The 72,089-nt window shown below is 36.1% G+C and overlaps 1 pseudogene; it reads right to left on the reverse strand.

The window, feature by feature from the left end:
* Nucleotides 1–33,260: 33,260 nt before the first annotated feature.
* LOC100752518 lies at nt 33,261–43,054 on the reverse strand (annotated as a pseudogene).
* Nucleotides 43,055–72,089: the final 29,035 nt, after the last annotated feature.

Consider the following 72,089-nt stretch of genomic DNA (forward strand, 5'->3'; position numbering starts at 1 on the left):
TTCTTTGCATTTACTAGAAGGTTTATTTTATTCTTTTTTTTCTGTTTTAGAAAATATTCATTTTATTTTCATCTTTTGAAAATAAGAATAAATTACTATAAAAACAGCTCACAAGAGCACACTATGAAACAGTACAAGCATAACTTTGCCTGGCTATCAGAAGGTGGAAAGGAATTAAGTGGATGCTTTTTGAAATATAATACCCATCGCAAATGTGAGTTTTAGTATTTGATAAACTATATCAATGAAGAACACAGAGAATGCACATGGGAAATACTTGTGAATGTATATGTTTAAAACTATAGCTTTTCTTACTTAATATTATGCATTTGTGACATGACTGGATGCAGGGATAGTGTGACTCTTTTGTTTCACACCCCTGGAAAGATAAATACTTTCCAGTTTCTAGGACCTTTTGAAGTCCATATTAGCTAATTCTGTACCAAATATTAAGGATCAATTTTTCTTTTTGACTTTTCATGGTCTCCTCTTACCCATGAAAACAAAGTAAACAATCAATAAGAAGATATCCTTTTTATCAAATTGACATAATTTTGATAATAGGCTTCTGCTGAGTCTATATCTGTAATTAAGTCCCAGTTCTAATATTTTGTTTCATGAGTAGGCATTTCATTCCTTAGAAGCAGAACATATCTCTGCAATCATAAGTGGTCATAGAGGTAGGCAAGGTTGAGTGCAAATTCTGAATCCCTAAATCAATATAGGTTGAGACTCTTCATTCCTAGCCAACTGAGTCACCTTAGTTCAAATAGGTCCAACAGTGCACTTTTGTAGCAATACTCTGGTAGATTCACTTTAAAAATATTCTGTTTAGTTTGCTATTTTAATTATCCAAAATTCTCACAGGCTTCTTAAAGAATATCACATGGGCATTTACTGGGACACATCCATGAATGAAGCCTCAGGGGGAGAATTTTGAGAGCTTTTGAGAAAACTCCACATAAACAAGGCAAGACTTTTGTCACCTCTGTTCTTCCATACAATGTTTTTCCATTTTTGGTGTGTTTTTTCTGTGCCCTCCCACATATAGTAAACAGGAGTTGGTTTTGCTCCAGAATGCCCATAATCTTACCTACTTTTATTCAGAATGATGTTTCCAAGCATGAGTAGTCCTCTGACTATATAAAGCCAAAACTCAAGTGATCTCACCATGGCTATACAACTTGAATTCAAGTGACCTTTGCTCATGCGGACTTGCTTAACCCTAAAAATGCCATCGGAATATATATTATCTGATTCCAGGAATGAAGTCGGCTATTGCATGAGATATTAGTCTGCCTTATGTTTAGACCCCACTCTCCCAGGTTCATGTTGCCTCATAGAGCAGCTAGAGCCCTCTGCATACAAAATCATAAACAAATATTTCAATTGAAGTAGCACCTCAGTAAATATAATTTTTCAGTTGAACAGATATTTGAAGAAATGTAAAAGCAAGCAAGACAATATTTCATATTTGTAGGTTACTTGTGGTTATGTATGATAGGGAGAGAGTAATAAGTTATGTTTTCAGGAAATTGAAGTTACTGAAAACAATTTAGTGTAAATAATTACCGTAGATTGCCTAAGAGTAACAAAAAGTAAATAAGTAAGGCATGTGTAGACACATTTATAGTTTGAATTGGGACATTTGAAACAACATAGCCATGGCAGCAAATAGTTCAAAGATTCACAATGGCATTTCTAATCTCTTTCTAGACTTAAAAATGCTTGTATAGGTTACCCAAGAGGAGCTAAATCTGTTCAAGAAGTTATTCTGAACACAGAGGACCATTCTTAAAAAAACATTATTATATTCCTAATGAAATAATCACCTACACCCATATACAAAGTGATTTAAAATAAAATAGGCAAGCAAACAAGTTGATGATGTAGAAATTCACACTGGTGTAAGCAACTTAAGTGCACTAAAGAGCTTAATAGCTCATCATCTGAAATATGGCTGAAGTTAAATGACTTCTTAAAAATATGAAGGACCTTCTAAGATAAGTCATTTATATTTCATGGACTGTTGGTGCCAAAACATAAATACTGAGATCATCTCGACCTGCCCAGGGCCTTTGTACTCTATGCCTATGTATGAATTCCTATCAAGAGGACTGGGGATTTGCCAAGCTTCATATAAAACTGCAATGACTTTTGAGGCCACTCAGGCCATTCCATCTACTCAAAAATGAAATTAGGCTTCTTTTTATAGGTTTGAAGCCACGAAAATTTGACCTCTATCTAGCACATCTTTATCCATCAAAATTATCAATACTGTGAGTAAGGGGTAGAAAGTTTAGAGTCAGTCACCAGAACATATAATTTGTAAGGTCTTTATCAAGGTTTCTCAGATAAATTGGTTTTGCAAATGCATTTAGAGAGAAATAATTAACTTTGAGGGTCAAAATGGAAGAGAATATATGTAGGAAATATAACATTTTATTCCTTATCTGGACTTTCACCCTTCTTCATTTCTATTCATGCATTATATATAAGGAGAGTGTCTTTTTTTCATTCATTTATTTAGCTCATAAATAAAGTCATGCACAATTATGATACACAATACAGTATGTTCATAATGGCATGGCTAAATTAAACCAATTAACATGTTATATCACACATATTCATCATTTTTGTTTTGAGAACACTTAAAGTATACTATCTCACAACTTTTAAAATATAGCATATTGTTATCAGGCATATTTATCATGTTCTCAGTAGTCCTCAAGACTTCACAGAGTCCATGCCTCTTGTCCAACTGCAGTTTTATATCCTTAATCGTTTCCCCATTGTTAAAAGACCCACATTGAAGCCTAATAACCACAATTCTGCTCTCTGTTCCCATAAGTTCATCATTTCTAGGTTACACATAAAATTGAAATTGTGTGACATTTGTCTTCCAGTGTGTCACTTTTTTTTTTGGCAAGCTATAACCTTACTACTTACTAAAGATGAAATCAAATTTGCATGCCCAGGTGAGCGCGCTCTGAAACACCTTGGATTCATCACATATTTGAGTTTCAATTAGCATATATATATATATATATATATATATATATATATATATATAGAGAGAGAGAGAGAGAGAGAGAGAGAGCAATAATGGCAATATGTTATGCATCAATAGCAGCAACAGCTTTTCCAGGTTCTGCAGTCATTTGAACAAAATTGTAGAGACATCCAGCACACTCCATTTAAAAAACATAAAACAAAAAAGAACAAAAACAAAAAACAAACAAACAAACAGCAAAAAAGTAAAAAACAAAATCCCAGAAAACAGCACAGTTCTGTTACTCTTGTGGTACTTGGCACCATTTTTTTTTTTAAATTAGCTTCTCAGTCATCATCTGGGAGGAAACCATTCTGAGCAACATCATTAAAAACAGCTCTGATAAAGCATGGTCACTACTATGTATCATAAAGCAGGTCCACATATGAGTGAGTACATATCATGTTTGTCTTTTTGTGATTAGGTTACCTCGCTCAGAATGGTTTCTTCGAGTTCCATCCATTTTCCTGCAAATTTTAAGATTCCATTGTTTTTTTCTGCTGAGTAGTACTCATTGTGTAAATGTACCACAATTTGTCTATCCATTCTTCAGTTGAGGGGCATCTAGGCTGCTTCCAGTTTCTGGCTATTACAAATAATGTTGCTATGAACATGGTTGAACATATGTCCTTGTTATATGAATGTGCTTCTTTTGGGTTTATTCCTAGGAGTGGAATTGCTGGATCTTGTGGTAGAATCATTCTTTTTTCTTGAGGAGTCGCCATACTGATTTCCACAGTGGCTGTACAAGTTGGCACTCCCACCAGCAGTGGAGGAGTGTTCCTCTTTCTCTGCATCCTCTCCAGCATAAACTGTCATTGGTATTTTTGATTTTAGCCATTCTGACAGGTGTAAGATGATATCTCAGAATTGTTTTGATTTGCATTTCCCTGATGACTAAGGATGTTGAACACTTTCTCATGTGTCTTTCAGACATTTTAGATTCCTCTATTGAGATTTGTCTATTTAGTTCTGTACCCCACTTTTTAATTGGATTGTTTGGTGTTTGTGGGACTAGTTTCTTGAGTTCTTTGTATATTTTGGAGATCAGCCCTCTGTCAGATGTGGGGTTGGTGAATATCTTTTCCCAGTCTTGCTGACTGTCTCCTTTGCCGAGAGGGTCTTTTGTAAATTGAGTAAAGAGACACTCTACCATACTAATTAAAGATATGTTCTGAGAATTTGCAAAATCAGCTAGGTATGTACAAATATTTCCCAGTAGATACTTTCCTTTGTATTTTCTAAACCCATTTGTAAGCCTCATTTGTCATCTGATTGAAACCTAAAGATAAAATGATATCTCAATCATAAATCCTGAGAAGAAGGGACATAAGAAAAATAAGGTAAAGTTCCTAGAATAAAAAAAAAAAACTCAAGGAAATTAAGACTAAACTTTAATTTGTGCAGTGCCACACTAATTATCCCATGAACTTGTTTGGGGAAATAAGGAAATGGTTGGCACATGGTATCCTGGATACCCATGATACATGGACACTCATGAATACAATATTTGTGGCGTCCACCCTTGACCAGCAAGAACGATGCAACACTGAGGAATCTTCTTCAACACAGTTTAATCGGGAACTTCTTGATTTACAGTGAAAAGGCTATAGGATGGCATATAAGTCAGTCATCAATCTCATTATCAGGGGAGGGCATTTAAGGTAGCCTCTCCTCTGCTGCTTAGATTGTTAGGTGGTGTCATCTTTGTAGCTCTCCAGACATTTCCCTAGTGCCTGATTTCTCCTTAAACCTTAAATGTCTCCCTCTATTGTAGTATCTCTTATCTTTCTCTCTTCTGTTCTTCCCCCAACTCAACCTTCTTGCCCCATCATGTCCTCATCACCCATCCTCTTCACCCCTTCTCATTCTCCCAGTTCCCTCTCCCCTCCCCAAATGTTCCCAATTTGCTCACTAGATCTTGTTCCTTTCCCTTTCTCCAGGGGACCATGTATGTCTCTCTTATAGTCTTCCTTGTTTACTAGCTTCTGTGGCAGTGTGGATTGTAGGCTGGTAATCCTTTATACTATGTCTAAAATCCACATATGTGTGAGTAATACAGTGTTTGTCTTTTTGTGACTGGGTTACCTTGCTCAGAATGGTTTCTTCTAGTTCCATCCATTTGCCTGCAAATTTCAAGGTTCCATTGTTTTATTTTCCTACTGAGTAGTACTCCATTGTGTGAATGTACCATATTTTGTCTATCCATTCTTCAGTTGAGGGGCATCTAGGTTGCTTCCAGGTTCTGGCTATTACAAATTTCCTGGAGGGAAATCATGGCAGTATTTTATACCCATTACAGTTTCAATCAAAGAAATGTTGCATTATTTTTCCCCAACATCTGCATAGTATAGCAGGAAACTTGGGGGCAGCACAGACAATGAACTAGTGTTCATGGGTTTTTGCTTCCCGGAGGAATCCTTTGGAACCCCATCAATGTCAACAGCACTCCGTTCTGAAACAAGACATCTCATCACTTCTGTGAATATGTAAGGTAAGGTCCTACTAATAAACCCAGATGTTCTCTTATGTACCAGCATCAGGTCTTCTACATTGCTTTAAATTTTCATTAAATTTTATTAAATGTATGTGGTTATTTGCACATCTTTTTAACAATGCTGTATCTGTATGAATAATGTAAACTTTAAATAAAAACATCTCAGATTTTAGCTGAGGATTTGACTATCATATAGTAAATAACAAGCTAGATTTCATGGGGATGTTTTTATACACTCATTTTGTAAGACTTCTCACACTTAAGATGACACTTCAAGTCTGGTGGAGCCTTTTGAACACCAGGCATTAGTACTGAAGCTCGAAGCTCTTCATGGTATGTATAGTTCAGATGTCTAGGCCATGCTCTAAATGATATGACAAACTTTGAAGATCCCCCATGGAAGGCCCCACCCTCCCTGGGGAGCAGAAAAGGGTTGGGATAGGGAGTGGAGAGGCAGGGGAGGAGGGGAGGGAGAGGATACTCGGATTGACATGTAAAAGAAGCTTGTTTCTAATTTAAAATTGGCCTAATTACAATTATATAAAAAGATGCTTCTCATTAAAAAATAATATTAAGAAGTATCCATGTGACAGATTCCAACAAGCAGTTTAAGAAAGAAATTTTTAATGACATTTGTAAAGATTAAAAAGTATTATGAAAATTCATCATTGCTTCTCCAAATTTCTTTGGGTCCAAAATTAAAGAAAATTTGACTTTGTATATTATTATTTTTTTGCTCTATGTTCTGATCATTACTAATTTAAAGTTTTCCAGCAACTCTTATTGCATGAAATGTATGATATTTTTTGTACTCAATAGTAGTAAGATCCATTCTATTAATTGAATATTTAAATTAATCTAGACTTTTCCTTATATGTACAGAATAAATGTAGTTGCCATTCATCAGACCTGGAGGCTGATGATTTGGGTAGCAAATGAAGAGGATCAACTCAGTAACTATTGTACATAGTGTGAGTACAACTGGTGCTGAAAGAATTTCTTTTTAAATTTCATATACCTTTTTTTATTGTTAGAAGAAATTTCACATAAACACATGATCCATCCAAATCTCTCCTCTCTCCTTTTACATTTTTCTTTTCTTGATTTTTTTCTCTGTCCTTATGACCTCTGTTCCATTCACATTAATTCCCTTTCCTATAAGCACCAACAACATTTACAAAGTGAATCATTCTCTCATTTGTGATGTCATATGATCCACTTTATCTAAAACACTCATTTCAGTAAAAACTGAGGAAATGCAGCATACAAAAGTACATTGTATTAAATTCACTAGCAGTAAAAACTTTGGATGTACTGAGTTTTGTTGTAATTCTGAGTGTCAGATAACAATTTGGAAATATTTTAATAGGAAGAGCATCCTAGAGTACAACTATTGGACAGAGCCCTGCTGTCATGATGTCTATCAGGGAATGGGGCAATTAATAATTAATGTTGTATTAGTTGTTCTTTTAATGTATGTCAACCACTATGCTAAATGTATTCTACATATCATCCCATTCATCTTAAACTAGTATCATAAAGTAATTGAAAAAACAAGATGAATTATATACATTTCATTTTGTATATATTGAATATGTGTTCTTTGAAAATGGTATACTTGTATATGATATCTCTTGATCATATACACCCCTATTCCTTTGCCTGCCAACATGTCTCTAACTTGTGTCTACTATTTTATCTAATAATGCAAGTCTCCCATTATTGTTGTTCAGTGTGAATGAGTGTAGGTAGGGTCATCTACTGGCAGCTTACTACTGGCCAACCCTATCAGAAAATTGACTCTGCCTCCTAATACTTTTAATTGGTGGACTCATTAAACTCTGCTCTCTCATCCCCTCCCCTCCCACAACCTCCTACCTCTGTCTAGTTTCACTCACACTCTGTCCACTGGAGTTTCATGTTTTCCTCTCTATATGCTTTTCCTGTCATTACATAAACCCTCTTTATAGCAGTCACTAAATTTCATACATGGTTCCAAGAGATGAACAAGTCAGGCCTTATTAAACCAGGCTCAAATATGAGTGTCATATTTAAAAGCAGTCTATACTACCATCTAATCCCATACTGCAGGGATTATTTGGGGGACACAGGGAATGTGATCTTAAGTGATGGAAGAGAAGAATAAATTGGGATTATTTTCCTTTGGTAGGGAATATGGCACCACTCTCTTCTAATAATCAGCCATTTTTTGAAAGTCATATATTAAGGATCAAAATGACAACATGGATCGTGAAGATGAAAAAAAAAGTTAGGACTTGGATAACAATACTTTCTTTCCTGAATATATCTTTAAAATATAGTCTGGTCAATTGTAGATATTAAATTATTTATTTGTTTAAAAATGATTTTACTATTGATTGTAATGTAAATATCCCTATTGTTTTAATGAAAACAATAATATCACAATGATTAATGCAAATAATAAATATATTAAATATTTGAAAGGATATATTAAAAAATATTTTGTATTAAATAATATAAATCACATGGGACAAATAATCCTTGAACAACTTTTAAATGGAACTAGGATGTACCAAGATGGTAAAATAAAAACAAAACAATACAGAAAACACAGAAACATACACATACAACTAACAAACAAAATATAAAGAAACTAACTAACTTAATATGGATGTGTTCCTGGATCCATCCTCAGGACTGACAAAGAAGCAGAAGCTATGCAATGGAATAAAGAAAGCATCTTCAACAAATGGTGCCGCCATAACTGGATGCTGGCATGTAGAAGACTGCAGATAGATCCATATCTATCATCATGCACAAAACTTAAGTCCAAATAGATCAAAGACCTCAACATAAATCCAGCCACACTGAACTTATTAGAAGAGAAACTAGGAAATACCCTTGAACGAATTGGTATAGAAGTGAACATAACACCAGTAGCACAGACACTGAGATCCACAATTAATAAATGGGAACTCCTGAAACTGAGAAGCTTCTGTAAGGCAAAGGACACCATCAACAAAACAAAACAACAGCCCACAGATTGGGAAAAGATCTTCACCAACCCCACATCAGACAGAGGGCTGAACTCCAAAATTTACAAAGAACTCAAGAAGCTAGTCTCCAAAACACCAAATAATCCAATTAAAAAGTGGGGTACAGAACTAAATAGAGAATTCTCAATAGAGGAATCTAAAATGGCTGAAAAACACATAAGAAAGTTTTCAACATCCTTAGCCATCAGGGAAATGCAAATCAAAACAAATCTGAGATACCATCTTAAACCTGTCAGAATAGCTAAAATAAAAAAACACCAATGATAGTTTATGCTGGAGAGGTTGTGGAGAAAGGGCAGCACTCCTCCACTGCTGGTGGGAGTGCCAACTTGTACAGCCACTTTGGAAATCTGTATGGCGAATCCTCAGGAAAATGGGAATCAGTCTACCACAAGATCCAGCAATTCCACTCTTGCACATATACCCTAAAGAAGCACATTCATACAACAAAGACATCTGTTCAACTATGTTCATAGCAGCACTATTTGTAATAGCCAGAACCTGTAAACAACCTAGATGCCCCTCAAACAAAGAATGGACAGAAAAAAATGTGGTACATTTACACAATGGAGTACTACTCAGCAGAAAAAAAGGGGGGGCAATGGAATCTTGAAATTCACAGGCAAGTGGATGGAACTAGAAGAGACCATTCTGAGCAAGGTAACCCAGTCACAAAAAGACAGGCATTGTATGTACTCACTCATATATGGATTTTAGACACAGAGTAAAGGATTGCCAGCCTGCAGCCCAGGCTGCTGGAGAGGCTGGTAAACAAGGAGGACCCTAGGAGAGACATAAGTGGTCCCCTGGAGAAGAGGAAAGGGACAAGATCTCCTGAGCAAATTTGGAGCATGGGGGAGGGAAGAGGGAACTAGGAGAATGAGAAGGGGAGAAGAGGAGGGTTGAGGAAGAAATGATGGGACAGGGAGGTTGAGTTGGGGGAAGAAAAAAAGAGAGCACTATAAGAGATAATATAATAGAGGAAGACATTATAAGTTCAAAGAGAAATAAGGCACTAGGGAAATGTTTGGAGAGCTACAATGGTGACACCAACTAACAATCTAAGCAACAGAGGAGAGGCTACCTTAAAAGCTTTCCCCTGACAATGAGACTGAGGACTAACTCTTGGTCCCCAAGCCTGATAGCTGGGAAACCAACATGGGACTGATCAAGACCCCCTGAATGTAGTTGTCAGTGAGGAGACCTTGGAAATCTATGGTGCCTCTTGTAGTTGACAGTACTTATTGCTACCATTGGAATGGACTTCAGGAGCCCATCATGTTACGGTAAATCTTTCTGCCAAAAGTGGCCAGAGCCCCACAGCCATGTGTGAGCTTTATGCCAGCCGCCCGCCTGAGTTAGGCCCAAATGAATACACAAAAAATTGTATTAGGTACAATGCTGCTTGGCCAATGACTAGGATTCTCCTCTGTTAGCTCAGTCTTAACTATCATAAACCTATATATTTTATAAGACTTATCTTATCAGATGCTTTATTGGCGTCCCTCCTTGCTGGTGGATCACATTGTGCTGCTGGAGGTGTGAGGGAAAAAAGGGACCCTTCCTGTTTCTTCTTCACTTAATCATGAGTCTCCTTGCTATGTCACTTCCTGCCTTGATCACCACTTCTCTACCACATTTCCCAGAATCCTCTTTGACTTCTAGTCCTGACTAACTTGCTGTCTCATTGGCCAAACAGTATTTTATTTAACAATCAATAAGATAAACATACACAGAAGTACTTTCCCCATTATCTCTTTTCTGTCTAAAATAAAGGATAACTTATCATTTATAATAACTGAAGAAAACTAAAACCATAACTATCTCTCTTCATCTCTATCAAAGACCACAGAAAGATAATATATAAACTCTAGAATTGACAGAGACATCTGGATACCTGGACAGTCACCCAAAGTTCCTCTGTAATGTTGAGGCATCCATCTTCAGCCCACTGGCCAAGTGTGTCTGACATACTTCTCCATTTCAACAGAAACCCTTCAGTGCTGTCTTGTTTTGTAAGTTCAGCAGTTACCTTCTTGTGGGTCCTGCATGTCCAGTTTATACAGCAACAAACAGTCCAGGCAAGAGCACTTTCTTTTCCAAAATGGCTAATCTTGTCTTATTGAAAGCAAACTCCATAATGAGTTTCTTCAATGCCCATCCTCCTTTCTGACATAATTGGTGTTCCAGGAGCAGTTGTGTCTCACCCTAACTATTTAAATGCTATATTTCGGTAGGTCTTTGAAAGGTTTGAAGAATACCTAACCATCTCAAATACATCTCTGTATATCTAGAAAACCAATCTAACCTAATTATAAATTCTGACTATTACAGGCAAAAGATCTGTATAAACACAATACCTAAACAAGAGGAGACATATACATATCACAAAATTGACCTTAAAGTTGTATCAATAAATGAAAATCTATACCAATGCAAAGTATTCATTCCTATATCCTATTCCCCTTTTTATTCTTTAAAAAGAGATTGACTATGCTCATTATCATTTGTAACTAAGACCATTTAAATGAAAACAAACATTTATAAACAATATTTGGGAATATGGGCGTCGTTCTTTCTAAAAGGCTTCCTGCTAATTGGGGGCAATGTTCATACTATTAGGATCATGATAAAACATAGAAAACTGACCAAGTCCTTGTTTTTGTAGTCTGTAAGGCTGTATCATCTCAGCTTCAGGGGGGTCTTGCTTGATCAAACCATATTAGTTTGGAAGGAATCCATAGCTTTTTATTTTCTGTGGAAACACAAGTAAAAACTTTTTTTTCAAGTAGCCTGTCCTTAGACTTAAATTTTGAAGTCAAAACATTTTTAAAATGTATACTATATACGTTGGATTAATTTAGCAGCATTTATAATCAAATGTATTTTAGGAGCAGTAAATCTTTCCTTTAAATCAAAGAATTTAAAGACAACAATATGGCATAAAGTATCCACACTCTCTGTGTATTTCCCACCTTTATGTGGATTTTTATTACTTTATTTTTACTTTCTTTTGTTTCTTTTTTCCCCGAGACAGGGTTTCTCTGTAGAAATCTGCCTGCCTCTGCTTCCTTCTCTCACAAGCCTATATATATATATATATATATATATTTTTAAATGCACTTTAAACCTTTAGAGGTTTTTCTTTATCTGCATCTGTCTTTATCATCTTGGGAGTGCCGAGTCTAAACCCCAGAAGTGCCGGGATGGCGCGAGCATATGGAAGCTGCTCTGATGCCTCTCAGCTGCCCGACAGGGCAGGCAGTGGCAGCAGGTTTCCCTCTTTCTCTGGGAACCTTGGGACATAGAGTCATCCTACTTCTGACACCATTCTGTTATGATAAATCTTTCTGCCAAAAGCCGACTGAGCCCAACAGCCACATGTGAGCTTTATGCAGCCGCCTGCCCGAGTTAGGCCCAAATGAATACACAGAATCTTGTATTAGGTACAATGCTGCTTGGCCAATGACTGTTCTCATCTGTTAGCTCAGTCATAAACATACATATTTGTAAGACTTATCTTATCAGACGCCTTATTGGCGTCCCTCCTTGCTGGTGGATCACATTGTGCTGCTGGAGGAGTGAGGGGAAAAAGGGACCCTTCCTGTTTGTTTCTTTTTTGCTTAAATATGAGTCTCCTTGCTATGTCACTTCCTGCCTGGATCACCACTTCTCTACTACATTTCTCAGAATCGTCTTTGACTCCTAGTCCCGTCTAACTAGCTATCTCATTGGCCAAACAGTATTTTATTTAACAATCAATAAGATAAACATACACAGAAGTACTCCCCCCATCACCATCCCACTTGGAGGGATACTCCCTGAACCTAGACACAAGGGGGTTGGCCTAGGCCCTATCCCAAAGAATATAACAGACTTTAAAGACCCCTATGGAAGGCCTCACTGCCCCCAGGACCAGAAAGGGTATGGGATAGGTAGAGCCTTAGTTGGGGGCACAGGGGAGGAGGGGAAGGGGAGGGATTTGGGATTGACATGTTTAATAATTTTTTTCTAATTAAAAAAGAGAAGAAAATGATTGAAAATGATTTGGGAACCAGATGGATCATGATATTTTTGTGTTTTCATCTAGAAATATTTATGTGGATATCTTTTTTCCCATAATATTTTGTCAGTGAACTTTATTGGTACTGAGCCATTTCTAGTGGATATCTTCTGTAAGAAGACATTTTAGAGAGTTGCATGAGGATACCGGAAAGTAGATGAAAAGTGCAGATGCCTGAGACAATAGATTGTACTTACATTGTCTTGATACAAGTATTATTATCACATTGAAATTCAAGCAAGTTGCAGGAAAAGTTGATGGAACTTCTGCTTTATTAACAATGCAATTCTTACCTTTGCAGGGAAGTAGATTGCTACCCCATTCTACCATCAGAAAGAAAACCTGAACTTTATTGGGAGTATCTTAGATGTCAGCATGAATGTAGTGACTTATCTCCATTACAGGCACATTGCCAATGTGCCCTCACTGGACAGTGATGGCAAAATTTAATATTAATTACTTGTTTTCTCATTTCTTCTCCACAAATCACTACAGAACAGAACACAATCATATTGCTCATTTACTTTTTATTTTATCACATATTTGTACTTTTTAAACACATCATTGTGTTTAGAGTACATATTTGCATATAAATTTGAAAATAAATTTAGTTTACTACATTTGGCTGCATTAGTGACTGTAGGAAATTTGTATATAAAAGTATACATGGAGAATATCTCAGAGTAGACTACTAATGATTTAATGCATGTTCAACACAGGAATTTTTATCATGGAAACTAGAAGGCCTGTATTTACATCAGTAAGACAAGAAAGGAAGCAGCTATACACTAAAAAAATACATTAAAAACAGTAAGTTTCTACTCAATATTCTATCTGAAGTTAATGGAAAGTTGTTTGAGGTACTAATGCTATCTAAGAAAAGATCAAGAAACACTTCCTCAGGATATGACACATAATCTGAAAACTAAATGTTCAATGGTTTTTAAAAATAAGAAATTTTAGTCAGAATCTGCTGACACTGGGATTCATAAGTGATGAAGTAAGAAATGTCTGATGGAAATCCTTGTGGCAAATGGTTACAAGGAGAAAACAGTTTAGCCAAGCGAGACCACAGAAGCAAGTGATGGACATTTCATACAACTGCATTTCAGCTTCAAAAGTAGGGATCTCTTCATAACTGTGATAGAAAATTATTGAAGAGTTTAAAGGGAAACACCAAGTTTTAACTGTATTTGAATAGTAGTAAGAATTAACTAGTTTTGGGAATAAGTAATCAAAAATTAAACTAATATATACTGGTAAAGATAGAGATATGTGGAGATATAGATAGATAGATAGATAGATAGATAGATAGATAGATAGATAGATAGATAGTGATTGTGAATGGGCTTTGCATTTTAAATTAAGGGATATATAATGGATGGAAGGTCAAGGATCAAGAAGCATTTTTAGATGGCTTTACAACTAAGGTTATGATTTGAGCTTATTTATAAGTAGATGTTGATTAAGACAGACTCATGGTTGGACAAGTTGCCATTGGTGAGAAAAAATGACATTTGAGTGATGAGTCAAAAGGAAAGTAAATATCCATATCCCCCCTCAAAAGTGCAGGGAGCATCACACAAGAAAGGTTGGAAGTAATCTAAGAGGTAGATGGTACAGAGTAGGGCTGTGAAGACTTGTCTTCTGGGCTCCATGATGAATTCACAGCAGCTGTGGATGCCTGCATAGGACGGATAGTACTTTAGGAGTCATCTACATCAGTCATGTAGATGCAGCTGGAAACTTAGGGGTGGATTCACCAGAATGTGATGCTCCAAAGTGAGATAATGACAGTTTATGGTTGCCAGGGTAAGTGAAGTCATTGCTTCCAACTTCAGCCACTCATGAGCAGTTCTTGCCCCAGGGGATAGCTCTACACCCAGGCATTCACACTTGGATGGACCTGGCTGATATGGCTCACAAAGCAGAAATAAGCAAAAAGTTGTGAAAATGTGAAGGGAATGTGTTTGGAGGAAAGGTGATTGGTGAGGGTGGAAGGCCAGAGGAAAGAAGGGGGATGAATGTGATCAGAATATATTACATACATTTATAAAATTGGCCAAAATAAATTCAAATAAATATTTCAAAGCCATGGTTTTGTGAAAGAACATTAATGTTACACAGTGAATGTGACTGATGCTTTGAAGCAGGTATTATCAATTCTTTTGCTAGACAGGGTCATGCAGTAAATAACTTAAATTTTGTGAGTCATGAGTGTTTTTATGAAAGCCATGAAATGCTACAATTGCAATTTGAGATCAGTCAAATAATTTATCAGCAAATATGAGCTCTGTGTTCTGGGATAAGTTTATTTACACAAACTGATTTTGTCTTTGAAATAAGTATACTTTCCTGACTTTTGCCTTAAATAGTTGGAAAAAAATGGGAGAAGGAATGAACAAGAAGAATAAAGGGAGAGGAGGAAGGAGAAAGAAAAATGAAAGGAAGTAGTGAACAAGGAGGAAGGCAGGAATGGAGGGAGGGAGGGACTAAGTTCCCAACCCCATAGCTGGTTATTTACCTTACTCAAGGACCAGTTGTTAGTATTCAGGCATCTGTACTGACCTGTCCTTGGGTTTCTGATAGGATATACTCTCAGCTACAGCCACTTAGAGCACAACCTGTGCAAATTCACTATGTTCTCATGGGGGAGGTCCTTCTGTGTAATGATTGTCTTATTGGTTGATAAATAAAGTAATTTTGGCCAATAGGAAAACAAGATTGGTAGGACTAGGAGTCAAGGAGGATTCTGGGAAATGTAGGAGAAAGCACAGAGTTACCATGTGAGCCCGGGGAAGAAAGGACGCTTCCGCTGGCACCCGATAAGTCTTATAAAATATACAGATTTATGATAATTAAGACTGAACTAGCAGATGAGAAATCCTAGTCATTGGCCTAGCATTTGTACATCATATAAGTCTTTCTGTGTTACTTGGGACCTTAATGTGGTGGCGGGCGGAACTCGGGTGGCCTGGCAGAAAGCGCCTATGTGGCACCAGGGCTTGGGTGGCTTCAGCAGAAAGACAATGCTCCCTTTTAAAAGGGCTCTGCCTACCTCCCATCCGCTCTTTTTCTTTCTTTCCCTTTCTCTGTTTCTTCCTCTCTCTATCCCTCCCTTTCCCTCTCTCTTTTCTCTCTCCCCTCTTTGTTTTCTCCTTTCTCCTGCTGCTCCTGTCCCCAGAGGCTGGTCTCCCCCCCTTAACTTTCTCCATTTTTATGATCCTTTCAATAATAATAATAATAATAATAATAATAATAATACCCTTCTGCTTGAACCCTGTCACATGGTGTCTTTCTGTCTTATGCTGCTTTTCTTAAATTACAATACCAGGTGGATGTTGATTTAGGGCACGGACCAGCAACTACATTTTAAAAACTGAATAGACAACTTCAGTGCTTATTTTATTTACAAAAACTAAGCAGGCCTTAGAAAAAATCAGACAAACAGGGTGAGAATGAAAGAAAATTATAAAAAGGCTACAAAGAACAAAATGCTTCATGTTGGAAAATAATGATGATGATGATGATGGTGATAATGACAGTGATGATGATGGTGATGATGATGATGATGATGACAGTGATGATGATAGTGATGATGATGATGATGGAGATGATGGTGATGATGATGATGGTGATGATGATGATGATGGAGATGATGGTGATGATGATGATTATGAAGATAATGATGATGATGATAGTGATTATGATGATGGTGATGATGATGATGATGATGATGATGATGATGATGATGCTGGTGATTATAGTGAAGATGATGATGATGGAGATGATGGTGATGATGATGGTGATGATGATGATGATGATGATGATGCTGGTGATTATAGTGAAGATGATGATGATGGAGATGATGGTGATGATGATGGTGATGATGACGCTGGTGATTATAGTGAAGATGATGATGGTGATAATGATAGTAATAATATATTTTTTCTGGGCCAAGAGGATGGATCAGCAGGAAGAACTGCTTGTATAGAAGCCTGATGACCAGAGCTTAGATATGTGTAAACCAAATAAAACCCAAACACTTTGGCACACACCTGTAAACATAGAGTTCCTACAACAAGATGAGAGGTGAGGGCAGGAAAATTCCTAGAATCTCATAGGCCAGCTAGCATGAAGAATGAAGATACTGTCTTAAAAAGGGTATCACACAAGAAAAGCACCCAATATTATCCTCTTACTCCACACTTTGCAGAATGTTGTGTGTGATTTTTCACTTAAGAGAAAACACACACACACACACACACACACACACACACACACACACACACACACACACACACACACATTCTCATGTGCACAAAGGCCCACACTTTTTGGAGATAGAATCTTTTTTACCTGGTACTAGTTGACCATGCAATTAAAGCAGTCTTCCTGCCTCACCCTACCAAATTTTGGGGTTGAAGGCTGAAACCTCCATGTCCATTAATTACAATGATTTAATACTTGCTATATTCCATAATGATTTCATGCTTGCTTTGTTATCATCTATTTATAGTGCACATTGATAAATGTTTAGGTAAGTATTATATATTAGTGTTAGAGAAAAAAATTCTGGACTTGGTTTCCTTACCATGTGAGATATATGGATCAAACTCATGTCATCAGTTTCACTAGGCAAGAGTCTTTACCTCTTGAGCCATCTCATTTACTTCTTTTTAGAAAACAATTAACAAATAACAAAACTGATAGAAGGGGTAACTTGCTGATAGTCACAGAACAGCTAATGACAGGCAGGAAGATCTCACTCAGCTCTGACCTGTTTGAAAGCACAGTAAAGATTTTATTAAAATGCTATTCATTATTTATGCTAAGATTAATGAAAAGAATATTTTACCCAAACTTTATTGCAGTGATCAGTATACATAGGCAACCACAAGGAAGATGTGGGAAATTATGACGGTGCACTAAGTAATTCTGACCACATGATTGATAGGTGTGTAGAGTATTGAAGTTCACTTATTTGTACCAAGTTTATAGGAAACTTGCATGCTTACAATTGCAAGAGGGGTGATTTCTTACTAACAAAATTCAAAACTAAAGGAACATAAATGGGAAAAAATTGGAGAAAACAATGTGACATTTAACAATACAGATTGTTTTTTAAAAATGGGCTAAAACAGACCTAGAACAAAATAAGGGTCATGGTTTTGATAGGCAAAATAATATTTCATCCATATCTCCAAGAAGAGCTGTGGCTTCAGATGCAAGTTGGTGTGGTGTATTTGTATAAAAAATCCTACATTTCCATGTAAGTTTCCTGTTTCCTACAAATCATGTGTGCCAAGAAAATCACATTCTAGCAGAGAGTGTATGTGCCAGCGAGTGAAAGCTAAGTGCTGAGTACAATGTCAAGGGTATGAAAATATTTCCACAAATTTTAAGTTGGGCAAGGAGTTGAGAAAATGGTAACATTGCTTATCATCCCTGAGTGTATTTGAGGAAGCTGATTGGGTTTGGTTGATCTTGGGTTTGCTGAACAGGTTTTGGAATAATGAGAGTAGCCTTCCCAGACTCAGATAATGATGTCATTTTATCACAAACAACATGATAGTCCATTTGGGAGCTATAGATTTCTATAACATCCTGGAGTCCTTCTGACACGGTCTTCTCACTTTTTCCAAACCACAAAGCTCTAACATCTACTAGTCATACCCAAGCTTTTTTGAGTGGAGGTGTTTTCACATTACATTTTGCAAATAAATCTCTATAGTTTGATTAGATAAATCTTAAACTAATTTAATTGCAGTTTTCAGAGACAGCAAACTAGTATAGATTTTTTGAATTCCTTAAGTTCCTCAGAATTATTTTAAAACAGTACCATTTGCAAATTAAAATTAAAATTTTTCTTAACAAAATGTGAACTCTCCATATACAATGAAATGAATAGGATGAAAATGCCTAAAATTATTTTACTTTGCAAATTACTTCATTATAAAATAGTATGCACAATTAGTTAAAATCAAATAAAAAGGACATATTTCGGTTACATCAGAATGCATATACAAAACAGAATGAAAATTAAGAGACAGAATTTATTCAATATTTTAATGGGTCTAAGATGGCTTGTATACATTAAAAAATCCATGCATGCTTTCCTCTTTGACAAATTTAAAATAGATTCATAATAAATATGATTTCCCAAGTATTCACACCTTTTAAAAATAGGTAAACAAATTTTGGAATATAATTAGCAATAAAGAATTGCTTGCTATTTTCCTTAAGGGTTTACCTTGTTATCATGCTCTAGTTTTAATATTTATTTGCTGAGGATTAGTATGATACCAAATCAGGAAAGCATACATTCCTTGTTCTTTCTTGATGTTCCAGGAAATGAAGAAAAGGATGTAGACTTTGAAGAATACAATGTAATGAGAAGGGAGAGTATTTTATACATAAAATGTGTTTTGATCAACTCCACCCTTACTCCTTTTCTTTCAAATCATCTCATAATCTCCCAAAGCTCTCTCCTTTATGAAAACATTTTATCATATCTTACAGGTATAGGTATTTTGCCTTCATGTATGTCTGTGTACATGTACATGTCTAGTGCCTGTATGGGGCATAAGAGGACACACAATTCTATGGAACTTGGATTACAGATATTTGATGACTGCTTGTAGGTGCCAGGAATTAAAAATTGGATATATGGAAGAGCAGCTAGTGCTTTTAACTGCTGAGACATCTCTCTAGACCCACACTCACTCTTTTACAGAGGTTGTAAGTCCATTTAGCGATGTTACTTTATGAGTGGATGTGGAGACATTCACAGGAACTTAAGGAACCTACTTAGGGACACTTCTGGCCTAAATTTACCTTCACTCCTTCAGAAGCCATCAGTTGTCAATAGTGCCTCAGGTAGAAGTAAGCCTTGATGAGCTCCTCCCCAACCCATGCTATGCATGCAGTTAAATAGCTGTGAATTCATGTATGACACTGTCACACATTAAACTGAGAGAAGAAAAAGAGGCAGAGAAGAAAGGAGAATGAATGAGATAGGGAGGAACTGGGTAGATATAATACGTTAACAATCAATAACCTTGGGCTTGCTATAGTGAGTTGCAATCCAGTGTTCTGTTTAGTTTACAAGTTGGTCACGCTAATGTTTTGTTTGGCTTTTTTCCCCTTTCCTCCTTTGTGCAAATGGGTAAAAATGTCTTTCTACCTTTACCAGACAGCCTCCTTCAGCTGTACAATTAAAAGAGAATAATTGATTAAGAATCTTAGGGTAAGAAAAAAAAACAGAACAAAACACGTTTGTGGAAGTAGTAAGAAGGTTTTGGCGTGTTGGAAGTTAAAAGTGCACAGGAAGAAGACAGCATATTAATGGAAGGATGATTTCACTGGACAGTGGTGAAGCATTCATGAGACTAGCATCTCAGAGATGTCTCTGTGATTGTTATCAAGTTGACCATTTTGTGGAATAGAATTGATCTCCTCAGTTTTCAACCCCCCATGGATTTTGTTTAAACTTCTCAGGCAAATGCTGTTGTTTGTATGGATAACATGTGTGTTGCATGCTCAAAACAAAATGAATAAATATAAATACTTTTGATGTTTGTACGGTTTTTGACATTATGCAGACTTCGAATACCTCTTTCTGTAGTCTATACAGAAGATGGAAACTATCACCGCATTGACTATAATCATTATATTTACTATTTTGATGTTTACTTTTTGAATTAATTTAAATGACAGTCCTGGTTCATTTGTTTTTGAAGCATCTTCCATTTAAGGCAATCTGAAGAAATAGGTATTACTGCTCAAAGATTTTGTGAATGTTTTAAGATCCTATATTTGTTTTTAAAGTCCTCTACTGTATAAGTAATATATGAGTACCTGGAAAAATCCTAAATACCACGTAAGAAAACAGTGTAATGGAAATGAGCCCCAAAGGTTAAGAAAACAAATTTGACAGCACCTCCTCTCATTCTCAGGATTGTGCACGGTACCCAGGGAGAAACTGCACAACCATAAGCACTGTATATAGTAGGAAGCCTGAATTTTCAGTTGAGGCATGTTGTGTTTAAAGATTAAGTGTGAATTTGAACTGAGAGCTTGACTATGGCAGATTAAAGACTCATATGGTCAGAAAAAGATACAGGAAAGACTGATTAGGATGAAGAAAAACCTCTAAACATAAGCTAGGAAGAGAAGAGAAAAAGAGAAAGTCCTTAAATAAGAAATATTTTAAGTGGTGGCCCATACCATTAATCTCAGCACCGGAGAGGCAGAGGCAGGTGTATCTCTTTGAGTTCAAGACCAGCCTTGTCTACAAAGTGAATCCCAGGACAGCCAAAGTATACAAAGAAACCCTGTCTCAAAAAACCAAAAAGAAAAAAAATAAGTAAAAGAAATAGAGTAATTAAAAAAGCAAAAGCCACGTAGATGGAAAATACAGAGTCTAGATACTGTATATTGTGTTGTCTTTGAATTGTTTGATTTCTGAGGAAGGAGCAACCTTTGCTAAAAGACATTTGATTATAAATGCTGCTGGATTAATCCAACATATATATGTTGAAAATGCATTGACTTCAAAATTTAAGTCTAAGGACATCCTACTTTGGAAAAGAGGTTCTGCTTTTTTTTTTCCATAGAAGATGAAAAGCTGTGGATTCCTTCCAGACCAATATGGTTTGATCAAACAAGACCCCCTGAAGCAGTGGCCCAGGTGATCCAACATCCAAAACAACTGAGATGATACAGCCTCAGACTACTACAGGTAGGTGTTGGCCATGATTCTGGGTTTTCTCAGGATCCCCTTGGGATTGATTGTACCTCAAAGAGCAGGAAGCAGTTTGGAGAAAGCTACAACCATATTCCCAAATATCGTTTATAAATGTTCTTTTATATTTAAATGTGATTGGTTATAAATTGTTAATGATCACAGTCAAACAGTTTCTAAAGAAAAAAAAGGAAATATTATATGTAAATGAATACTTTGTGTTGATATGGATTTTGGCTTATTGATACAAATTTAAGGTCAATTTTGTTATAGTTTTATTTCTACTCATTTTAGATATTGTATTTATATAGCTCATTTTAAATGTAATGTATATCTTATTTGTAATTCAAATATATAAAAAATAAAAACAAAAAATGTAATGTATAATTAAGTACAGATTATAGTCAGTTACCTCTAATAGTAAAAACTTACATTAGTTAGGTTTCCTAGATACAAAGAGACATATTTGAAATGGATAGGTATTCTTCAAAACCTTTAAAGACCTAGAGAATTTGGCATTTAAAATGTTTTATTAGGGTTTTTCACAACAACACACATGGACCTGTATACATATACACACAAACACATAAATAAGAATTTTTTAGTTTTTTATTTTTTATATATTTGAATCACAAACAAGATTGAATTACATGATGATCCCAGTTCCCTTCTCCCTCCCTTCCTCCTCTACCACCCCCCCAAATAAAATCCTACCTATCCTAAGAATTTTTAAGAAGACTAGAGATGTTAGAACACTTAGGGTTAGAATGCTTGATTTGCATCTAAAAGACCCTATTACCAATCCCTGGTACAAAAGTGGGCAAGAAAGAAAATAAATAAATCCATATAGTCAACAGCTTTCAATGGTTGATTGAAGAAGTAGGTAAAAGTAATGAGTAAAAACAGGAAAAATGAGATCTGAGTTTTGGCATCTGACAGATGATTCCTATAAAAGAAACACTGCATTCGTATACATGTCTGCACATCTCAGAGAAGATTTTAAAAGGCAAAGGTGTATTCTTTGCTTATTATCTATTTTATGAAAATTTAATTATGGGGAATATCATGTCTTCACTAGATGCAATGTGCTTTTGGACTCGTGGTAGTAATGCCAACAGACAAACAGGGCTAATATTTCTTAAATGTCTCAGTCTGTTCCACCTTTTTGCCAAAATGAAGTCTGATGAGTCTGTTCCTTTGAAGAGGAAATGGTTAAATACTTATACATTCTTTCCACATTGTGGCTGAACCCTTCTTAATTTAGCTGTGCTTCAGGTCCTGGAACTTAACAAAAAAATAGTGGAATTTTACATGCTAATTGCCATCAACCTTCTGGTTTTCTTATTTAATATCACTATCCCATGGCTGTAGGTGTTAATAGTTAATAGATGTATATTTTTTGGCTGTCACCAGGAAACATAGTTTATGAATCAACTTGAAAGTCCCTGTAGGTCATGTTGCATTAGTGGCCTCTCCAACCTTGCAGATCATTATGTTAATTGAAGAGCACTAATTTCTGACTGTTGAAATCTATGACTTGGTCATATGAGGATCCATATGGATATTAATGATCTTTTTCTATGACCATGCCTCTGACATCAGCGGTGGCTGGCAGGAGTAAGGATTGGTTCAGTTTCCAAGTGAAGCATGGCTTCTTTCAACTATGTATCTGATATTGTTTGTATTTTTATTGTTTGAGACAGAATCTCATATAGCCCAGATTGGCAACAAACTTGATATGTAGCAAACACTGGTACTGAAATTCTGATTCTGTAGCTTCTATTGTCCACGCCCTGGGATAACAGATTTGAGTCAACATGATCAGCATTGTCTGTGCATTCATCCCTCTTATACATGTATTTTTTATTCTTTTAAAGTTTCTAACAACAAATTTTAATATATTTTACTACCTTCCTACAACTTATTTCATAACCCCTTCTCATCCTCCTATGCCTTCACACTCAATATTGAGATATTTTCTTATTTTGCTTCTCTACTGAATCCAGTTTTTATTGCCAAGCTAGTCTTTGGGGGTGACGCCTGTGTGGCATACGGTCAACTTACCAGGAGTCAAGCCATTAAAAAAGCAAAACAAAACAGCAAAAAAAAAAAAAAAAAAAAACAAAAAACAAAAAACTGACTTCCCCTTTTTACTGCTTTAAGAGCGCCTCTTAAAGGTTAAGAGCTCCTCAAGTTGTGGAATATTTATCCCTTTTAGTTGGAAATATGTCGGGTTGGAACTCAAACAGATTTTATTTATGTTGTCTCAATCTTTGTGAGTTCATATGTACATTTTCTGTTGCTCCTTGAAAATCCTGTTCCTTGATGTTACCAACCTCTATTGGCTCTTAATCTTTCTTCTTCTTCTTCTTCTTCTTCTTCTTCTTCTTCTTCTTCTTCTTCTTCTTCTTCTTCTTCTTCTTCTTCTTCTTCTTTTTCTTTATCCTTTGTGTGGGGGGTATGGTGCAGATATCTGATTTAGAGCTGAACACTCCACAGTCTTTTATTACCTATACATTGATAATTGGGGGAAGGTCTCATGTTAATTTTCATCTGTTGTAAGGAGATGATTCGCTGGTGGAAGTTGAGAGATGCTCTGATCTATAAGTATAGCTATAAGTAAATAGGATTTATTTTAATACTATGTTCATTTAACAGAGTAATAGTATCAAGTTCTCCCCTAGGGTTTATAAAGTATATACTCACATGTTCATAGTCCCTTTTTCTAAGATGTGTTTTACAGATGTATTTTCTAAGGCATGATTTTAAATCTAGTCATAAAGGCAGGGTGAGCATAACGTGCTCTGAATACCTAATAAGAGCCCATCACCAGATACTAATATAAAAAACAGCAACAATATGTGCAGCAGCATTAATTAAAGTTTTTTCTCTTAATTCTTCAGTTTTCTATCTTTTTTACAATTCAAGCATTTTCTTTGCAAAAAAAAATAAAATCAGAAACAAATATCTATATGCCAGGAAAGTTTGTTTGTTTGTTTGTTTGTTTGTTTGTTTCTTTCTTTCTTTCTTTCTTTCTTTCTTTCTTTCTTTCTTTCCTTTCTCTGTTTATACTTTCTTTTTTCTTTCCTTTTGTTTCCTTACTTTGTTCACTCTTTCTTTAAATTTTTGTTTTTGTTTCTTTCTTTCCTTCTTTTTTAATGAGGCTTAGAGGGAATTGACATTATACTAAGAATTGCAGAACAGAGTGTTTTTATCAATTGACCTTGAGGTTTCTGCTGGATTGAACATCAAATGCTTCAAGATACAGCCCCTATTCTGTGTAATGATAGGCATGATTATTTAGCTCCAATAGGTTTGACATTACTATTTCATGATCTTTGTGTGTGTGCCTGACTCCCTTTATAAGTTCTATGATGACAAACATCAAAATATCAACAGATGCTGAATATACTATTTCTGTTCTATCTCTTGCTATAATTATATTTCTGTAACAAGGTATCAGAAGGAAACTTATAACCGTATTCGACTTCTGAGGAGCTGTGAATAAGCACACACTTCATCCGATACAGTAGGATCAGTTTGTGGAGTTTCTCAGAGAAATCTCTGTAATTTTCAAGATAAACTATACTAAGTATTTGGCAAAATATAGCTCTGTACATGTGCTAAGTCAAATGTCAATGGCTAGCAAAGATCTCCTAGAAAGAAACCTAACCAAGAACAGAAAATCAGTATCATATGCCACTCACATCAAAACAGTGCCAATGTACATGGAGCACTGATGCCAGTCTCTTCTTTTAATCCTTTTCTAGATTTTTCATAATGTAAGTATGACCTGACCTTTGTGAAAGAAAAAAAAAGAAATCACCATCTCCATTTCAAGGAAGTTCTATATCATTCTTTATCTTTTTTGAATTAATGGGGAATTGTCAAAATAAAGTTGGCCATTACATTGGCATAACTCCCTAAAACTGGATAAACACTAGCACTATGTTTACTAATTTATAAGGTAGTACATTTAAAACATGACCACAGGGATATAGTGGTATGTTTTGGATTGTCTGCTCTTGCAAAAGTTAAGGTCTAGAATAAGTTATATTATCAATACCTGGAATATAAAGATCTCATATTCCACAGAACAGTCGACATACAAATGAGGTTTGGAACTCGGGAGTTTACTCTGTTTGTGGGCCAGAGAGAGAGAGTAAGGTTTCTTGTACAGTTCAAAGTGTTTAAAGTGAGAAAAGTCATCTTCTTGATTACATGTTACTAAACTGTGCTCCAGTATAAAATAAAACAGTTGAGAAAGGAATAAAATAATGACAGGCAAGAATGTGTAAATTTACAGTGCTCAGCATTTAATGAAAAAAATGTCAGTGCTTTTCCATAAACAGAAAACAGAACTGAAACAAGGGGAGTAATCAGTAAGGAAAGACCTAAAAATACCAGAAAACATAGAGGGAGAGCAACTAGCTTAAGCAGCTATTGTAAATATGCTCCATGAAGATAACTATGTATGAAGAAACCATAACTATAAGATATGACCTAAAAGTTAGAAAATATCAATATATTATCTATAATATAATAATTGAAATAAAATATACTAAGTTCACTCATACATTAGATATAAAATATCACAATATATAAGTTCATCAAAAAGAGAAGAAATACAAAAGCAACCTGAAAATACTTTAAGGGAATGATTAATGTATATTCAAATATCTTCAGAGAATTTTTTGCAAACTGAATCAATCAGCATGATAAATAACAGTAACAATTAACTTAAATTATTATGCAAGGGTATCAGCAATAGCCTGTGTATTGCAATGCACAACTGGAACTTGATTTCAGTTTGTCAAATATTAAACAAAAGTTAATATTTCAATTATATACACTATGCAAGTTAATAAAGGTCATTACATGTTAGAATGTTAATTTTGTGGCTGATACCTTCTTAATATATGTAGAAAATGGGATCTATTTCTAATTACATATATATTTTCTAAAAGGGTTTAATCTATGTATTCAGGAAGAGCAACATTCTTATATGGAATTTTTTTCAGTCACTGAGGATTCCATAAAATATCAAATAAAAATATCTCTTCAATCATTTATCACTTTAACTCTTTTTAAAAAATATTTAATATTGCTAATTGACTTCTTTAAGGATTATATACACATTGTTTTTAGTACTAACTAAAAAGTTTTATTACACTCATTTATTTACTTTCATGCGTCTATACCCAGGCACTAAGATCTTCGTGTGGAGGTCAGAGGACAGCTTGCAGCAATCCATTAACCCCTTCCACTTTGTGGTCCCCACTCATCAGGGTTAAGCCTTCTGGCTTGGTAATGAGTGTTTACATCTGTTGATATATCTCCCAAGCCAGCAACAATGGGAAATTTTAATCTCTTACGTCTTCTGTGAGTCAAAGAATCAAAGGTTTCTTATGAAATAACAATAATCACAATAGTTATTTTGCTTATAAATGAGGCATTAATCTTGAGTGGAATATATACAAAATCTAAGATTTTTGTTTTGTTTTGTTTTGTTGGTTTTTAAGACAGGGTTTCTCTGTGGCTTTCGAGGCTGTCCTGGAAATAGCTCTTGTAGACCAGGCTGGTCTCGAAGTCACAGAGATCTGTCTGCCTCTGCCTCCTGAGTGCTGGTATTAAAGGCGTGTGCCACCACCGCACAGCCTGTTTTGATAAATTTTTAAATATTGCTTATTTGATAAACAAGAAATGACTGACAATCTATCAGTAATATTTTCCTTGATTTTTATATTTTAACATAGCTATATTCACCACTGATCTAAAGCTTTAGTTGTTGCAATTTTTTCTTGCTGATAAAGTTACAGAAGTAGATTTCCCCACATGTTCAGTGAAAATGTCTATTACAGGCTCAGAAAATAATTCGGACACGTTCCCATGTTCATCAATTGGGAACTGCACTTATTCTGCCTCTGAAACTGTTGTAATATGTGAGGTGGCCGGTGCAGAAAGTTTGAGGTGAGGGTATTACAAATATAAACATATTCTCTTTATTGCCCTTCCTCTTTACTCCATTATCAAATCAACCTTTTTTCTGGTAAATTATTAATTTAAGTAACTAAAAATACATTTTTGTCTTTGTGCATATATATATATATATATATATATATATATATATATATATATAGTATGTGTATGTGTGTGTATGTGTGTATGTGTGTACATATGCTCCTATGTATGTGTAATAAATTGCTTTTGACAGAGAATAAGTAGAGTGGTCAGAGAAAAACTTTGGCTGTTAGTCCTCACATTATTTTTACACTTTTTAAAATTTGTTTTGGAATCACTCTTATTTACATATCAATTCCCCCATTCCCTCACCCTCCCATCCTCCCATGCTCCCCATTGACCCCCCCCAACCCACCTCCCCCCCACTCTCCAGCGATAGTGAAGCCCTCAATGGCGGACCATCAAAATTCATCACATCATTTGGGGGAGGACCTAGGCCCTCCTTGCTGTATCTGGTCTGCAATAGTTTCCCTCCATAGGGAATTGGCTCCCAAAGTCCATTTGTGCTCTAGGGATAAACACTGGCTCCACTGTTAGAGGCCCCATAGACTGCCCTGGCCTCCTAGTTGGCACCCACATTCAGAAGGCTTGGTTAAGCCCAATGCTGGTTCCCCAGCTTTGCAACTAGGGACTCTGTGTTCTCACTAGGTCAGGTCAACTGTTTCTGCAGGTTTCTCCAGAACCATCTTGGCTCCTTTGCTCATCCCTCCTCCCTCTCCACTACTGAATTCCAGGATTATGTCTCATTGTTTAGCTGTGGGGTGCCTGTTTCTGCTTCCATTAGCTACAAGATGAAGGCTCTAGGAATGGTAACCAAGGTAGTCATCAATCTCATTATAGGGAAAGGGCAGCAAAGGCAGCTTCTCCATCAATGCCTAGATTGTTTGGTGGGGTCATCCCTTTGGATCCCCTAATATTTTGCCTATGCCAGACCTCTCTACAACCTGTACTGTCTCCCTCTATCGAGGAATCTCCTTTCTTGCCCTCTTCTATTCCTCCCCTGTCTCCGTCCCCCTGTTCTCCTCCACCCTCCCCTTCTCCCCCTCTGCACTTTCCACCTCCTTCCTCCCCCGCCCCCAGTGCTCTCAGTTTGCTCAGAGTTTCTTTTCCCTCTCCCCTTCTTTGGGGGACTATGTATTCTTCTCTTGGGGTCCTCTTTGTTTCTTACATTCTCTGGCAGTGTGGATCATAGGCTGGTAATCCTTTTCTCTAGGTCTAAAATTCATATATGAATGAGTACATACCATGTTTGTCTTTTTTGTGACTGGGCTACCTCACTTAGGATGTTTTCTTCTAGTTCCATCCATTTGCCTGCTAATTTCAAGATTCCATTGTTTGCTTTGTTTTGTTTTCCCCACTAAGCAGTACTATATTGTGTAAATGTACCACATTTTTCTATCCATTCTTCTTGAGGGGCATGTAGGTTGCTTCCAGGTTCTGGCTATTTCAAACAATGCTGCTATGAACATAGTTGAACATATGTCCTTATTGTATAAATGTATATGCCCAAGAGAGAGAGTCTTCTTGCTTGAGACCGGATGTCTGTTTTATTTGATAGAAAGATATATATATATATATATATATATATATATATATATATATATATATTGCAAAGTTTAGGAGCACAAAATTTCAATTTTGATATGTTCTTTCTACAACAGCTCCTCAATGAACAAGGCATTTGCAAAAACCTGTTAAAAAGTTTTTGGTTCTCAAACTCCAAGTCCAATAAGTTAAGGGTCAACCTTACTTACAATGTTTCAATAATCAGAAAGTCTTTTGTTTAAAATGTATAAAACACAAACATTGTTTAAAAGACCAAAATTTTAATGATGTTTCAAATGGATCCTATGAATTAGGAGGAAACTTTCTATCATAGTTAGCTTCAGTTCACTTCGTAGTTAGCTTGACATATCTAGGAAGACAGAACCTCAACTGAAGAATTACTTCAATTGAACTTTCCACTGGGAATATCTGTGTTGTATTTTCTAGATTGGCAATTGAGGTAGGAGGCCCCAGACTACTGTGGGCAATGTGGCTGGTCGGTAGTCAATTATGGAGTTCTATGAGGAAGATAAACAAGCAATTCATGAAAAGCATTCCTCCAACATTTTTGCTTTACTTCTTGAGTCACATTTTTGCCTTGGCCTTCCTAGGAAACAGTGGACAACACCAAACTAAGAAAGATACTACATAGGTATGTAGAAAAACTGAAACAACAACAACTAAAACACCTTATAGAATTACCATGTTATCTGTTTAATGAATTTATTTCCAACTAAAGAAGAGTAGCACATTTGTATGTAGTCATATTGAAAAACTGAAGCCATTATTGACTAGCTTTAAATTTTTATGATCCAAATTTTCAACTTACTATATTCCTTTATTTTTTTTTGAAAAATCAAATTGACTGTTTCTATTTGGTGTGTTTCCAGACAGTTAAAAAAGAGAAAATATTCCATATCTTATATTATTCAGGTAGCAGTAAGTGGATATATTTGCTTCTGTCCAAGAATGCCAAAGTGGCAGGATGTATACACAACCCTGTCTTTTTTCCCTCTTAATAATGCAATTCTTTTATTTTTTTTAATTTTTTCATTTTGAGATGAAGTCTCACAGAATTGTCGAAGTTAACTTTAAGATCACAGTTCACTTTAGATTCCAGGTGGGCTTTGAAGTTGCCATTTTCCAATAGTCATAGAAAAAACTCACCCATTTTAAGTATTTTTAGCAGTCTTGCTGTCAGTGCTTTTTTTTTTTTTGCGACAGGGTTTCTTTGTGGCTTTGGAGGCTGTCCTGGAACTAGGGCTGTCCTGGAACTAGCTCTTGTAGACCAGGATGATCTTGAATTCACAGAGATCTGCCTGCATCCACCTCCCGAGTGCTGGGATTAAAGGCATGCGCCACCACTGCCTGGCCAATAATGTAATTCCTAACTTATGATAGTCATTTGTTGAAAAATGGAAATAGAATTTTTAAGTCAGGATTTATTCCATCTTCTTCATGAATGAGGAGAGATTCTTGAGGAGAAAATTATTCCTCTCTAGTAGATTCCCCAGGTCATAAACCTGTACTCCTGAACCCCTTATCTTGTAGGAAATTGTGGGTTTCACTGAATAGTGCATCAGGGGTTTATGAGCAGAGGTGCAGGTATATCCCAAGGAAGAACAAGAGGGCGGGACAATGACATAGGAAAAACATGTGTAAAAGGTGTAATCAGAAAACAATGAGAGTATACTGTGGGAGCTTAAGTGAAGTTAATCTTCAAATTGACAGTTAGAGGCTTTCTTTCCTACATATTCCTGATCCTACCCTCCCCCCCAAAAAAAAAACACCTCAAACTCAGACTATAAAGAGATAAATACAGATCCTTTGTACTGAACTTTGGGTTGTTACCTTGAAACTGAAAAATGACAACAACTTACAGCATTTCCCCTACCTAGACTGGAGTGACAGTAGGGCTGTATGTCCATGACAAAAAAGAAATAGACTATTGATTTCATTTTGTGAGCCCTCTAAACAAGAGGATTAGATCACCACAGAGACTATTTTGAAGATGGCTAGCCTGGAGATCCAACCTGTATTGTACTGGGACAGTGAGATGAGGGAAATGATGACTGTTGACAGAGAATGGAGAGGAGAAAAGGGATGTGTAATGTTGAGGGCAGCCTACTTAATGTGAATCTAAAGGTCTGCTCCCTGTTAAATGAAATATAAAAGCATTCACATTGGGGAAATTTTTTACTTCAAGGTACAACCAATTGCATCAGTTTCCTTTGCCTACTTCATACATATAATTTACTACAGAGGAGAAGATTAATTTCTGGGGTACACTTCAGAATGAATTCCATTTCTTGGCAGAAAATGAACACTAACCCAGAAAATACTAGAAACCTGATTTTGGTGTCTGTTTAGAGTTAACCCACAAAACTGGCATTGTATAATGTGTATTTTCAGCTGAAGGCTTCTTTATATCCACCTCCAGAGTTCTGCTCTCAGTTCTGTTTCTGTGTGAACCCTCTGTGTTAGGAAAATCTTCATACTGTGGGTCATCAGTCATTTTGATTACTGCCAAGCATACCCATTACCCTAGAGTGAGAAAAATAATACATCACTCATGACAAATTCAAATCCAAACTAGCCGAAAGAAATATAACAATAGCTCAATTAACCTGTGGATGCTTATGGCAGACATGTGCTTTTCTTAGGTGAGTTATATAAACTGTAGTACTTCAGGAAAAGGCTAATTTAAAACAGATCAATGTAAAGCAGCTTTTCAGAGAGGCATTGACTGTTTTCTTTTACTGCTGAATCGCCACAATATTTCCCCCATTAATTTTAAACACTGCTGTATCATATATTATATTCAGGAAAAGGATATGATTTCTTTAATTGTTTAATTAAAGACCCAAGGGGACGAATTCACTCTCCTGAAAATTAAGTGTTTATAGTGAGCTATTAACTCCATTATAGACATTGAATTTTGCCAAGTTCTTTGTTAGGATTTATATGCAATTGCAATATTTTTCATCACCAATTTATCCCGAGTTGAGGCAATTCTTGGAAACCTGACTTTTGTTAAAAAAAAGTCTTATGTGAAATTTACAGTAGAAAACTAAAATATGAATTCACATGCAAAAATATGTTCACAAACATCTCAGAGGGATATGCTACTTGATGACCATACTATTTTCTTCTCCAGGAAATGTGCTTAGAAATCTTGTTAAAAATCCCTTTTCCCTTACTTCATGATGAATGGGTTATTAGCTGAGTGCTCCACCATACATATCAACACAGAAAGATGATTTCAGTTCAGTTCTCATCCTTCTCAAAGGGAATATGCATACCAGAAATACAAAATGTGTTAGAAGTCTGTGTGTATGTGTCTATGTGCATATGTGTGTGTGTGTGTGTGTGTGTGTGTGTGTGTGTGTGTGTGTTTTCATCAGCATGATAAATACTCTTTAAAAATACATTGAACAAGAGTGATGTCTCAGTCACTAAGTCTGTAAGAGATGAGCATCCAATGCTATGCTGAGACAGGGGTAAGTGGACCCCTAGAGCTCATTGACTAGCCAGTCTAGTTGACCCAATCTCAAAAGTAAGGTGTAGAGTAATAGCAGAATATATCTAACATTAACTTCTGTCCTCTACATGCCTGTGCTTACACGGGCGTGTAGATCTGGATGCAAACATGTATGTATGTATGTGTGTATGTACATTTTTTTGAGAACTTGAACCTTAAATTTTTTTTATAATCAAAAGATTGATAGCATGCAGACCTTTTTTAAGGGTAGGAATGTCCAAAGGAGACAGGAAGAAGAAAAGAATTTTAACACCTCTGTGAATGTCTGAAGGGCTGTCATTGCCATCAAAGCCAAACCTCAGAGGAATGAACAGATCTTTTGGGGAACTACTCCTGCCCCCGCAGACCACCTGCTGTCAGCCTCAACCTCAGGCAGCTGACTGCAGTGGCTGCTAGCATATGAAGTCCTGTTCACATCCTCCTCTACATTTCTCTTTGTCAGGTGGGAACCTGAACATTTCTCTGAGAGCTGGGAATTAACCCGGCCCCAGGTTAAGTTTCTGGAAGTCTCATGGGAGCATACTCTGTCCAGGACCATCCAGGGGGAGGAAAGGAATCCCGCAGAACTCAGCAGTGTGTAATATACCTACACTATAAAATGTGACCAAACAGCATCTCTATTGAGGGCTACAGAGGTTTCCCTGAGAACAAGCCCTTAAGGATATGGGACAGTTTGTGCACCAACTGTATGCTCCTATAACTGGTAGGATCATGTTTTAAGGTCAAGGAAAACATAAAGCCGAGCACATGATGCAATCTAGTACTTTCCATTCTGGCACTTAGAAAAGGGAGGAGGGGACATGCCAGTGTCCTTCGCCACCAGAGACATCCCTCTACTATGATGAAACAGGACCTGAACCACAGGTATGAGAATGACTGGGATACGTCTGCAGCTATTCAGCCAGAGAATGACATTGACAGACTCCTCCTCAGTGGAGACGAAAATGCACCCATCTGGTATCTGAGATGACCAAAGGCCTCCACTGCCAAATGCTAATGAGTCCATATCTCTTTTGATTAAAAAAAATATATGATGTCTCCTCCACTTAAAGACATCAAATTCTGGACAGAATTATAAAACCAAGGGATCTCCAGTACTGTAAAAGCCATCACTTACTTTAAATGGCTCGGATGCTACTGCACCAAGTACCTGTCCACCTCTATCTTTAATCACTATCAGCACTGGTGTGTCTAAGCCTGTCATTGATCTATAAAGGGTCTTCAAACCTGTACCATGCTTCCCCATTCCATACACAAACATCCATGGGTAGCCAATGGTTCTTAGTGGGAAGATGCTTAGTAAGCTTTTCAATCTGATCAGGCAGTAAGAGTCCAGTGGGGTCACTTAGATTTGGTCAGAAATCTTTCGCTGGCAACCTACTTTGAGTTGATGTCTTTCCTTGTAGTGATCTCCCATTCCCTGGCTGAGGTGTCACCAGTGGGATATTCATTTGTTTCCGACTTGTCCATCTTTTTTTGTTTGTTTGTTTTTGTTTTTTGAGACAGGGTTTCTCTGTGACTTTGGAGACTGTCCTAAAACTCACTCTGTAGACCAGGCTAGTCTCAAAATCACAGAGATCCACCTTCCTCTGCCTCCCAAGTACTGGGATTAAAGGCGTGTGCCACCAATGCCCTGCCTTGTCTGTCCTTTTGACTATTATAAATTCAGGTTCTCTGGAATATTCACCACTGTCTTCTGTATGTATCTCTGGGCTCCACCGAAGGAAGAAGGCATACAAGTCCTCTCTTCTTTCTTGGGAAATTGCAAACCGGTATTGATGCATCTTATCCCTCTATGCAGATTTTTGCACCATAGCACTGGCTTGAGATACAAGCATTTTCCTCATTGGTTTTCCAACGAGGAGACATAGGAATTTGTGTAACCGATGCCTTCTCTTATCCTTTAAAAGCGAAGAACCGTCTACATGTCCATCTGCAGGGGTGCTTTTATGCTTACGTTCCTTCTGTGACACCTGCTGTATATTGTCACTTTGCTGCTTAGCTTGCTGCATAGTATGAGTTTTCCAGACTTTGTGCAGCTCCTCTGCTCCGGACTCTGAGTCCCCTTTTGGCTCTTGCCCTTGTTCATCCTTCCCCACAGTCTGCTTTTCTTTCAGTCCCATTGTTTCTCCAGAAGCTACACTTCCGTCTCCTCCTCCTTCTTGTAGAGAATTTTTGAGACATAAAGAATCCTGATCATGACCTTTCATGTCCATACTTTGTTCTTTAGGGCCTGAGACTTCTTCCACTTTTTCTGTAGCCTTAGCTCTTTCTTTCGCAGCTAGTTCAAGACTACTTGAAGCAGTTTCATGAGACAAAGCCCCTTGTTCTGAAGAATGTCCAGGATTGGAGATAATGTGGTCAGAAATGATAGCAGACTGTGACTTGGCAGTCAGTGTTTCTACTTTGATCTGACTGACAGTTTGCACAGACTCTGATGACTTATTTTGTTGCAGTTCTGAGGAGAGGAGCTCCTCCTGGATAGGAGAGAGTTCTGACTCGGTGAAGTCATCCTTCCAGAGAGACTTTTCTGTGTTCCTGGGATCAAAGCTGGCACTATCATTACCTGGGTCTGGAGTTCTCAAGTCGACTTCCTCAGCACCGATTCTGGTCATCTTGGAATGGCAGATATCCCTTCCCGACAACTGATCAATTTCTATTGGTAAGGATCCCTGTATTTTGCTATCCAAAAGTGTCTTTGCACATGGCAGCTGACATCACCTCTTCTATTGGGCACATGATGCCATACTCCTCACAGTCATTATCTTGAACCAAGAGGTCCATTTTATGTTGTCCAAACATTTTATTGTTTAGCGTCATGAGCAGCACATCACTGACAGTGTCCTTGCCATGAGTGATATATTGGCAATTAATTTTGAGAAATTTCTCAGTAAATGCTTCTTCTTCCTCAGAGGTTGAAGACATAACTTTTGCAGGCCGAATACTGTTAACAGTAGATGAGGGAAGTGCTTCTTTTGGATGTACAACATCAGGAGTAGTGGTTTTATCAAATTCAGCCTCAGGTGATGTTTGCAACAGAGGACTGACTGGGCTCAGAGACAGCCGACTCTCAACGATGGAAACGTACTCAGTCAGGGTCAGGGACATATAAAAACTGCCCAGTCAGGACTGCTTGGGAGAATAACTTATTTAACTGAACAAGTTCGTTGGGTGTTTTATCAAATTTCAAGGCTATGCTGTTCAAAGAATCCCTTGATTCAACAGTATACTCCATCGTTCCTTAGGCTTCTGAAAAGATACCCTTCTCCCATCTTGCTTGCCTAGGGTCATCTTTTGGCCAGTGTCAATGGTGTAGAATCTCTTCATCTCAAGTCGTCCTGGGAGGATGGCTTCTGGGTGTTGGCTGAATTGTTCTGCTCCTCTTTGATAATGTGAGTTTTGGGTGCAGGGCCCTGCTGGCTTGCAGTGCTTGCTTTCCTGCACCACCCAGAGGAGTGAATGCTGGAGCAGTGATATCCATGGATTGGGACTTTGTCTTCAACCTGTCATGAATATGATGTGGTTTTGTGGCAGAATGCTGGGTATAAAACCTTTTGATGCCTTGTGTACTTCACATTAAAAGATGGTAATGATTGTCCAGGAACTTTCATTATAGATTAGATACAGACATGGCCGCAAATGTGATGGCATCTTCTCCAGGTGTCAGAATACAGAATCAGTACAGCCTCCTGATGGGACCACTGCAGATTTCGGCTCTGTCCTTGGAACAGGCACAAACCACTTATTTACTCAGGGTTTTAGAGGACTTCTGGGTCTCCGGGAGGTTGCTGTGGCGAGCAGTATGAGCCCTGTAGTGGCAAGTGCACCCCTTTCAGCAGGGCCGGGTGGCACTGGCACTAGCACTGCCATGTATGTACATTTATGTATATGTATGGGTATATATACACACACAGACATGCAGTCACACATACTTCACAAACCCAAATAAAAACCAATAATGATTGTGAACTTGCTAAAACACCATGGCAACCTTTGTATTTTATTACTTTTCTATTATCTGGGAAAAGGTCCAGAGACCATCATTTTGCAATCTTCATTGCTGTTTAGCTTTCTACTTTAATAACAATATTATCTTACCACATGTCATCATTTCCCACTATGAATGATGTTTTACTTTGGTTATCCTTAATGAAAACTGCTCTCTAATAGCATTTTAAGGGAGAGACGGGCCCATTGGCTTCATAAAGTAGATTGTTTCCCTGAAAAGGGTATACATATTTATGACCTAAGAACTATAACCATAGAACTTTTTGTGCTGAATTTTATCGTTTTCTGTTTCTTTTATATTCCTTTCTCTCTGTGTTGGCTGAGTTTACTCTTTTGTCCCCACTCATTATCAAAAGTGAATTCACCATGCATTTAAGCAGTTTTCTTCAGTTTCAAACCCAAGATGCTTTAAATAATTATTTTCGAACCTAAGTGTTCATGATTCCCTTTAACACAGTGTTTCTCAACCTGTGCATCACCACTCCACAGTTGTCACATAGTACACATCCTGTATATGAGATATGTATATTAGGATTCATACCAAGGATATAATTTTGTGGTTGAGGGTCACCACAATATGAGGAAGTGTATTTATTAAAGGGGTACGTTAAGAAGGTTGAGAACCCCGGCTTTAATGTAATGGAAGTGGTTGTGAGCTTATGCATGTTGATTATAGCAATAGTCACCATTGATCTCAAGCCTTTGGTGGATGGCAAAATAAAGACACTAAAAGTAGAAGGTGACACAGCATCCACTTGCAGTGCTTGTGCTCCAGATTAACACACAAACCCTGCCTTAAGCTACCCAGTAAGGTATCAGACTTCTTACTATTGTTCAGAATGGTCAGAAACATGAGGTAATCATGGCTTATTTCACAGTGGTAGGACTGGCATGTAGAATGTAATTAGCAAATAGTGGAAGAGTTAATTTAAAAAAAAAAACAAAAAAAAACCCAAAAAAAACCTATACGGCCTGAAACTTCTATAATCACTATAAACCATAGGAGTTTTTCCTCAGACCCAGCTTCCCCTTGATAGAAATTATACAGAGATGGGACTACAGAAAAAGTCTGTACTCCCGCTCTGATGGGACTCCCAGAAGGAACTTCCTGTTAACCCAAAAAGCCCTTAAGAATCAGTGTCTTTCCTTATTGGATGTTTGCTTACTGTTAGAACCACCCTCTCTGTTTTGATCTGACCCACAATGATTCTTGTCATTCATTGTTTTAAATAATGTGAATAAAGTTATTTGTACAGTTCTCAAAGAGATATAATCACATGTTCCTGTGTATGAGACGGTTTCTGTATAATGACTGACAGTTACTTCTGTCCTCACAAAATGTTAGGTTAGGACTTCTACCTCATGAATAATGACAGTTGTGTGTAGCAGGCACATTTTTTTTGCATTTAGATACATGCTGTTTTATTAAAAATGAGTCAATATCCTTAATATAAGTAGACAAAATTTCATTATCAGTGTCTCAGGAGGTGGAATTCAGTTGTCTATTACATAAACTTTCTGTATTCAAAATCAAGAAATTCAAATTTCAGATCTGACTTGTTCATTACTCAACTATCTGGGAGACAAATGAATCTTCTGATTGGAGGTATTCTTTTGGCCCAAGGCATGTACCCCAAGGCCAGCTATGGTTAAGTATATATTACAGAAAATTAAATGTAAAACTTTGAGCAAATGAGACTCTACATTTAGCTGAATGTGGTGACACTGGCCTCTAATCTCAACACTTGGGTGAAGGTTGAAGTTATTATCTGTTTCCTGAACTGAATTCAGACTGATAGACGTCTCTTCTATGAAATTAATCTTTCTCCCGTGTGTCCCCCACCCCCACTAATCTCTTTCTTCTCTTGCCTTCAACAACTTCTCATGGCTCTAATGTTAGTTGCCTCAGTAAATAATGCACTAGATACACTGATTAACAAATAACAACTTACTAGTCGGTACTCACTATTTCCTTTTCATCGACACATATTTTCACAAGCCAGCTAAATATTGCCACATCTAGATGCTGCAATCCATTTACTTACTACAATAGAATGCATGAGACTGTATATTTTATCATTGAAAGAGGCTTTTAGATCACAGTTCTGCAGACAGAGGGGTTTAAGATAAGGGACATACATTTGGTTGAGGGTCTCATTCTCAGTCATAACATGGCAGGCAGCAGCACCCTAACAAGGTGCTGTGAGTTCAAGAGCATGAGGTGAACAGGCAAAGGAAGGGTGGAGGAGAGTCACCAAGATCAGAAACTTGTTAATAATTTATCTTTTGATAGAAATTTCACCGTCTTAGAATTTGCAGTTCCTGAGTATTGAGTCTCTTTAGCCCTACCCTAACTTGCTCAATAAAATTGCAACATGAGGGTTGCTAGGGGCTCAGAATGTTCTAACTACAGCAGCATGCCATTGTTTTATGTAATTTTTTTTTTTTGGTAAGACATGAAGCTATTTTGGTGACCTGTATCTTCATCATTTAGATAGTAGTTAGTCTATTCTTTGGATTTGCTTCATCTATTTACATTTTAATTACTAATTAATATTGCTCTGCTCATTCCCTGTCAGCACCATCCCTCCCTGTAAATCACATCCCCTTGTTCATATTGTTTGCTTTTGCTTTGTGGTCCACTGACTTTAACCAGGACATTTTGTGTGTTCCTGGGTTTGGAGCTTGGTGATCTTACCAGTGAGTATAGACCAGAAAACAATGATTTCCTCTGTCCATGAATCCTTCTAAAACCAAAATTCATCAGGGAGGATATGAACCCTTATCCCATTCATGTCTTCACTGTTGTCCGGCTTTGCTAGATGTAGATTTCATTAAGGGAACTGAAGCTGCTCTGAGGGTGGCATTGAAATGATTGTACCATAACCTGTATGTAACACTTCATAGCTTTTTTGCCTACATTTCTGAACCTTCTTCTGTGATGCTTCATGAGCTCTAGAGATTGGGATACAATTGTCCTGTTCATGGTTGAGCAGACAGGCATACTTTATTCTCAGTGCTCTCAGTAGCTCTGAGTCTCTGAGGTCACCACCTCTTTAACTGCAGAGAGAAGCCTCTAGGAGAAAGAGTCAGCTTGTCTTTTGTAGGTTGGTATAAACATCAATATTTAAATGGCTATTTGATGTCATGTCAGTTTACCTGAAGAACTAATAACTTCTTTCCTTGAGCCTAAGGTATCTACAAGCACGTTTTTGGGGGGTTGTTTTGCTTGCTGTAGTTGGTTGTTTTTAGGTTTTACAATACCTGGAATGAATTTCTCCCTATGTGGTAAGTCTCAAATCCATGAAAAGAGCAGTAATTACCTACCCTTCCAATCATACCATTAATACTCTTATTGCACCAGGATGCATATCCTTCCTGGAAGGCTGGCATTGTAGTTCATAGGATTCACACCTAGGTAAGAATACTAATGTGATTTTAGCTATAGGAGCTGGGCTTCATAGCACCTTTGGCACTGCTAAGGCTAGCCGGCAGGAAAGGGGTTTTCAGCTGCATTTCTCTATACTTTGCAAAAAGGTATGTAGTTTATTTAACACTAGGTTTTGTAATTTAATTCTGGGAGACAACAAAAAGACAGGCACTCTGGGTCATCCTTAATGAATAGCAGGCACATCTTACGAATTAGTATCTCATAGCTGTTACTGGGCTTAGTAAACAGTGGCTTCTAAGAGCAACTTTATCTAGCCATACAGAACACATTTCTTTCATGTTTGATTGGCTTTCATGTCAGTTGATTTACATATAACTTATACAAACACCTTGAGTTTTGGTGCCCTACTCTTCCTTCATTGACTCCCTCATCTCTGCTTAGAGTGTGTGGTGATGTGAATGAGAAGTCTGCTGTGGTATCAAGCATTTGAATAATTTGGTCTTCATTTGGTGAGGCTCTTTGGGTAGGTTTAGGAGTTGTGGTTTTCTGGAGGAGGTACATCACTAGAAGCCATCTTTGAGGTTTAGAAACCTCATGCCAGTCCCGGTTCACTCTGTCTGATTCTTGATAGCATGGAGAGGTGAGACCTCAGCTAACTGCTCTAGCCCACGCCTCCATCTATGACCATAGACTCTTATCCTTCTGGAAGCATAACCTTCAATAGACTTTTTCTTCTATATGTTTACACGGTCATGGTGTTTTACTACAGCAAGAGAAAAGGAGCTAATATGGAGTGAGAATGCTGAACTGAAAGTTTGAAGTATGTTTTCCAATTTCTTTTTCCCTTCTCTTGCCACACAAGATAACCAGACTTTCCTGACGAACAAAATGGGAAAATACTTCTGAAGGAGGAAAAATTCCAGAATGTAACCTCTTTTACTTGGCTACCCTAAATTTATCATGGGACTACATTGAAACTAATACTGACTAGGGAAATGATACTTGGCCTAAACTAAGCCAATAGATAATTAAAGATAGGAATAATATAAGAAAGAAGTACTTGATTCACTTTACAAAGTAATTATTAAAAGGGCAAATATTTCCAATCTAGCTTCTTAATTCAGTCTCCTTTATGCTGTTTATATAATACAAATATGAACATACCATTCCCATTTTTCCTTTATTTTTTTAGCTTTTTCAGTAATTTTTAAAGATGTTATTAAATTAAATAATATAATTTACCCCTCTATTCTTCCCAACTCCTCCTACACATACCACATAATTCTCAAACTTCTGACCTCTTTTTAAAATTATTATTATTATTATTATTATTATTGCATATATATGTGATAAAAATATAAATAAACTTGCCGAGTCTCGAGGTATAATGGCCCTAGAAAAGAACAACATGAAACAAACAACTTCCGATAGAAAGAGAGTTAATCTTCCCCAGGGAGGAAACTCCAACTGGTGACAAAAAATGCAAGTGGTCTGCCTTGAAATCATATTAATCAAAGCATGTTAATCAAGGCAGAGGTTTTCATTTTTTTTCTATACAAGGTCTTACAGTAGCCCTGGATGACATAGAGCTCAGTATGTTTAGGCCAGACTGGCTTCAAATGCATAGAAATCCAACTGCTTCTGCTTCCTGAGTGCTGGGATTAAAGGCCTGCTTGACAATGTCTCACATTCCCTTTCTTAAATCCCATAGATACCTGTTACTTTAATATGTCCTGATATCTTAACAAAGTTAACTTTCCCTTTACTTTAAAATATAACAAAATTACATTTAAGATGAAGGAAGAATGGCATACTTACTTTCATTCTCAGCAGAGCCAGTATGGTCAAAAGAGTGAGTTCTATGCCACTAAGGACTACACAGTGTCAACCTGCCTGAAAATAAATACATAAATTAAATAATAAATCATAAATACTTCCTATATTAATGAATATAATAACTATGCTTTTTCTTTTTTTAGATATCACTACACATGCCAGAGAAATTGCTATGTTCAAAAAGCCACAGGCAGTCTGATTCTTTTTGGAAGAAGAAATTGAATTTGAAAGGGAAGCATTTTGATGAATGTCACAGAGGTCAGAGCAGTGTCATAGGCTCCTAACCATTATCTTCCGAACAACAACTCTTTCTATGCAGGAGCAGCTGAAAATAGATGATTCCTATCACTTCATGTACTTGTTTACATTTTACATGAAGAAATAACTTCACAGAAGCATTTGGTTTGAAAACCTTATAACCTGATCTGAAGTAATATTTATTTACACAGAATATGCTAGGGGAGATGGACACCGAGCCCTAGTTAGAAAATGTTAACAAATAGAACTTTGTAGTTGTTGTTATTGTTTTATTAAAAACAAATGAGAAAATGCAAGGGTTAATTTATACAGAATCAGAATGCTAGTTCTATACCAAAGACCTTGATTATATGTGTGACCCTTTGTACTGAATGTTTTTCTTGAACTCCATATAACTATCATCCTGACCTGTAAGTAGTTGCTTAAGTCATTGTGAACTACATGGGCTTGTAAATTTTGCTCTTGCTACCATTATGTTTTGAAGCATAGCTGGCAGTTTTCTGGTTAATTGAATAAGTGCTTCGATATTACATGCAGGTCAGATAAAAATCACGGTTTGCCTTAGAACATTTCCTGATAATGTATGTCTGCAGTTACTTATTCTGTGTGTAGGTATGTAATCAATACTTCTTTTTTTTTTCTGGAACTGATATTTTCCCCCTTACTTTCTTAAGTGAGGTGAAATGAACAACCTTCTCTCAAATGAGGTAATAGCTGTGATTTCCAATATCTGCATCTTGGGTATTCCCAGACCAGAAGGCACATGAAAACTCTTACAGCTTTGATAATAACAAGCTAAGTTTCCAAACAGATGGCAATATCTCATTTGTACAATTATTATTCTCTTAAGGGAACAAATATCATAGACAATAAATAAGAAAACAGAAAAAGTACTTGGCTCTACCCTATGTCTTTGGGCCATCCAGCTTCTGGATCCAGACCACCCTGAAAATGTCCTGCCAAGGCTACTGCATGACCTGGCCCACAAAATCAACTAAGTAAGGCTCATAGGCGCCCATAGAGACTGAAGAGGCGATCACAGAACCTGTATGGGCCATTTCGAGGTCCCCTGCATACACGCTATGGTTGTTAGCTTCACATTTTTGTGGGACTCCTAACAGTGGGAATGGGGGTGTGTCTGACTCCTTCATCTTCTTTTGGCTCCTTTTTGACCTGCCAGGTTGCCTCGACCAGCCTTGATGTCAGGGTTGTGTTTGTTGTTTTCTATGCATGCTCCATTTGTATTCCTGGAAGCCCTGCTCTTTTACTGAAATGAACAGAAGAGGAGTGGATCCAGAGGAGAGCAGAAGTATGTGGGAAACGGGAGCAGTGGGGAGAGGGGAACCGAGGTCACAAAGTCGTGTATGAGAGAGGAATATATAAAAAGAAAATGGGCACATCATATTATATTACTTTTCCAATAAAACTTTAGATCATGCTCATGAACCAGACCTACTAGTACACACCTTTAATCCCAGCACTCCGGAGGCAGAGGAAGGTAGATCTCTGTGAGTTTGAGGCCATCTGGTCTACATCATGAGTTCTAGGGCAGCCAGGGATAGGTAGTGAGACCCTGTCTTGAAAAAAAATCAAAAAATTAAATTAATAAATAACCTTGTTCAAAATATTTCAGTTCAAATTGTTTGACAAATGCCATTTTAGAGAATAAAAGTGAGTCATTCTTATGTCATGTGTTAAAGTGACTTGTAGTTGGTATATAATTACAGCCATGACACATTTTCAATCTATTGTGGTTGTTAAAACTTTTTCTTTTTAACGCCTTTACTAATAACATATATTATCTTGCGAATGCAAAGGGGCTTATGTGTCCTAGTGAGGGTTACTATTGCAACGATGAAACGCGTTGACTATAGGTAAGTTGGGGAAAAGGATTTTTTTTTTGGCTTACACTACCACACTGTAGTCCATCATGGAAGGAAGTCAGGGCAGGAACCAAACAGGGCTGGAACCTAGAGGCAGGACCTGGTAGGGAGGCCATGGAGGAGTGCTAGTTAATGACTTGTTCCTGATGGCTTGCTCAGCCTGCTTTTTTTTGTAGAACTCAGAACTACCAGCCCAGGGATGACACAATCCACAATTGACTGTTTCCCCTACCCCCATCAATAACTAATTAAGAAAATAACACATAGACGGAACTTAATGGAGACATTTTCTCAATTAAGGTTCCCTACTTTTAGTTGACTATAGCTTGTGTCAAGGTGACATAAAACTTGCCCGCATATTATGGAAATCTCATTCATGTGGAAATATTCCTTGACTTTATTTACCCCTTTATTACCTCTTATAATCTTCCTTCTGGTCCCTGGTTTCCCCTTCCACTCCCACATACCTAATAGGCCCATTTTAGATACGTATCCTTATCTGTTTTGCCTAAACTCTACATATGACAGAATACACATGATATTTGTTTTACAGCAAAGACTAATTTTCTTTTAGAGATACAGCTCAGGCTATTTCGTCTCAGCTAGAAAAAACAATAAAAAGAGTGCAGTGGTCCCTTCTATATACTGTAAACACTCAATGCTGTGTATCATGATCCTAGGTGATGCCTGTAATACCAATAGGAGCAAACCCTGCACCTAGAAATTATCTTCAAATTAAGTAAAGAAGGAGATTAATCACAATAAATATAAAGTAGCAAGTATGCTATGAGTTATTTACTGCTAGAAGCTTGTAAAATTTATAAATTGTTTGTTTCTAGTAGTCCAACACTTTAGTTGATCACAGCATCAGAGATCACTGAGAACAAAACTGTCTGGAAGTCACTTTGCAGTAACTATATATTTAGTGCCAAATAATGTTTCAGAAACAATATTCCTATGTAATACATACAGAGTTATCAGTTTCATAATTGTCTATTTAAACTTAGAAGATAATATTTTCTTATGCCATAATAATATATAAAACATGGGAAAAAAGTCAATAGTGAAAATCGCCCACACATATGGCAAACTGTCATTCAAGTGCTTTTTCTTTCCCTGGGGATTATTCTTCAGAGAGAGAAAACATTTCCCTCTTGACCAAAAGGCAAAAACTTTATTGTTAGTTGAAAAGATACTATGATCTCACATTTTATGGTGTCTGTACAGGCACGTTCTCTATGAATAATGACTGTCATATACCTCTCTGCATTTCTCTATGATAACTGGTGTTTGAGAAAGTCATGCTTGGAAAGACGCTCCAGGTAGCAGTTATTATCATTGGGAATAATGAAGTCCTTTCACTCTGGCCCAGGATTAGTGTTCTTGCTTGCTACCCAGAAATACGACTGTAAGTGAAATTGTATGATGTTGTCTAACTATCAGAACTCTTCTGTTCTTTATCTATGCAAAAATAATGTTAGAGTTAAATCCACCTGCCTTTCATGAGTGTTAATGCTGTTGTGAAGAACAGGTCCATTCATGGGAAGATTCTTTTGAAGTATGAAGTTCTACAGAGTATGATGGCTTTGAACTGTTTTATTATTTTCTTTGACTGATGTCTTGTCTGCATGTATGTCTGTGCATCCCATGCATGCCTGACGCCCACAGTAGCTAAAAAATGGGGCTGGATAGCTTGGAAATGAAGTCATAGGTGGTTCTGAAATACCCTATGAATGATGGAAATTGAAGCCCCATCTTCTTGAAGATGATGAAATTTTCTTAACCACTGGTCTCTCAAAACCCTTAATATGGTTTGATTGAAGACCTTATTTGAAACAGTTGGGCTCTTTTGATTTCATTAGTTCCTCACACATTTTTCTTTACTATTTTTTTCAGAAATGGTTTTCTAGGTATCCCTGGCTATCCAGGAATTTCCTATGTGGACATGGCTAGCCTTAAATTCAGAGAATATATCTGCCTTTGTTTTCCAAGTGCTGAGGAACAACCTCACACCGGGTCAGCTCTCCATTTTGCTTTACTTTCCAGTCCCCCACTACCTATTTAGCAGACAACTGTGACACTGTTCTTCTACTGGGCAGTCTACCTGCTGTGAATAAGTTCAACAAGTGACTACTTCCTTCCAAGTATAATGAAGACACAGAGTGGGAAAATTCAAGGACAAAGCAAAAGGAATAACATAAACATAGGAAAAATATTAAAAGAACAATAATCAAATATAAAAGGAAAATGCAGTCTTAGCTCCTTTTGTTCAATTACAAAGAGTAAAATATCACTTTAAAAAAGGTCCTAAACTGATTTCAGTGTGAGTGAAAGCCAACATTAAATAAAAGAGTAGAGACTAATATCTTCAATACTCATGAACATTATTTTTAAAATGAAGGCACCATGCAAATCCTGAACATAAACATGTGTTTACAAATAAAAATACCTTTGAGATTCAGAGTGAGAGTCAAACATAGCTACTGGTTCCAACTAGCAAAGACATTTGATTTTGCCTTTATTATGGTGCTGGAGGATATTTAAATGATTGTAAGATATGTTTTCATGCATTAATATCTGTGTGTTCTAAGTACACAATAGTTAAGAGCATCATGGTAAACTGGTTCACCTATATTCTATCATATATACATTTTGAGTTGTCATCCTCTGGTTATTTATATATGAATGCTAATATATTTATTGGTCCTATACCTTAGTATTTAAATGCTGTATATAATATTATTCGTTATGTCAGGTAAAATTTGCCAAAGTTAATTGGTTTCCTTTGATTCTGTTCTTAATAATTATGAATTGTGCTTCAAGCCACTTTGGATTTAATTTCATTCTTTATAAGACTCGATCATTACAGCAAGATTGACTATCAAGTTTGAGACTAAAATATATTTTTAAAGATATGTTTGTATTGAACCAGACTTTTACAAGTGTTATAAAATATACAATCACAATTTTGTTAATAGTTATTGAGACTTGAATATTCAACTCTTTTGCTAACCACGTACCCCAATTCTTTCTTTTAATCCTTTCAAGTACTGCATTTATATTCCATATAGCAAATTTCAAATATAATTCCAGGATATGTCTGTAAGCAGACTTTTTCTGTATCTTTGCAGCTGTTGCCCAAATAACCACTCACAGTCTTAATATAAATTACTCATACTTGGACAACAGCTCAGGCTTATTAGTAACTAACTGTAACATGTAAATCAACCCTTGTTTCTTATCTATGCTTTGCCGCATGGCTCATGGCTTCTTACCTCACTTTCTATACATCCTGCTTCCTCAGCAAATGGCTGGTGTCTCCTCTTACTCCACCCTTCTTCCTCTGAGCATTCTCTTTGGCTGTCCCACATATACATATACCCAGCTACCAATACGAGTTTGATTAAACCAGTGAAAGTGACAAATCTCTACAGTGTACATGGATTTTTCCACAGCACATGTATCCTTTAACAATAATCTGTGCACCATGCATAATACTTGTAAACACTTTTATATCTATACCCTATGTATCAATACATGGGATTTCAAAGAATAGATATATGAATATATAAGTTTTTGTTGTTATGAAACTATTTCCAAATCCTTAATAATAGAGATAAAAATTACTTATGTCTTTTATGGAAATGAAGTGACTCTGTCCTGAAGATTACAAAAGTTTCTAATCCATCTAAACACCTCTAATTTCTAATGGCATTAGAAAGTAACTCTTTCGAAATTATTTCGGGATGCAAGGATGACGGGCTACTGATGTATACCAGCAAGGTTTTAAGTAATTAGGTTGGGATACTAACTTTGAATGGGCTGATTTATTCTCAAACTAAAATTTCTTATATTTAAAATAAAGGCGCTAATTTACAGTGATATTTTCCAAACACTATTTTTATGTTTACCTTTGTTATTGTCAAGAAACATACATGTTGCCCATTATTTTATGTACTTTATATTTAATTAACTAATTAATTAACGTATTTGATTATATGTGTTTAAACAGAAGCATAATAGAAGTAGAATACCAGTACAAATTGTCATTAAGAGAGAGAAAGTGAAAATTTTATTTATTATAGACCTGGGTAATTTTATATAGGCAAGACACATCCCACTGTTTGATCTCTATTTGTTGTAGGGGATTATGGGCTCTTGTTAGAATAGTGTCAAGGACAATTTGAATCAAGTCATCCATTTCTTAAACATAGTCCAAATATTTGTTCAAAGGGCAGATAAAAGGAGAATATCCTCTTGCCTGGTATTGATTCAAGGCAGTGTCTGAGGCCGCCTTGTCATTGACTCTACAGTCTCCTAGGCTTATTCTATAAAGTCAGATATGCTCCCAGGGATTTCAATCACAGAGGCTTTTTAAATAACCTAATTATAGAAGTGTTATTATATATTTTCAATATATTCGACTTATCACACAGTGAATTGTTTGTGACAGTGAATCACCAGTTTGTGGTTTTCCTGCTTAATCCTCAGGAATTCTCTGTGACTGAAACTACTGACATCTGCAGTATAAAAATGGTAAGAAGCACACAGGGAGGTTGATATCTCAGTGAGTAGGCAGGTGCAGAGAGAATGACAGGATGCAAAAAAGAAACTTATAACTCAGAATATGGATAATACCTTTAAAATATAACATGGAGTATCAATTACAAATGATTTTCATGAACATATTCCTGAGACTTTCACTTGACCATAAGATTTTGTACTATCAGTGGCTTTAAAAGGCATAAATATCATGTCTCTATTATATACTATAATATCATGTACAATCCAGAGGAATCATAGATGGAAAGGAAGAGTGGAATCTATGTGGAAAAATACATTGGAGAAGATGGCCCACAGAATCACCTAAGTAGTGCTCACAGGGTCTCACAGAGACAGAAGTGACAGTCAATGAGTCTGCACGAGTCTGCTTCATGTCCTCTGCAATATACATTACAGTTGTTAGCTTGTGGGACTCCTAAAAGTGAGAGTGGGCAGTATCTCTGACTGTTCTACCTGCTCTTAGGGCCCTTTACCTCCTACCGAATTGCCTCATCCAGACTTTATATGAAGATCTGTGCCTACTATTTTAGTAACTGGTTTGACTGTGTTTGGTTGATATTCCTGGGATACCTGCTCTTTTCTGAAGGGAAATAGAGGAGGAGTGGAACTGGGGTAGAGAGGAGGTGGGGAAGTGACTGAGAGGTGTGGAAACTGTGGTCAGGACATGTTGTATGAGAGAAGACTAAATTTTAAGAATAGGAACAGAGTAAGAAAGTAAAATATATGAAAAGGTCTAAGGGCATCAAAAAAGCAATTATTTTAAGAATATGCGTGTACAGTTAGACTTTATAGGGCCCAAAGGAAACAATGGTAATATGTGCACCATATCATAGATGTCCCCTTGAATGGTCCATTTGCTATGACAATTGAGATATTCCCCAAAATGCCAGTTCCACTAAGTCAGTGGAAGTTCTCTTTTCATGAGAGATGGAAATTGAACATTATCAACAGTGCTGAAAAGTGTGTTCCCATCAGCATTCTACAAGAATATTATATTTAGAAATATATATCTAGCATCATACTTTCATTGAAAGGAATTGTGCTTTGGATTTATATCCTGTGGGTGAATTGTGAACATGAACATGAGATGAGGTTGATTTAATTTGCCCGGAATATGAATGTTGTACCAACAATGGAAATAGTGCTTCTGGACCTTAGCCAAACAGTAAAACAACCTGATGGAAATTTATTTTTCATTATGCTTTAGTTCATTTATATTGACATGGCCATAGATATAGATCTCTGTGAATAGACTAACCACAACTCAGCACAAGGCTATTTGATCCAAGAATAAAAATTAAAATATAGATGAGTTTTGTCGTTGAAACATGGATTTTTATCTTAAAACATTAGAACTCTATTCAATGTGTTGACTGGGATATTACTGGCAATGTTTTACAATATTCCATAAAAAGGAAGACTGACAATTCTTTAACTCCATATCATGTCACCCAGCTCAGGACTGAATTTACTAGCAACATTTTAATTATTTTGGTTTATTGCCAAGCTTTTCTAATTATTGTTAATTTATAGTTTGAAAGACACATTTTGTAGGTATATATCATTACAAGTATAGAATATAAACAAACTTGAGGTTAAGAAATACATTCCTCACAAATTCAAATGGAAGTATGAAAATTTAACTAATTAAAATTATCTGTAATTTACTCACAAAGACCCCAAAGAATTCCCTCAATTCGTGCTTCATAAAAATGAACCTCGCATTAGTTTTCTCTTTATTGTTCTTATAAGGACAAAGACAAAATAATACTTGGGAGGAAAGGAGTTATTTAGGTCTCAATAAATAGCAGGAGATACTTTAGTGCTGTAGGAGTTGAAATATTTTATATTTTTATGTATTTTTTCTCTAGTAATAAGGAGCTAAATATGAGATAATATGAATACTGGAGTATTTTTCAGAAATGTGATCCGCTCTGGATCATTAGTTTTAAGGGTAAAAAATTTATACACACATTTTGCCAAAGCATAAATACCATCCTAGAATAGTAAAGGCTTATTAGTGTGGAGCAGAAGAAAAAACAGATGTGCTTCATATATAATTTTTCACATTACATACTTAAATTTGAGAAAATACTGTAGAAAATTTAGCAAGGAATGCAATGCTAGTGTTGAGTTATTGAGAAATGTGGACAGTTGCAATGAGCTGGAAGCAAACTCCATATGTGTACAATATGTGAATAAATTAGTGTTGAGTTTGGTTTTGAAAGTAAGAGGGGGCTTTTATCTCCAGTTCATAGCCAGTGTGACTTGTGACTACCTAGTGATCTGCAGACCATCCGGAATTACAATGTCAGGCTTTGTCTCAAAGCAAAAACAAAACAAAACAAAAAACAGTGTAGCTAAACAACCATCCCACATTTATTTTCTCATTAGAAATGTAATACATGGATTTATGAATCTGCATTTTTGTTTATTGTTACCTGGTAAAATTTCCATGGGATGCTTCTGCAAAAGATATTATCAAATTATCATAAGATATATATGTATCCACTTTTAAGGCCTCCATATAGCTTCAGCGGGGGTTGGCAATGCTTGGTTTTTGGGTAATGCTGTGCTGGATCCTTAGAAATGAAGCAAAATCATAAGACAGGCAACCTGATTATGTCCCTGTTCTTCCAATGTGCTGAAGAGGCAGTTTTTCCTTCTCTGGAAATGAGTGAGGTTACTCACCTATTTACTGGGAGCTTAATAAGACAAGAAAGTAAATCCTTTGCTATTATCATTGAAAACCTCTATTCACACATCCCATGATCTACTTCATGATTTTAGCATGGAAACATGCAAAATGAACAACCAAAGTAGAAAAATAGAAAAGAAAGGTGATATGCTAATTCTATGCAAATATTATGTAAAATTATTTGTATATTTGTATACACACATACACACACATATATAAAGCACATATTATATACACATACACACACACACACACACACACACACATATATATATATACATATATATATATATATATATATATATATATATATAATATTTTACCACAATATTAACCCTAATCCATTGAAAGTTGTACCATGAACATCAGCACATAGGAAATATGTCTAATACACTGAATACGCTTTTAAATTTTCAAGCTTTCATTTAGATATCTTCTTAGCAATTATGTTCCACGAATGGTTAAATTGTAATTATAGAATTGCACTTCTCATTAAGAGTGTACTAATTTCCATTGAGATGTAGTTTAGATTTGGTTTCACTTGATAAGATTTAATTCAAAAACACTGATTGGTAATTGAAGGCATTGCTCTCTTTATGGAGCCGATCACTGGGACTGAATCTACGTCTTTGAGTTTCTAATAACCTTCTCCTATCCACCGAGGGGACTGTGGTTTTTCTTTTCTTTTTTTTTACCCAACATAGAGCACAGAAAAATATTTTTAGGTTTCATTGGAAATATGGCTATCTTACACAGAATATGAATATGCTGGGCAAAATTCTTATTACATCCCAAACTCAATAGAACCACATTTTCTCTTAAATTAGTATTTGCTCTTTTTCTTACATCACCATTGTGATTTTGAGTGTGAAGTGCCCAAGTATTTATAAAACATTATTGGAAGAATAGAATAACATTAGGAAGTCCATCCCAATGCTGACTGATTATAATTTTATACCCTGTACAGACTTGTAACTCGTGGTTGGGGGAAAAATGTACACTAGAGTAGCTAACTACTACTAAAGTAGTTTTACCTAGTACTAAACCATCCAGTGAATTATATTTTACAGTCCATGAGTACACTTTAAAGTCTAAAGTGCCTTACAACATGAACAATGGCTATATCATAAATTGTGACGTCTATTGGCTTCAACCTTCCATGACTCTCTCTTTTAAACTTTCTTTGTTTCATTCTTGAGTGTTTATGTAACACTTTTGTCTGGACCCCTCACTGGGATGTAGGTGTTCATAGTGAATGCTATGATGCTACTACCAGTAAGAAAAGGTTCACAGAATTTATTAAATGTCTAAAAAGTAATTGTCACATACATAAATATAATAGTTCTGGCAGGCTTCAACATGTTTTTTCTGTGTTATATGGTAACATAATATTATCCTATCTATATTGCTTATTGGATACAGTAGATAATTAAACCATCCTCACATTTAAAAACATCTCATGAGAAAATGGTAAATCAGGTTAGTAAGAATGACACAAAATTTTCTTATTGATAGCCACTACAAACACAGATTATTCATACTGGAAGATCTAAAGCCTTGAGTTACATGAAAATAATAAAGTTAAAATAGACTACAGAGAATATGTATGAAATATTTACGTTAAAAGGATTTTTCTCATTTGTATAATAAAATTTCTAAAAAGAAAGTAATTTGTATGAAGTTGAGATAAGTAACACACTAAAATAGAAAGGAAAAAACATTCAAGCTAAAATTTTTGACAGAACTTAGAAAAGTTCTTAATTTTAGTATGAAGAAGGCCACAAAAATATTCTATTCATGAAATTGAAATATTATCTGTACATTTTCAAAAATCTAGACATATTCAGATTATTTTTTCCAAAGCATTTCCTAAATATCAACTAGGTTTTCTATGGGTAAACATGTTTTAGGCTCAAAATTTTGTACTTTTTTTCCATGGATTTTTTAAAGGAATAAATAACAGAAGGGTTAATATATTTTTATATTTAGCAGCATGACGCCTACAAACAATGTCAGTAAGAATGTTTCTTTCCAAAGTTTGGTAGTCCTTTACTTATTTCACTGTCTATGTTATCAGGCTGACTCTTTTAATATGTAAAAATAAGTGATGAATTTGTGTATCTTTGATTTATTACAGCACACAAAAGAAAAATTCAGTTTTCTTCATTCTGTATGATAACTCTGCCTTTGTTATACATGGGCTTCTATATGTTAGGATATGTTCTTTCACTGAGTCATGGTTACCCATACCTTCAATTCTGTTACATGGCAGATGAGGCTACTGAGAAATTATCAAAAGGCTAATGTTTTCCATGTATACATAGTGACACTATGACAAAAAGTGGAGTTGAAATGAAGGGATACAGAAGAAATGAACAAAGAAATGTGAGAGATGGGAGAGATGCAGAGAGGGAGGAAGAAGAAATGGAACAAGCGAGCAAGAAAATCAAGTGACAAATGAATATTCTTCCTATATATAATCCATGAACTTTTTAATCATAAAGAAATAACAAAGAAAATTAGAAAGGCTTTTTTAATAAATAATGCATCTGACAGTGAATTAATATAAAAATTTAAAAAATATTTCATAGTTAAACATTCAATATCAATAAAATGGAGGAAACTACAACAGACATTTCTCAAAAGAAAACATCCAAAATGCAGCCATGTAGTTGAAAAAAATTCTCAGCATTCCAAAGAACAGGGAAATGAAAAAATGGGCTCTATAAATATTATATCACCTATGTCAAATGCCCACTAATGCTAAACTGAACAACACTGGACAAATCACAAATATTTATGATGAAATGGGGAAAAGAAACCTAATGTAATCTTGTTAGTGCTATTTTGGGGAAGAAAGTGAACAGTTCCTTAGAATATTTAAAAAAGTAAACTGCAATATGATCCAGGAATCCCACCCCTGCTTTGTGTACAATACATAATTAGTACATCAAATACCACCTTCACTGCCATGGCCATTACATCATTCAGGATAGCCAAGAAACAACCATGAACTGAAAATGGGAATAAATGTTGCGCACACACACACACACACACACACACACACATATGCACACACATGCACACTCACACACACATATACTCACACACATTCACACTCACACACACACACTCACATACACACAAACACATACATATTCATACTCACACACACAAACACACACAAATATTCACACACACATACTCACACACACACAAATACACACATTCACATGCACACACACACACTCACATACAAACACATAAGCACGACACAAAAACACACACACATTCACAAGCACACTCACTCACAAACTCACATACAAACACAAAGACACACATACTCACACACACAAACACACACATTCCCATCCATACATACACACACACAAACACACATATATCTATATGCAAGTGAAATTTCAGTGGAAAACAGTTTATTAGTATTTTTTATTTTATAATGAAATTGAATATGAAAGAAAATAGAAGAAAAAAAAAAACAGGGCACTGACAGGCAAATGCCATAAAATCTCACACAAATTGAACCTAAAAATGTTGACAATTTAAAATGGAGACTACAATAATGGTTAGCAGAGTATGCAGAGATGGAAAGCCATGGAAAGCTTAGTGAATGTGTGAAGTTTACAGTAATATTAAAGTATACTTTGTAATAATTATTGCACACTAAGGTGACAGGAACGCCTTTTATAATTCAAAATGGCAGGAAGAAGAGGTTTTACTTCTCCATTATCTTTTGTTATATTTCCTTGTTTTCATTCCCCAACATTTCTCTTTGATTGTCTTAATGTTTTTATTAGATTTCTTGTATGTCTTTTTATTTAATTACTGACCATGAAAATCTGTCCATTATATTTATACACTCACAATTTTACAAGAGGCTCCATAGGTTTCAGAGGCTTCCTCACGGACACCCACATTAAGGGGTCTGGATCAGTTCCAAGCTGGTTTCCCAGTGATCAGTCTGGGGGCCAAGAGCTCCGCCTTGTTCAGGTCAGCTGTTTCTGCAGGTTTCTCCAGCCTGGTCTTGACCCCTTTGCTCATCACTCCTCCTTCTCTGCAACTGGATTCCAGTTCAGTTCAGTGTTTAGCTGTGGGTATCCGATTCTACTTCCACCAGCTGCTGGATGAAGGCTCTAGAATGGCATATAAGTCAGTCATCAATCTCATTATCAGGGGCGGGCATTTAAGGTAGCCTCTCCTCTGTTGCTTAGATGGTTAGTTGGTGTCATCCTTGTAGAATTTTGGACATTTCCCTATTTTTGGACATTTCCCTAGTGACTGATTTCTCTTTAAACCTATGCTGGCTCCCTCTCTGATGCTATCTCTTATTTTCCTCTTATGGAAGGACTGTGTGAGAGAAAATAGTATGAGAGGAGAAATTTTAAAATTGAGTAACAAGATCTAAAATTTATTAATTTGTTTTGAAGAAAGTGGAGTAAGAAGAATTCTAACTAAGGCCTTTCTTTATGCCGTATAGAAACATCAGCTGAAGAGAACTGGAAATTTGTCTGTCTAGGTGGATTGCAGATGATTATAACAGAACTCACACTGGTAACAGAAGGAAGGGAAAAGGTAGGGGTTGAACCAATATCCCTGAAGCTTCCTGTCTTAATTCCTTCTCTGCAGGAATCCCACATGCTCCAATAGAGGAAGGCTCATATATCAAGCATGGTTACAAACACCATACCACTGAAAAGATTTTAAATTATACAGACAGGGTCATCATGATCCAAAGAGTTATTAGGCTATTTGACCAGTGAGGAGACAAGTCCCATGAGTGTACACTAGCAGTACAGATAAACCATAGTGTAGCCAAGTTGAGACAATGTCGTTTTCCACCCAAGATCCTATAGACTTAAGAAGTCTAACATTCTGTTGCATATTCATATGCCACCTTAGTGGCTTAAGAGACAGGAGTAGACAAGATTTTCCCTAAAGACATGCAAAAGAGACAGAACTCAGAAAGAGACTGACAAAATTTTAAATGGAAAATGAGCAATCTTAACTCGGAAGAGTTTGAAGGACTGGTTTTGCTCTCTGTAAACATGGAAGGCAATTGCCTCTCCAACTCCATTATTTCTTCAGGGCTCAAGTCAAAGAGGAAGCAGCCTATAGACAAGGAACTCTAAAAGTCACAAGAGAAAGGTTAGCTTCAGGTGAATAACATTTCATATTTCCTTCATATTTCATTATATATGATTATCTATAAGGCCGTAGGAACATAAGGTTGATTACTGAGATGCTGCCAACATTGTCAGGCGCTAACAATGACATCGCTTAAATTTTCTTCTGATTAGATTCATTTGTCAAATAATAATGCCACTGATATTGTGAATCTGCTGTGACAGCAGAGGATAGTGGCTTATTATATATTCTCATATTTGGGAGATTGGGGCAGGAAGTGATATTATTTTGAGAACAAACTTTGCTTCTACTGAAAAAGAAATCAACAATTTTCAGTTAAAACATATTGTACAGCCTTTTGACTAACGCATGGTAACTTTTTATGTTTCAACAATTCTGTTGGATAATTGGATAAATATGTTAAAGGTAAAATAATTCTTGGGAGACAGCAGATCGTTTAAATGTTATTTTACATTTTTTGGAAAGTATAGCTCATTTATTATGTTTTCTCTTTCCTTATGATTGATCCCAACAGAAGAATTATAAGACTTTTACAATTTCAACTAAGGAGCTATTAATGCTTCAAAACAGTTTAATCATTAATTATATCCAACACCTCCTGAAATACATAAAACAATTCACATTTTACCAGTGGGATTTCTGAGTTAAAGGAAGGGCCAAGTCTTTGTTGGAAATTTTACTCCATGATTATTAATCCTGAAAATGTTCTTGTTAGTGGATGTACTGCATAAAAGACTTTCTAATTGCCCTAAGTTCCATTACCGTATTTTAATGCTTCATTAAAGCTGATGGATGGTACACACCTTTGATTTCTCGGGTGCTGATTAGCTGTAAAAAACACTCACACCATGGATTTGTCAGCCAAATAGAGTTCACATCTTATGATATGTTAAGTCTGTGCCTGCAAGGAATAGATAAAGACACACGTAGGTCCCTTGGGCATTATTAAAGAAACATTTTTATTATTATATTTTGTTTTAGTATTTTCTTTAATGTGTGGAAATTTAAATTAGTGAAACTATAAAAGCAGGGTTTTTAGACCTGTAAAATGTATGAATAATAAAAAGATGAAAAACAATGAAATAAAGAATCAGATGACAATTTTAATACTTTTATAAGCATTCCAAACCATGTATTTGACGTCAGTCCTGAAGTAACTGCGTTGTAATTAGAAGGGAATAAAACATCTCATTTTGCAGTAATTGGCATAATGGCCAAAAATAAAATAGGAGCAAGGCCAAAAAATCATGATTATGAAATACTTTTTACAACATCAGTATTTTCTCTAGAGTCTGATGATTTGGGATGTCATGGCAACCAGCAATCAATGAATAATACACAATTAAGAAAGAGAATGATTTCCTGAGCCTTCCCTTGAAATAGCTAGTTCCAGTACACTGTCTTACTGTCTGTTGTTTTATTTTTTGTTGCTTTATTGTTCCCTTTAATATATGGCTTCCAATTTTGCCTTAGATATTTTTGTATTATTAACTGAAATACTAATACTTGTTTTCTAACATTTATAAGCATATTATTTACTACATCAAAATTATGACGATTTATCTTAAATACATTGCACATTGCATAAATTCTAGATTTGCCAAGGAATGAAGTTGAGAATGGCTGAAACCTGTCTCACAGTCATGAGGGGAGTTCACAGTTCTTTCGCTTTTTGAGTTGAGCTCATTGAGATTTTGACATGTCTGCAGCATTCGCAAACTCTCCTCCATCACACAAAGACCGTTACATTTCTCACTGTCAGGAGCTTAGTGGATGCTAGTGCATTGGGAGCAGATTCAGGTGAGGTTTCATGATTGCTGAATTGAATTAAGTTGAACATTAAAAGGTTTTTCCATGGCTTTGGAACTTGATCATAAAAGATGTCTGTATGCTACATATTTTTCAAGAGTTTAGAATTCAAACAGTGCCTTAAAAAGTTTTCTACAAGCATTACATATTATAAAGCCATTAAAATGACAATGAAGATACAGTTTTTATTAGTTATCAGCAATAAAATGGTAGGTTTTAAATTCAAGATATTCTTTTGGATTGAAACTTATTCCAATCCAAGTAGCCATGGATATTTCTTGAAATATAAAATAAAAATGAAGAGGGAATGTATTTAGATAGAAAAATATAAGTGAAATGTAACTAAACTGGAAAATATTGGGAGAAGAATTCAAAGTGTAGTAGAATGCTGAGATGAAGAAATAAACGGAAAGGGATGTTTTAGAACAAATTGAGCTGTGTATGAAGATTCTGCTTGGAAAATTTAATCTTGTCATCAGAGTAAAATCTGTTAGGAGACAATGCAACACATGGCAACATGAATGGGTACCTGAGGTGTTAAGCAAAGAGAGGACAAGTGGGAGGGGTAAGGAGAATTATGGGTATGTTAACAAAAACTGTGTGAGAATAACGTTTTATGAAACCACCTTAGTGTGTAAAATAACACCCCTACATACATGTATATTTATATATACATACTCATGCAAACACACACACATATTATATATATATATATATATATATATATATATATATATATATATCAAGAGAGAAACAGAGAAAGAGATATACAGAAAAGACAGAGAAATAAAGAGAGAGAGAGAAAGAGAGAGAGAGAGAAGAGAGAGACAGAGAGAGAGGAGGGAGAGAGAGTTAGATTAGATGGATCTCACATATGTGAGCATTGCTTCTCTGAGAATACATGAGCCACAAAGTGAAAATGTCAATGCAAAGCATGGATGCTCTAGGGAAATCCCCAAAGTATTGGTTATTGCCATTTTTCTTGGTAGCCACCATGACTTGGTGATAAGATCCTGCTCTTGAATACACCACATACTTTGGTTACAGGGCGTGGAGAAATATATCATGAAGTGGTCAGGTAGTGCTTTCCCTAATGGCTGGCTAGCTTTCAAAGCGATGAAAGATGCTATTTAGATGGCTAGGGGAGAAAAGATATCATTGGTCTTATTCAGGACTTGAACAGGAATACAATGCTGACCAGCCATGAAAAATTTGGATCCTGGTACAGTATCAGCAAGCTTGTTTATGGTGTTTACCCTCAGCTCTTTTGACGAGATTTGAGGCCTGGACAAGAGGGAATTAATCCATGATTAGTATTGCAAATATGCTCAAAACTCATGGCTAGGGAAATCATAGACACTAAGAAAGAATCTAGTGATTTTTTTATTATGGTCATGTTGTCACTACCTTCTAAGTACTTAGATTTATGTGCATGCATTTGTGCTATCCCCAGACTTCATACACTTCAAGTTGTAGCAAGAAGTTATTAATGCAGAGACTGCCCCAAGGCCCAAGGGAACATTGTGGAAAAGGGGCAAAAACAATTTAAGCGACAGAAGATGGGAGGAGTGCCATGACATGCCGAATTCTGGACATGGAATGAATATTACACATATAAACTCACAGTTGCCATGGTTACCTCATAAAATGGGCAAGTGATCAAACAAGTTAAAATATTGTAGCATGGATGGGCTTAGAGGATATTGAGGCACACTCTCTAGCTAAGGAGTCATTGGAAACTGATGGCTATGTGAGATAGAAAGTCATTCTGGGGGGGGGGATGTTTGGCCACTGGTAGATTGTGCATGCAGCAAGTGATGATGACCCAATATCCATGCAATTATGGGTAGTTCTAATTGCATTTATGAAGTTAAAATATAAAAAGTAATATAAAATAATATAAAACGGATGCATGAAGGTGAGATGGATGTGGGAATAAAGAATTATATGACCATTTGTATGGACCTTGATGGGTGGATATGTGCAAAGTAAATTGAATACAACCATGCAACTTTCAAAGAATAAATACAAAAACAAAATGAGGATAAATATGATGAATTTAACAGTAAGTGTGTGTTAATTCTATAATAGACATACCATACATAGCAAATTACCAGATCTTTAGTAAGTAGTCAATAAATATTATTTACTGTTATTTATATGATTCTTACTTCATTAGAGTGTATAGCTAGAAGAAAGTATAAAGAAAATAATACTATTATCTGTAAATCATGGAAACAATCTTTGTAATATAGCGTAAGCATACAGTTATACCTTTAATAAGACCCTAATTTAGAAAATAGAATTTCAGTAATTTGATTGTCAAAGTGTCATTTACTTTATAATGGTTTTTTATATATAACATATATTCAATAGACAATTCATTATTAAAAAATCTAGTGTCAAAAACATAGGCCTCATATTCAGTAAAATGAGTTATCTTTAAATACATTTGCATATTTAATTTGACTCCCATCTACCCTTTTTTAGTTTTTATTTATTCATTTTTATTTTTCTCTTCTCGTGAATAAAAAAAAATTAAACCATGTTCAATAGCCATAAAGTAGTAGGCCATTAGGTCTCATAAATTTGTTGAGAATGCTAACAACTGCTTGGGAATTCTCTCTGCTCCTACATTTATGGTACCTTGTTGGAACATAGCAGACATATTCATTACATATAACTTTGTCTCATTATTTGAATTCAGGTCTTGGCTTCCTTATACTTTAATGGCCTTTTTACATTGCAGGAACTAAGGTAGAACCCTTTCTCAAAATGCTTCTCATCTAGGTTTGATTTCATGAATCAAACCTAGAATCAAATCATGATTAATGAATCAATGATTTCTGTTGATTGAAATTTGATAGGGGGATTAATAAGCAGGAATTACATTTTGATAGTGGCTGCCAGCTGCTTCCATTTTGGCAGGTCGGCATGAGATGGGCAAAAATATGCAGCCTGTTTTCTGACTTTTCTCCCACCTTCATCTTACATAAGGGAGGGATCCAAAAGAGGCTGACATCTGTGATTTCTCCAGCCCTCAACTGTAGATAGCCATACGTGTATATTTCCACCTTGCCAACAGCTTTGAGTCTTTGTCTATCAGCTTAATTCTTTCATTTTTGAAGCCTTCAAAACGGAGATAATATGCAGATTAACAGGCACTGGACTGTTCAGTCATAAATGGAATGTCTCCATCAAATCTCTCCCCTCAAGGAACACTCCAGAAGAGGAGAAAAAAGTGTAAGAGTCAGAGGGGATGGATGACCCTGTGGAAATGAGGCATTCTAAACTTAGGAGGACTGAAACACATAAACCCAGAGCCTATGGCAGAGGGCATGGCACCTGTAGGAGTCCAAATCATAGTAGGTCCAGCTCTGAGATGGAGAATTAGACAGGTGCTCCCATCCCCAACCAAGAAGTTGTGTCTAATTAACAACCACTTGCAAGGAAATTCTGGTTTCCTAAAGGGAGTTTTACTGTGTACATAAGCCGCACTTCAATGCCTCACACCCAGTAGGACATGGCCAACACAAAACAAATTCAAAGGCACTTTTACAGATATTTTATCTCAGATGGCTTTGCTTGACATTTTTTTCCTCACTGATCATCTGTCGCTTGACTATCTTATAGATTATGGATCCCAATTTAGTGTTTTCATGAGGTATGCATATGTGCACGTGTGCATGTGTTTGTGTGTGCATATGTGCTAGTATGTTTGTATGAGTGTGTGCATGTGTGCATGAGTGTGTGCATATGTGCATGTGTGTGCATATGTGCATGTGTGTGAGTGTGTGCATATGTGCATGTGTGTGTGCATGTGTGTGTGCATATGTGCTAGTATGTTTGTATGAGTGTGTGTGTGTGTGTATGAGTGTGTGCATATGTGCATGTGAGTGTGCATGTGTATATGAGTGTGCGCATGTGTGCATGAGTGTGTGCATATGTGCGTGTGTGTGTGTGTGTGTGTGAATGTGTGCATGTGTGTATGAGTGTGTGCATATGTGCGTGTGTGTGTGTGTGTGAGTGTATGAGTGTGTGCATATGTGCGTGTGTGTGTGTGTGTGTGTGAGTGTGTGCATACATGTGTGTGTATGAGTGTGTGCATATGTCCATGTGTGTGTATGAGCGTGTGCATATGTGTGTGTGTATGAGTGTGTGCATATGTGCGTGTGTGTGTGTGTGAGTGTGTGCGTGTTTGTGAGTTTGTGCGTGTGTGTGTGTGAGTGTGTGCATATGTGCATGTGTGTGAGTGTGTGCATACATGTGTGTGTATGAGTGTGTGCATATGTCCATGTGTGTGTATGAGCGTGTGCATATGTGTGTGTGTGAGTGTGTGCATGCGTGTATGAGTGTGTGCATATGTGCATATGAGTGTGCATGTGTATATGAGTGTGCGCATGTGTGCATGAGTGAGTGCATATGTGCATGTGTGTATGATTGTGTGCATATGTGCGTGTGTGAGAGTGTGTGCATGCGTGTATGAGTGTGTGCATATGTGCATATGAGTGTGCATGTGTATATGAGTGTGCGCATGTGTGCATGAGTGTGTGCATATGTGCATGTGTGTATGAGTGTGTGCATATGTGCGTGTGTGAGAGTGTGTGCATGTGTGTATGAGTGTGTGCATGTGTGTATGAGTGTGTGCATATGTGCGTGTTTGTGAGTGTGTGCGTGTGTGTGTGTGTGTGTGTGTGAGAGTGTGTGCATATGTGCATGTGTGTGAGTGTGTGCATACATGTGTGTGTATGAGTGTGTGCATATGTCCATGTGTGTGTATGAGCGTGTGCATATGTGCGTGTGTGTATGAGTGTGCGCATATGTGCGTGTGTGTGTGTGTGTGTGTGTGTGTGTGTGTGTGTGTGTGTGTGTCTGTATGAGCATGTGCATATGTGTGTCCATGCACATGCAGGAGTTTGCTGTATTGTTTCTTTGTATCTTTTTTCTTTTGTTTTTCCATTTGTTAATTTCGTGTGTTTTGTTTGTCTTTTTTATTGCCTGTTCTTTTTTCTTTAAGAAAGAGAAAGAAAGCATGAAGTGGGTAGCATGAGCTGGGAAGGATCTCGGAGATGAGAGAGGAGCCTCTGATAAGAATCTATTGTATACAAAGCTCTATTTTCAACAAAAAAGAAAATGAATTCTAAATTAGAGCAATAACAATGTTTTGAAAAGTTGAAAATTAATTCAGTGCAAAAATACGCGTTTCTTCCTGTGTCACAGTCTATGAAACTGGGAGGAATGAATCTGACCTGAGTTGTTAATCTTTCTCTGTGCACTAAGAGTAGTTGTTACATCTTTCTTATTAGGAAATAAACAGTAACAATGGTTGTTAAGCAGCTTTTTAATTTCAGTAAAGAGTTCAATTAAGTAACAAATTGATTCACAGAACTCTTTTTCTTTGAAGGGATAAATTCAAAACAAGGAAGAGAAAGTATAGCTAGCAAAAGTATTAACTCTAAATGAATATTCCATTTAAATGTCAGTCTGTTTATCCTGTACGTTGCTCTGGTAATCTTCATTATTTCTCAGGCATCCATTGTAATTACAACATTGTTGTCAGTTGGAAAGCTCATGAGCACTGCTGTCTGTCCAAGTACTCATCTCACTCTAAACAAAGGTTTTCCCTGTAACTGGATTCTTACAAGGATCCACCCTATGAATAAAGTGAACTATGTGTAGCCTATGCTGACATGCACATGGTAAACTATTAGCAGTGCCTGATAAAGCATTTATTTTGGGAATTATTTACACTTTGAAATGCCGCTTTTCCCTGTATCCACACTTCTGCATGGTTCTCAGTCTGGCTGCTCTGCTTCCTCCTGATAAGGCTGAAGATAGGAAGTTCTAGTTACGATTGTGACATCTGCATTTTCAGAGAGCACAGTGAATAAACTCAAAGGACTTGCTTCAAGTTTATATTTTTCTTTAAAAAAAGAAGGAAAAAAGTGAAAACCAGATGGAGTTATATTTAGTTTTTGAATTTTCTGTAGTTTATAACCTATTCTGTTTTCAGAAAAATATACACTGTCATGTATGTGTTGGTAGTGTGTCATATTTATAAATTATTTCCTATTGATTCCATTATCAAATATTTATCCTTCTTTAAAATTTTGTGTTGTAAACATTTTATAATGACAACTTAATATTGCTTAAGAAATATACAGAATAAAAATCCTACTTGACTGAGCTACCAGGTGTATTGTTATGTATGTTAATTCCCAGATATTTATTAAAATATCCTAAGCCCCAATTTTTTAACTGACAAGAAATTGGAGCTTCCATTATAAAGATATTCTTTCTGATTAATAAATAACAAAAACAGTACTCCAGTATCTGAAGGTAAAACATTTGTGCATTTGTATACCCTAAAATTTTCTTTCACCTGAAGAAAAACATCTGAAATGAAAACTAGAATTTCCTTTCAAAAGGATAAATGAATTTTCTGTGCAGCCTAGAAAGTGATTGCAAATTATTTTGGAAGGTCGTCTATTATCATAACTTCAGAGAAGATACACGTTTTAGCTTTTAAAGACTTTGCCTAAAATTTAGAAAAGTCTTTATAGGTTTAGAAGTAAATTAGTTCATTTTATTACAAGGTATATGGTTGTGCATATGTGCATTGTATATGTGCATTAGTGTGTGAGGCATTGTGGGAATGTTTTTCTACATTAATATAAGTACAGACTTTTTACTACTCCAACATTATAGTGATGGGCATTTTGAAAATTTGAAAAGTGCTTTCTCTCTAAAAAATAAAAATACCACTTTTAAGAGAACTCTAGAAATCAGGAAATTTCTCCATTATTTATTATGTTTTACTAAAATGTTTTTTTTTAATGGCACTACTTAATTAATCTTTAATTTCATTGTGTCTTTGCTTTGTTTTGAGACAAGATTTCTCTGTGTAGTCTCAATGTCCTGTAACTCTCTTTGTAGACCAGGCTGGCCTAGATCTCAGAAGCCTGCCTGCCTCTGCCTCTTGAGGGCTGGAATTAAAGGGGTGTGGCACCAAGCCTAGTTAATCTTTTATTTCTGACTGTAGAATACCAATTTAAAACTAGAACTAAATTGGAGGTGCTAATTTCATCTAAAATTTGAAAAGCTGCAAGACATTTTTTTTATATATAGCATACATTCTATAGGATGAGAAATTGACTTTTACTCATAGAGTGTAAAACTTCCTTGTAATAAAGGAGTGCAATATCTGCCAAATGCTGAGGCTTAATGAATTCCTGCTTCTCCCTAAAAGACAAAAAGGAAAAAAGGAAGTTTTCCAGTTTTCCACAGTTCTTGACAATATTAAGTTGGCACAAATAAACATTAATAGATTCAAAGAGTCTATGGGTAAATATATTGATTGTATAATAACTAGAATTTTGCATGCATAAGTACTTGCATGGACATAAGTTATGGATCATCTTTATTTTATAAATTTTATTTAAATTAGAAACAATCTTATTTTACATATCAATCTCAGTTGCCTCTCCCTCCCATCCTCCCATGCCCCTCACTCCCCCATCCCATCCCCCATCCACTCCCCAGAGAGGGTGAGGCCTTCCATGAGGGATCATAAAAATTTTGTCAAGTCATTTGGGGCAGGGCCTAGGCCCTCTCTTGTGATCATCTTAAGAAAGAATATAAAAGAAGTTCAGTAAGCCAGAAAGATTCCTTTTTGATGACATGCCAAGACATATAATAGGTGACTAGTTGCCCATCAAACATCTGTACTAAATGACTACATTATTTTTTGACTTCTTTCAAATACAATCTTACAAACTCAATAAAAATGGCAAGCCAACTCTCATCCCACAAGACCTGCTTGAGGAGAGTGGAATGAAACTGACTTGTTCTTTAAACCAATAGGAAAACCTTCCATTCAAGTTATAAGAATATCAAAAAAACAGCTGGCTCAGGGGAAGGGGAAGCCTTCCTTTACATATGCATGGATGAATTAAGCAGTGTTTTGAACACAAGATCCATTAATGGCATTCAAAGTTGCATAGTGTGGACAGAGGCAGAAGAGGCTTTGCTGCCCTAAATTCATAACAAAAATTTGGCAGTGATTATTCGCCAATGGCCAGAGTAGAAACAGGAAGACTGTCCAGTGTTTTCCCAGAAGTACAAAGACTGAGAGGTTATTCAGTTCTATGTCCAAACAAAGTCTGATGAAAGCTGACATGGAAGAAGATGAACACTCCAAGGGAGAGTATCTTACCAACTGAAGTCTTTGAAGATTGGAGTGAATTGAAGACAAAACCAATGACATCTCTACTGAAGACTGGTTAATACTTATTATGGCACTAGAGTTTTATGCATCATATCAAATGAATTATTTCAAACAGTGCAAACTATAGCAACACAGCACAAAAAGTTAATGTTTCTGTGAGTCAGAGTCCTAGAAATGAGTTAAGTGAGTTCTCCGACTAGCAAAATAAAGTCATATGAATAAGAATCTCAATTTTAGATCTGTGCATATGAATATATAAAACTTATGTCAAATCTGTTCACAGGTGCATGAATATCCACAGCAACTTCAGTCACTTAACAAAACCAAAAATATCCACAACCATTCTGGGTGTGTTCACACAAAGGACAACTTCCTGGGAATTAAAACATATTATTGACAATTTAAAGACCTTGATGGTTTCAAGCTTTATACAGACTAATAGATGCCAGACACAAATGGCTATAATCATATATGAGGATGTATAGAGTATCCCAAAATAGTACAAAGTCATATCATTAGAAATCAGGTAAATAAACAATCTTAGGAGCTGCAGTTCTATAGAATGGAGGGGCCTACAGAAGAGCCACGAGGGGTAATAGGAATATCTGACTCTCATGTTTCGTGCCACAACTGTTGCTCACAACAGAAGCCATTGTTTTATAACACTAAATAAGACTGGAATATGACATATTAAATTGATACTTGGGTAAATTTGAATTGAGTAAAATGAAAGAAAATTATGGCAGTTTAATATTTGCAATGCCATGTTATTTTAACAATTGTGAAATTAATAAGTTTATTATTGATATTTTACCATGGGTAAGTAACTATATTAATAGTTCATGAGTTTAGAAACTTGACCTAAAACATTGGAAAATTCAAAATCACTTTATTTCAGTTTCTGCTGGATAGAAGCAAACTGCGGCCTCTGATAAGGAATCACTTTCAAAAATGTAAATAGGGTTTAGGAGTAGACTGCCCAGCTGGGAGAAGATGCACTTCCATGTTTGTGTTCCTAATGTCAGGGCTGTGAGACTAGCAGTCTGAGTTTCTCATTGAGTGTTGGAGGCAACCATTAGTTCATTTACAAGGTGTCCTCTTGTTATAGTGGATTGCCTTAGGAAGAGGAATGATAGCATGGACATGTTCGAATCTGTGCAGTGCTGTATTGACCAAGCAATTGACACATACCAGAAAACTGGGTGACAGGTCTTTCTCAAGAGCACAGTTATACCAGAAGATAGAAGCCAGATGGAGTTGTCATATGATTAAATGGCACACAGTAGATATGGTAAGTGCTTTAAATGCATTTGTATACATGTATTTGGAGATTTGATGATCAAACTACATGACAACTGCATATTAGATTATACCAAATCAAAGCCAGTTCATAATACTTTCTGTATTTATAATTTTCAGAAACCAAAGCTTAGAAATCAGTTGTATACCATTTATTTCTTGTTTTGGTTTTTGAGACAGGGTTTCTCTGTGGCTTTGGAGGCTGTCCTGGAACTAGCTCTTGTAGACCAGGCTGGTCTCAAACTCACAGAGATCCACCTGCCTCTGCCCCCGAGTGCTGGGGCAAAAGCAAATGGCATGTGTCACCACCGCCTGGCCCAATGCATTTCTTTACATCCAATGTGATACAGATTTTCTTTAAGCATGTACCTTCATATATACAGATTTGATATTTAGCATAACCCTCCTCTGACCATATGCTTAATTGCTCTCAATAACTCCTATTATTATCTACTATATTATATAAAGGACTTCATATCTTAGTGATTTCATTCAAGCCAAGAGTATCAGTCATTAAATTTGTATACTTGATTTTGGCAAGATTTTGAAAGTGATTTTAATTATTATCTATCTGTGAGAATAGTCAAGAATTTCACTAGCTAATTTTATTAGCTTTTATCAATATGAGTGAAAGATGAATTTGTTTTAAGTTTGATCAGCTATCTTACATTAAGTCCTGGAAGGTTTATAGACAATATTGTTTAGTTATTTATATAATTTTAGTATTTTATTCTTCATAAATTTCTATTTTGTATATGTTTTCTGAATATATTTTATTTGTTAAATTTTTAACTTAATACCTACAATTTGATACTTTATATTTAAGGTTTTGGTGTTAAATTTTTATCAGACACTTATTTTTATATTCTTTCCCACATACTCAATTTGCCTCTATTTCTTCTTTTAAGACTTCAATGTTATTAAGAACTATGTCAAAATGTGCAATTTATATTGCCATAAATGTCAAATTGTGACATTATTTTACTCCTTAAAAAATGAAACATTGGGGATAGCCATGGCAGCACCCACCTATAAACTCAGCACTTGAAAGGCAGAAGCGAGTAAATATTCCTGAGTTAAAGATCATACCCATCACAGCAAGTTGAAAGTCAGTCAAGGCTACACAGTGAGACCCCATTTAAAAAGGACAGATAACTTTTTTCTTGTGAAATACACAGATGCTAAAGACACGTGACACCAAGCCTTACAATTTGAGTTCTGAGTTCAGTTATTCAATTCCCGGATCTCACATGATGGGAGGAGAGAATAAAATCCTGAAAACTGACCTCTGATCTCCACACAGGCACGCAGGTATGCCCATGCCCATACACACATACACAGAGTAAATTATTTTATAGTGAAAACTAGTGTCTATAGTTTCATCCCTTTAAACAGTATTCTACTATTTTATATTTTGAAATTATAATTTTATCATTTTAATATATTTGTTGCATCATACTTTACGTTTACATCTAATAAACTGACAAAATAATTTTAGAAATGCAAGGGAAATGATTTTGAAAACAAGAATTTATTATAAATTCATTATTTTTTGCTCTCTCAATTTCTTTGTGCATATACCAGTAAGATAGAAGTTCTATCATTATAAAGCACATAGCATCCTTTTGGATTCACAAAATGTTATTATTTGACTCTTTAGATTCTAATTGTTTTTTATCTATATGAATTTAAATCATGTGATAGTGGCCTTTCTACAATGTTTTAAGTAAAATAAATCAGTGATACTTGATTTTTATGCTTTGTTCATATTGAAACAATTTCATAATTTGCATAATCATTTACCAAGTTAGCATACAGTGAATGTGGTCTATAAGCCAGGTAAGGTTAGGACCTGTCAAGATTTGGCAGTGAGTTAATGGGGTCTCACTCTCGTAAAACTTGCATGTTAATGGCTGGAAAATACACTGTAGATAAGCATACCTCAATTAATGGCAAGACAGTTGCAAAGGTACAAAAGAAATGGGTATTTAGAGTCTACATCTGAGGGGCATTGTTGAGATGTGAAAATGTTTACAATACTGAATACAATACAATGCTGAAATAATTTTACAGTTTTAGAGTCTACAGGATGAGCAGAGATCACAGCGCTTTTCATGGAGAAAGTCAATTCAGTCAAAGTATCCAGAGATATAGTGAGGGAAGGATCCATGTCTTATTATTTCACATATTGGTGAAGATGACCTAATTAGCAGGTCATAGGTTCCCAAATGCTGTAACATTTTACATTTCTAATCTACTCAACAAGGTGCAAGGTTTAGTCCCCATAGTTATACCTGAGATCATCTATCAGCCTTTTTCCTCTATAGAGGCCCCATTCTCACCTCAGTATGGTTTAGTGGAGCCTTCTAATGTGTTTATTTTTAATGGCCACAATCACATTATTCCTTTTTCTATATTTATACATATGGACGCTGATGATGACTGTAGAACACTGATGATCGAAGCCTACATATCAATGTCCGTATGTACATATTTGTGTGTTCCAACATCCAATTACATAGGCTAGTATTATTATTGATACTTGAAACCAATTTGCTTTTCTTAAAGAAACACCTTGTGAGGCAAGACAGTTAGAGGAAAGGTACAGTGATAGAGAAAACTCAAGGATGCACCTTAGTAGTCTCTCTTATAGTGTTTTCAACTTGGATTTCTAGTAAGTACTTATTTACACTCATGAGGTATTCTGAGGAAAGACAAGGAAGGTTGTAATCAGCACTTTATTTAGATATTTAAATTTCAAAATCTGTATGAGATTGGAAATGATCTTTAGATCCCTGTTGGCTTCAAGCCTATAGAAGGCTGTCATGTAGATTCAAAATTACCTTGCCGTCTTATATCACAAACTGGTCCTGCCATCCATGGGGTGAAAAATACCCTTTAGGGTTGGTTATTTAAGAGTTATTTAAGAATGTAACTAGTCAACTGGAATCTTTTTATTGTGTACTCAGAAACCACCTGCAGTCAATAAAAACGTCTCTAGTTGGACTAAATCTGTAGAAGTACACTGGTCACTTGTGTTTTGGAATAGATTTGGTCGTATGCCTACACGCACCTGTTTATCTATGCCCAAACAAGGTCATGTGGGCTGAGGGAGGCAGTAAATGAAATACACATTTCACCTGCAAGCAAACATATTTTTCACCTTAATCAGCATTTGGTTTTGGATGGCTATCTCCTCTAGTGAACAAAGAATGCCAATAAATATAAACTCACAGGCCCAAGTTCAGTTACAAAATGAAAAGTATCAAAAAATGGCTCCAGATACCTTTATTTCATGAAAATATGTTTAAATTATGGTTTCAAAAACAACTTCGTAAATTGTTTTAGGGATTACAGTGATTCAACACAAATGAAATCACAGCTGGCATGAATACAGACTGCTGTGTAGAATCACTTTACCCAAAGGTGCTGCTATCACTTGGTCAAGGGTTGTTTAAAACAAAGGAGAAAGGGGCTAGTGAAAAAATGTAATGAATATCAAAAGTGAATAAAGTAGAGAGAAAACTATTGGTACAGTATGAAGAATACAAAATCCATTAAGGTAATGACAGTCCAATTTCCAAATATCAGCTGGTCTCTTAAAAAATAGCTCAGTGTGGCTTCTCTTATTCTCAGCTAGGCGTAACCAGTCTCAGGATGGGGGGCTGGTCTAAAAGTGTGGTGAGGAACTCCACTCTCCATCAAAAAGAAGGAAGCTGGGAATTCAGGATTTTAAGAAATGTCTGACCTTAATTTTCACGGAAAGTATTTAGTTAAAATATGCACACGCAGCCATACACATGTGAAATCAAACCCCAAAAGCCAATTCCTCCTTATTTCTTCTTTTTTTTTTTCAGTGCAGAAGCCAAATAATTAACTTGATGTGATCAACAGAATAATAAGAGGTGAGAGTTAAATCACTTTTTTTCTTACTCTGTTTAATGGGGTTCTAGGGCTTTCCTTTTCACGTGAGGACCCCAAAGGAGCCATAGTAGAGTTACTGGACAGCTTGGTAGCTATAGACAGCAGCTATTTCAAAACGAGCACACCACAACAGAATCTTCATTTTAATCCATTTCCCCCAATTGATTTCTTTGCTCATTACATTGGCAGAAAATTGGAATAGATCAGTAAGTAAGTAAAAAAAAAAATACAGTAAATAAATACACAGAATGATTCTAGGAAAGAATTTTGGTTAAATACATACCTAAAAGACTGTTTAATTTCAACTGTAGAAAGAGCATTGTTAAGCCCACCAGAATATACAACATCAAATGCAGCATAACAAATGTTAGTAAACACAATGAATTGTGCTATAAGTCAAGAATTTTATTCTAATGTGTTGTTAAGTAGAACAGAGTCCACCCAAAGTTATCTACTTACATGTCCCTCAAACCTATGAATTTTGTGTAACAATAAGAGAGATTTTTCTTACATAATTTAGTTTC

Source organism: Cricetulus griseus, chromosome 2 (assembly GCF_003668045.3).
Source record: "Cricetulus griseus strain 17A/GY chromosome 2, alternate assembly CriGri-PICRH-1.0, whole genome shotgun sequence".
Classification (NCBI taxonomy): Eukaryota; Metazoa; Chordata; class Mammalia; order Rodentia; family Cricetidae; genus Cricetulus; species Cricetulus griseus.